General features: G+C 38.2%; 1 protein-coding gene across 1 annotated transcript; it reads right to left on the reverse strand.

Moving 5' to 3' along the window:
- Positions 1 to 17,448: 17,448 nt before the first annotated feature.
- Positions 17,449 to 57,537, reverse strand: LOC123823657 (zinc finger protein 383). The gene is made up of 5 exons (XM_045846606.1): positions 57,249 to 57,537; positions 56,362 to 56,423; positions 23,474 to 23,600; positions 23,066 to 23,161; positions 17,449 to 19,606 (listed from the first exon to the last, which is right to left on the reverse strand). Exons 2-5 carry the CDS (start codon positions 56,386 to 56,388, stop codon positions 18,411 to 18,413), a joined length of 1,446 nt encoding a protein of 481 aa, XP_045702562.1. The 5' UTR covers positions 56,389 to 56,423; positions 57,249 to 57,537; the 3' UTR covers positions 17,449 to 18,410.
- Positions 57,538 to 69,024: the final 11,487 nt, after the last annotated feature.

Consider the following 69,024-nt stretch of genomic DNA (forward strand, 5'->3'; position numbering starts at 1 on the left):
TGTGGCAAAATGGCAGACCACACAGGTGAGGCAGGGCTGGCTGAATGGTAAACTAAAGACTCAAAACCTCTAGCTGTAAGATACTGCAGGGCTTGTGATGGTGGAAGAAACTTCCAGTCTCACAGGAGAGTTTGTTGGAAAAGGGGGCTAGAGCTGAGCAAGTGAGCTGCATTGTTTCTTCTCTGACCCTCCCCCACAGACAATGCCACAGTGCAGCAAAGAGGGTTGCCCAGCCCTGGTGAATACCTAAGGCTCTTCCTCCTTACAATGTAACAGGTGCTCCGACACAAAGAAATATGGCCCAAATGAAAGAACAGATCAAAACTCCAGAAAAAGAGCTAAGTGATTAGGAGATAGACAAGCTATCTGGTGCAGAGTTCAAAACACTGATATTCAAGATTCTCACAGAATTTATTGGGCTCGGTCACAAAATAAAGAAAGAAATAAAGGCTACCCAAAGTGAAATAAAGCAAAATATACAGGGAATTGACAGTGATGGGAAGGAAATCTGGGCTGAAATCAACAATTTGGAACAAAGGGAATAAATAAGCATCTATCTAGAACAGAATGAAGAAACAAGAGTTCAAAACAATGAGGAGTTTAGGAACCTCCAGGATAATTTTAAATGTTCCAACATCCAAATCATAGGGGTGCCAGAAGGATCAGAACAAGAGCAAAAAAAAAAAAAAAAAAATGAAAGCTTATTTGAACAACTAATGAAGGAAAACTTTCTCAATCTGGCAAAAGAAATAAACTTCCAGGAAGTCCAGGAAGCCCAGAGAGTCCCAAAGAAGTTAGACCCAAAGAGGAACACACCAAGGCACATCACAAGTAAGTAACCCAAGATTAAAGTTAAAGAGAGAATCTTAAAAGCTGCAGGGGGAAAGAAGACAGTTACCTACAAAGGAGTATCCATAAGACTATCACCTGATTTCTCAAAAGAAATGTTACAGGCAAAAAGGGGCTGGAAAGAAGTATTTGAAGTTATGAAAGTCAAGGACCTACATCCAAGATTGCTCTATCCAGCAAAGCTTTCATTCAGAATGGGAGGGCAGATAAAGTGCTTCTCAGATAAGGTCAATTAAAGCACTTCATCATCACCAAGCCCTTATTATATGAAATGTTAAAGGGGCTTATCTAAGAAAAACAAAACAATCAAAACTATGAACAGTGAAATGACAACAAACTCACAACTATCAACAACCAAACCTATAAAAACAAAACAAACTAAGCAAACAACTAGAACAGGAACAGAACCACAGAAATGGAGATCACATGGAGGGTTATCAGTGGGGAGGGTGAGGAGGAAGGGGGAGAATGAGGGGAAAGGTACAGGGAATAAGAAGCATAAATGGTAGGTACAAAATAGACTGGGGGAGGTTAAGAATAGTATAGGAAATGGAGAAGCCAAAGAATTTATATGTATAAATCATGGACATGAACTACGGTGGGGGAAGTCCTAGAAAGTGGAATGGTGCAGGGCAGAGGGGGGATAAAGGGGAGAAAATATTGGGAAAAATTGTAATAGCATAATGTATAAAATATACTTAAAATATATAATCTATATTAAAAAATACAAAGTGAAATACCCAAAATAGTGTGTTATTGGAATACTAGAGAAGTGAAAGAAGAGAAACTAAAATGCAATATGAAACAGTGAATAAAGAAAACAAATCAAACAATGATATCAAACAAAGAAAACAAAACAAAAAATTAAATGAAGACTTCTGGCCAAGATGGAGGAGTAAGTATACACACTGTGCCTCTTTGCACAATCAAAATGAGGACAACAAAAATTTAGAAATAAAATAACAACCAGTACTGATAGAAAATTGAACTGTATGGAAGTCTAACAACAAAGAAGTGAAAGTAGACACATTCATCCACACCAGTGGAAAGAACAGAGTCAGGTGGAGAGGGGTCAGGCCAAAAAAAAAAAAAAAAAGTGGTGGCTGGTGGACCCCGTGTTTGCAAAGCAGCAGCTGGTGGACCCAGGTGGTGGGCACAAGCAGGGTGACCCAGCAAGGCAGCAGATTGTGGAGGGGCTTGGCACAAAAGGTGGCTGGTGGACTGGGCGGCCCCACATTCGTGCCCAGATAAACCAGGTGAAACTGGGGAGCAAGTCAGACCATTCAACCCAGGGTCCCAGCCAGGGAGTGGGTGGAATGAAGCCTCAAACCACTGATTGAAAACACCTGTGGGGGTTGAGGTGCCAGGAGAGACTCCCAGCCTCATAGGACATTTTGTTGGAGAGACCCACAGGGTCCCAGAATGTACAGAAACCCAGCCACACAGGAATCAGCACCAGAAGGACCCAGTGTGCTTGTGGGAAGCAGAGGAAGTGACTGAAATCTGGCAGAGAGCAGACCAAACACCATTGTTCCCGCTCGGACCCCTGCCCCACATACAGTGTCACAACACAGCAACATGGGTTACCCTGTCCTGGTGAACACCTAAGGCTCTGATCCTCATATGTAACAGTCACATCAAGACAAAAAAAAAAATGGCTGAAATGAAAGAGCAGATCAAAGCTCCAGAAAAATACAACTAAGTGATGAAGAGATAGCCAACCTATCAGATGCTCAGTTCAAAACACTGGTGATCAGGATGCTCACAGAATTGGTTGAATTTGGTCGCAAATTAGATGAAAAAATGAAGGCTATGCTAAGTGAAATAAAGAAAAATGCACAGGAAACCAATAGTAATGGGATGTAAACTTGGACTCAAATCAATGGAGTGGACCAGAAGGAAGAAAGAAACAATCAAACAGAAAAGAAGGAAGAAAAAGAATTCAAAAAAATGAGGAGAGGCTTAGGAACCTCCAGGACATCTTTAAACATTCCAACATCCAAATTATAGGGGTACCAGAAGGAGAAGAGGAAGAGCAACAAGTGGAAAACTTATTTGAACAAATAATAAGGGAGAACTTCCCTAATTTGGCAAAGGAAATAGTCTTCCAGGAAGTCCAGGAAGCTCCGAGAGTCCCTAAGAAGTTGGACCCAATGAGGAACACACCAAGGCACATCATAATTACATTACCCAAGATTAAAATGGAGAGAATCCTAGAAGCAGCAAGAGACAAGGAGACAGTAACCTACAAAGGAGTTCCCATCAGACTGTCAGCTGATTTCTCAAGGGAGACCTTGCAGGCAAGAAGGGGCTGGAAAGAAGTATTCCAAGTCATGAAGGGCAAGGACCTACATCCAAGATTGTTCTATCCAGCAAAGCTTTCATTTAGAATGGAAGGGCAGATAAAGCGCTTCTCAGATAAGGTCAAGTTAAAGGAGTTCATCTACCAAGCCTTTATTATATGAAATGTTAAAGGGACTTATCTAAGAAAAAGAAAATTTAAAAAATGTACATAAAATGACAGCAAACTCACAGTCATTAACAACCACACCTAAAACAAAAACAAAAGGAAACTAAGGAAACAACTAGAACAGGAACAGAACCACAGAAATGGAGATCACATGGAAGGTTAGGAACAGGGTAGTGGGAGGAGAGAGGGGGAAAAGGTACAGAGAATAAATAGCATAGATGGTAGGTAGAAAATAGACATGAGGAGGGTAAGAATAGTATGGGAAATGTAGAAGCTAAAGAACTTATAAGTATGACACATGGACATGAACTAAAGGGGGAGAAGTGGGTGGGAGAAGGTGTGCAGGGTGGAGGGGAGTGAAGGGGGGCAAATGGGATAACTGTAATAGCATAATCAATAAAATATATTTTAAAAATAAATAAACTAAATGGAAAGAACAGAAATTTTAAAAAACATACGAATTCTGAAGGATATCAAAGTGAAATTAGTCTCATCTCTTGGTGTTTGCGCTCTGACTTCTTTTTGGATCTGTCTCTGGTTTTCTTAGAGCTCCATGTATTATTGTCTTACTCTTTTTTTAAAAAAAATATTTCATTTATTTATTTTTAGAGAGAAGGGAAGGGAGGGAGAAAGAGAGGAAGGAAACACCAATGTGTGGCCCCTACTGGGGATCTGGCCTGCAATTCAGGCATGTGCCCTGACTGGGAATTGAACCGGCGACTCTTCAGTTCACAGGCCTGGGCTTATTGTCTTATTCTTGGGGGTGGGGGGAACCCTCCTGGTGCATTAAACTGCGAAGCTGGTTTTGCAGGTCTTGTGAGATCTTGCAGGGAGACGGGGAGCTGGGCTCCATTTTTTCCTTTGCATGTGGGTCTGGAGGATGGGGCTCAGTCTGGGCTATAATAATCACAAGTGACCAGTTTCCAACCCATGCCCTCAGAGCACTGTGCAGCTGCACTGTCCACTTTGCTCATGTGCGCCAGGCTCGTGCCAATAATCCACCTCCTTTTGCAATCCTTTGATCAGTTCGTGAAGCACCCTGAGTGGGAGCAACTTGAGCCTCCACTCCTCCCTTTGCTGAGCTAGCCAGTGCACCTGGGAGGACCCTGTGCATATGAGATCTCTTTGTGTGTGATATCTCTGTGCATGTGAGTTCTGTGTGCAGGATGTCCTTGCACAGCACCTAAGATCCTCTTTTGAGAGAAGACCCCTTGGGTGAGGCCTGCTGTTCCTAAGAGGCAGCTAGCTTTCTACACCGACAAACTCTCTCAACAGTCCCAAGTCTGTCTGGGTCCCTGCTAATCACAGCCCATCTTTTTTCCCAGCTGCAGACTCCCCGATTTTTCTGGTACTACCCCAGCTGGTGACTACTGCCCCAGCCAGCAACTGGGGTGTGCTGCTGGCTGTGTGTCTCTTTTATGCCTCTTTATCCCCTCAGCAACTTTCAGAGTCCAGGTCTCTCCTGGTGTGGGTCTGTCCCTTCCTCTAGTCTGGGATGGGAGGGAGCTGCTAAATTGCAATCACTGACCTGGCTCTTCTCCAGTGCTCCTGAGGCAGCCAGCAAGGCCAGGGGACCTTCCCATCTGCATACAAAATCTTACCTTCCCTTTTTTAAGTGTCCTCTGCAATCTTTGGCTTCTGAACTTCATATCAGCTAGGATTCTGTTGGCTATTCACTCTGTTCTTTGGAAGATTGGCTAGATGTCCCAGTTGGGTGCTGAGCAAGTGGGTTCAGCTCCCACCTACCTCGCCGCCATCTTCCCTAGCATAATCCTAAGTATTATTTTAAACTACTAATTTCTCTATCTCTGCAAAGTCTCTTTATTTCTTAGGTTTACTTCTTCATCCACTTTTATCCATACCCATACTAACACACACAGCAGTCTGCCCACCTATAAAGAGCTTATTTCTATCAGGAATTCAGTTCAAGTCTTCCTTGCTTCCACCACTCTTAGTACCAAGGGAAAGTATGATTTTCATCTTATCAAGGTTTTTCATGCTGTCATGGAAATGAAGACCTTTCATGTTTTTCTACATTTTCATTTCAATGAAAGTTAAATTCTGTTCTTATATAAGATGGCAGTGAGATAGGTGGGAGTGGAGTCTACTTCCCTCTGCACACAGGTGAAACACCTAGCTGATCTTCTGAGGTGCAGTATGAACAGCCAACAGTATCCCAGCTTACATGAAGGTTGGAGACCAAAAACTGTAGAGGACATTGAAAAATCAGACAGTAAGGAGAGTGCTTCAGGACAATAAGGTCTCTGGGACCAGCATGGGGACCAGGGTGGCTGCAGCCCCAGGTCCAGCGCCCTCCAGGTCTTCCATAGGATTCTTGGAAGAAAGCCAGGTAAACAGCTCCATCCCCTGCCAAACAAGGTTTGAGCAGCACCAGGAGGGACTTGGATGCTTGAAGTCACAGTGGGGGAATAACGATGAAGTGGCAGACACACAGGGGTGGTGTGCACCCACTGAGACTGTGGATGCCAGCTGGGAAGAGTTGGTCAGTGATGGACCCTGACCCAGTCAGTCCCCAGTCTGGTTGGAGAGGGGCTGTGTGAGAGACCAGGTGTTTGTTTGGAGCAACAGCCTTGAATAGGAGGAATTTTTCAAAAAGAGAAAGAGAAAAGAGAGGCACTCAGCAGCTGTTTGGGAAATTCTCTGCAGCAGTCATCCCCACCTCCTGCACCCCAACCCCTGCCTGGCCATGAGCTCACTCCTGAAGCCCTAGGGGACAGCACACGCCTGATCACACAGCCCATTGGCTGCCTGTCCCTCCCCAGCAGCAGGGCTGAGTGCTCAGACCCTAACCCTGACCCTGCCACCCAGAGGCACCTCCCACCTGGCCCCTTCGCCTAGGGCCCTGCAGAGCCAACTGCCTCTCAAAGAGGAAGGTGGAGATGCCTTCGCAGAATATAGCTACAGGGCTCAAGGAGTTAGCAATCCCCGGAAAGACTTAACTCAGTGGCGGGGTTCAACTACCATGAAGGAGTGCTGAGAGTACCTAGCATCTAGGATAGCAAAGAGTGAGAAGGTGTTTGAGTTGCCCCTAATTGGTACACCTCAAGCACAGCACAACTGGTGGACTAAAGGTGTAGGCTGGGTGCAGGGCACTGGGAGCCCAGTAGCTAACTGAGGAACTGGACTGGAGGCTGGGCAATTGTGAAGAGTGTGGCTCAGGAAGGGAGAAAGGCGAAACCAATTCCTCCTCAGATTGCTGCAGCTAGGAAGAACAGCAGAACTGGCTTGGCCAGTTTAAAGCCAACAGAAGGCTTTTTAAAATTCCTTCTTCCTTTCTTTCCTTCCTTCTTTTTTTATTACTTTTTTATTACTTCTTTTCTTCTTCCTTCCTTCCTTTCCTTTTTTATTCCTCCTTCCTTCCTTTTTTTTTAATTCACACAAGTAAGACAATAAAATCTGGACCTGTGAAAAGACCAGAGTTAGACCCAAAGAAGGGTCATCCCAACAACTGAGACAATGAGACAAATTTCACTTTGCTACTCCAGAGTACTTGCAAGTTATTGTATATTTGTATTATTATTTTTTCATTATTCTTACATCATTTGTTTTATTAGTATTTTTATATTTCTCTTTCTGTTTAGTCTTCTTCAATTTATTAAATTGCATTGTTTGACTGGTTTCCCTTGTTCTCTCTTTCATAGTGCATTTTTAATTTTCCATCTTTCTCTTCACTTGTGTTCCACTAGCATACTACTCTAGGTCTTGTACTTCCAATTCTTGTTATTCAGATCACATAGATTCTATCATGATTGTTGCTCCATTACTATTGTAAAAATTGCTGTTCCACACAGTTGTAAATACTACACAGCAGCCCTCCCAAATCTTATTTCACTTCACTGTTTCCTGAACTTTATTACTGTTGTAGTTAACTCTATTCTCTCATACACTACACCTACTTTCTATACTTTACTCTCACTTTATCTCATAATCTGACCTCCCACAACCTCATTGCTTTCTAGATCCAGCTCACAATCCTTCCCCGCCCTAACAAGAGTCTTATATTTTTTCCACCCTAACAAGTAGCTACTTGGGTGAAATATCACATTTAACACTATACATATCCAAAGGATCTCCTATCTCTTCTCTACAGGTTTGTACCTTAAATACCATAGAATACACTCCCTCTGTCTTAAAACATTTTGCCTTTCCCAGCCAACTGATCACAAGAAAGAATAGCTGGGAGCTGTGAACACCAGGATACCTGCTGGAAGAAAAAACCCACCAACAAAGGAACCACCAACAGATAACAACGGAAGGAGGTGAAGGAGGGAGTGGAAGCCACACTAATCTCAACCCAGGACCAATCTGGAAATACAACTAAGTAGTGGAGAGATTACTGAGAACAAACAACTGAACAAGAGTGAGAGAAAAGCCTAAAAACCTCATATACACAGAAGAATCAGCTTCAACACAACCTGTCCACATCTGCACAACAGAATGCAAGACGTGGTGGATGGAATGACCCTCAGTTAACCAGCTGGAGGGTAGGACCCACCAAAGAAAGACCCAACAATAATCAAAACCCAAAGTCATACAGAGAATCAATATAAACAACAGCCCAAGACTAGTGAGCTCAGGAGATCAAGGAGACTGCACCACTGGACCTCACAGGTCTTCTACCATAGAAGTTCACACCATAAACCCAGGAAGTCAGAACAGATCAATTTAAGAAGCAGAGGCTAAAAGAAGAGTCTCACAAACAATGGGAAGACAAAGAAACAATCTCCAAATGAAAGAAAAGGAGGAAGCCTCAGAAAGAATGATAAATGAAATAGAGGCAAGTCAATTATCAGATACTGAGTTCAAAGCAGTGGTTATCAGGAAGCTCAGTGAGCTCACAGAGAATTACCAAACCTTACAGAGAAACTACAGTGAACTCACTGCAAACTATGTCAACATAAAAAAGGAAATAGAAACTATCAACAAGGGCCAAGAAGAAATGAACAATGCAATTTCTGAACTGAAGAACACAATAGAAGGAATCAAAAGCAGGCTAGATGAAGCAGAGGATTGTATCAGTGAGCCAGAGGACAAGGTACAAAAAAAAACCCCACCCAGAAAGAGCAAGAAACGGAAAAGAGACTTAGAAAGAACAAAGAGGTGTTAAGGGAAATGCAGGACAACAAGAAACGTAGTAATATCCATACAATAGAAACATCAGAAGGAGTAAAAGAAGAGCAAGGGATAGAAAACCTGTTTGAAAAAGTAATGATGAAAAACTTCCCTAATTTGATGAGAGAAAAAGTCACACAAATCCAGGAAACAGAGAGTTCCAATCAAGAGGAACACAATAAGGCCCACTTCAAGACACATCATAATTAAAATGGCAAAATTCCAAGACAAAAAGAGAATCTTAAAGGCAGCAGGGGAGAAACAGGAAGTAACATACAAGGGAGCCCCAATAAGACTAGCAACTGACTTCTCAATGGAAACGCTACAAACCAGAAGGGAATGGCAAGAAATATTCCAAGTAATGAGAACCAGAGGCCTGCAACCAAGGCTACTTTACCCAGCAAAGCTCTCAATTAAAATGAAAGGACAAATAATTAGCTTCCCAGACAAAAGAAGTCTAAAACAATACACCTCCACCAAACCAGCTTTGGAAGAGATGTTAAAGGGACTGCTTTAAGAAAAGGAAGGAAAAGAGTGAGAGAGAGGAAGACAGGTATGAAAAAAGTGGCAATGAAGAGGTACCTATCAGTAATAACCTTAAATATAAGCAGATTAAATGCTCCAATCAAAAGACATAGAGTAGCTGCATGGATGAGAAATCATGACCCGCACATATACTGCCAATAAGAGACCCACCACAGAACAAAAGACCTACACAGATTGAAGTGAAGGGCTGGAAACAAATTGTCCAAGCAAATGGACAGGAAAAAAAAAAACGGAGTAGCAATATTCATATCAGACAAAATGGACTTCAAAAAAGGACCAGAAAAAGACTCAAAAGGAAACTTCATAATACTCAAGGGAAGAATACATTGAGAAGACATAAACATTGTAAATATCCATGCACCCAACAAAGGATCACCCAAATACATAAAGAAAATCTTGGAGGACTTCAAGAAAGACATTGACAGCAAAACAATTATAGTAGGGGATTTCAATACCCCACTGTCAAAAATGGATAGATTGTACAAACAAATTATCAACAAAGATATTTAGGCATTGAACAATGTTCTCAATCTAATGGACTTAACTGATATATATATAGAGAGAGAGCCTTTCATTCCAAAGAAGCAAAATACACATTCTTTTCAAATGCACATGGAATGTTTTCAAAGATAGACCACCTGATAGGAAACAAAAGAAGCGTCAACTAATTCAGGAAAACTGAAATCATATCAAGCATTTTCATCTGACCACAAGGGACTAAAACTAGAAACGAACCTCAAGGAAAAAAACTGAAAAACACTCAAAATCATGGAGATTGAATACCATACTATTAAACAATGGATGGGTCAAGAAAGGCATCAAGGAAGACATCAAAAAGTTTCTGGGAAGAAAGGAAAATAAACTCACCACTGAAAACTTATGAGACACAGCAAAGGCAGTCCTGAGAGGGAAGATCATAGCAATACAGGCCTACCTAAAAAAGATAGAAACACTTCAATAAACAACCTAACCCTACACCTACAAGAACTCAAAGAACAACAACAAAGGCAGCCCAGAGCAAGTAGAAGGAAGGAAATAATAAAGATCAGAGCAGAATTAAATGACACAGAAACTAAAAGCACAGTTCTAAGGATCAATAAAGCCAGGAGCTGGTTCTTTGAAAAGATAAATAAAATCGACAAGCCTTTAAGCAGGCTCATCAAGAAGAAAATAGAAAGGATCCAAATAAACACAATCAGAAATGAAAGAGGAGAGATTACAACTAACACCAGAGAAATACAAAGGATTGTAACAAATTACTATGAAGAACTGTATGCCAAGAAATTTGAAAACCTAGGTGAAATGGGCAAATTTCTAGAAAAATATAATCCTCCAAAACTCACTGAAGAAGCAGAAAGCCTTAACGACCAATAACAGCAGACAAAATTGAAGCAGTTATCAAAAAACTCCTGACACACAAAAGCCCTGGACCAGACAGTTTCACAGGAGAATTCTACAAACCATTTAAGGAAGAGCTAACCCCTATCCTTCACAGACTAATCAAAAAAATCCAAGAAAGTGGAAGACTCCCAAACTCTTTTTGTGAAGCCAGCATCATCCTAATTCCTAAACCAGATAAAGACACAACAAAGAAGAAAACTTGAGGCCAGTATTGCTGATGAACATAGACGCTAAAATCCTCAACAAAATATTGGCAAACTGCATCCAGCAATACATTAAAGAGATCATAAACCATGATCAAGAGGGATTCATGTCAGGGGGGAAGGATGGTACAATATTTGTAAATCAATAAACGCAATACATGACATAAAAGCAAATACAAAAATCACATGATCATATCAATAGATGTGTAAAAAGCATTTGATAAGGTACAGCACCCATTTATCATTAAAACACTCAGCAAAGTAGGAATAGAGGAAGCATTCCTCAACATAATAAAGGCCATATTTGAAAGGACCATAGCCAATATCCTATTCGATGGGCAAAAACTTAGAGCTTTCCACTAACATCAGGAACAAGACAAGGATGCCTGCTTTCACCACTCCTATTCAACATAGTACTGGAAGTTCTAGCCACAGCAATCAGACAAGAAAATGAAATAAAAGGCATGTGAATTAGAAAAGAGGAAACAAAACTGTCATTGTTTGCAGATGACATGATAGTGTACATAGAAAACTATAGACTCCACCAAAAAACTTCTCAGCCTAATAAATGAATCTGGCAAAACAGTGGGACACAAAGTTGATATTCAGAAATCAAAGGCATTTTTGCATACCAACAATGAAACATCAGAAACAGAAATCAGGAGAAAAAATCCCATTTGATATAACAATAAAAATAAAATTGCTAGGAATAAACCTAAGGAAGGAGGTAAAAGACCTGTACTCAGAAAACTGCACAACACTGAAGAAAGAAATTAAGGAAGACACAAAAAAATAGAAACATGTACCATGTTCACAGATCAAAAGAATTAACAAGATCAAAATGTCCATACTACCCAAAGTAATTTGTACTCAATACAATCCCTATTAAAGTACCAATGGCATATTTCACAGACATAGAACAAACACATCAAAAATTTATATGGAACTATAAATGACCCCAAATAGCTGCAGCAACTTTGAGATAGAAGAGAAAAATAGGAGGGATCAAAATACCTGATATTAAACTGTATTTCAAGACCACTGTAATCAAAACAGCCTGGTACTGGCATAAGAAGACATACCAACAAATGGAACAGAACAGAGAGCCCAGAAATAAATCCAAGTCTCTATGATCAACTAATATTTGACAAAGGGGGAAGCAACATAAAATGGAGCAAAAATGCCTCTTCAACAAATGGTATTGGGTTATTTGGACAGCTATATGTAAAAAAATGAAACTTGACCACCAATTTACACCATACACAAAAATAAATTCAAGGTGGATAAAAGACTTAAATATAAGTTGTGACACCATAAAAGTCCTTCAGAACATAGGCAGGAAAGCTCAGATGTTCCACACAGTAATATTTTGACCAATATGTCCCACAGAGCAAGGGACATAAAGGAAAGAATAAACAAATGGAATCTCATCAAAATAAAAAGCATCTGCATGGCTAAAGAAAACAGCATTAAAATGAAAGGAGAACCAACCATATGGGAAAACACATTTGCCCATTATACCTCAGACAAGGGTTTGATCTCCAAAATATATAAAGAACTCACACAGCTCCACCCTAAGAAAACAAGCAACCCAATTAAAAAATGGGTAAAGGACTTGAACAGATCCTTCTCCAAGGATGACATACAAAGGATGCAGAGACATATGAAAAGATGCTCAGTATTCCTAGCTATCAGAGAGGTGTAAATTAAAACCTCAATGAGATACCACCTCACACCACTGAGAATGGCCATCATAAATAAAGCAACACACAACAAGTGTTGGAGAGGTTGTGGAGAAAAGGGAACCCTAGTGCACTGTTGGTGGGACTGCAGACTGACTGGTGCAACCACTGTGGAGGTGAGGAGAGCTGGGGTGGTGGGGAGGGGTGGGGAGAAAATGCAGAAAACTGTACTTGAACAACCATTAAAATGTTAAACCACAAAGATGTTACCTTTATTGATCTGGGGGCTTAGTTATCATGTTCAATTTGTAAATATTTAATGAGCTGTACATGTAGGATTCTTATACTTTTCTGTATGAATGATTTATCTAAAGTAGTTTACTAAGAAAATCTATAGAGGGTATTTATAATTCAGCTGTTACTTTCTTGTGGGGAAATATTAACTCTGTAGAATCTAATACCCACATCATCCTGAATGCTATGTTTGAAATCAAGAGCAGAGTAGTAGCATAGCTTTGAAGAAAAAAACTTAAAAATTAAAAAAAAGCATGGCAAGGGTGTGATATATTTCCTATGTTTTAAAGGCTCTTCAAGTGAAAAGTAAGGTATAAATGGATAAATGCAGTGATAATGCAGCATGTAGGATAACTCAAGTTTATTTATCAAATATATCACATTCTATCAAAAACTGCTAAGAAAATAAAATAGGCTACCTCTAATAAGATATTAGGACTTAATAATATATTTTCATTTGTAGTGCTTTAGTTACTTGAACTCTAGAAATTCTTTGGAAATTACCTTGTGTTGCATCCCAAATCCTTTCCTTTAGAATCTATTTGGTTTCTGAGTTCAGATACTAAAGAATACTGTGTTACCTAAATCAACGTGATTTCCAAGTTTTGGAGTAGGAAGGTTGAATAAGTGTTTATCAGAAACATTTTGCTCCTAAATTCAGATTGTGACAAATATTTTTCAATTGATTAATAGATTTATTTTTTAACATCACATTTTCATAACTGATTCTAGACATACAGTTGACTCTTAAACAAGGTTGGGATTAGGAGCCCTGACCCTACTTGCAGTCAGAAATCTGCATAGAACTCTTAACTTTCCCCAAACTTAAATAAAGTTGGCTCTTCACATTTGCAGATTCAAACAACTGTGGATCAAAAATCTGTTAGGGGACAAATGTAATAGAACAACGGACACACAGCAACACACACTAAAAAAATCTTTTAGAAATTCACAACAAACTGTTAGGAATTCATGGTTTGGAATGCAAAAATACTCTTTTCAACCCACACTTGGCTGAATCTTCAGATTTGAAAACTGTGGATACATAGCACTGACTGTATTTATTGGAAAAAACAAATCTGGGTATGAGTAAAAACCACACAGTTCAAAATCGTGTTGTTCAAAGGTCAACTATATTATCTTTTTTGTGTTCTAGAAAGTTTTAACATTAGAATTATGATAAATCCATAAAAGTAGATAACTTGCTAACTCACATCTTACTGTGTCCTGGAAGAATTCCTAAAACATTTCATAGATCTTACATATAAATATATCTAGTTTGATGCCTTCTTAAGTAGTTATGTGACATTTAAAGTATCTTGTGGTCTAATTTTATAATGCTCCTTTTGGAAAGAAGTATTAAGGTTTTATAATTGTCAATTTATTTTTTATTTTATATTCACTGCATATTGGTCATTTCTTCAATGCAGGCTAAGACCTGTTAGCTCAATACCCTGCTGGCACCAAACTGAAATTGTACACACTGGATAACTTTTTATATATATTTTATTGATTATGTTATTACAGTTTTCCCATTTTCTCTGTATTCCCCTCTGCCCTGCACACCCGATGAAACCCGCATACCCCCCACCCCCACACTTAGTTCATGTCCATGGGACATACATATAAGTTCTTTGGCTTCTCCATTTCCTCATGTTTCGGAAAATCACTCACGCAGAGAAATAATGAAGCACAAACTTTATTACGTGAGAGCTCAGAGAGGATTAAATTCCCCAAATTCTTTTTTTTTTTTTTGCAGTAGTTTTCATGTGAAATAACTCCTTTGAATTCCCCAAATTCTCTGAGCAAAAGAGGTTGGGCTGGAGTTTCCTTTATATACTAGTTACACAGGCAGAAAGGGAGGGGGAACCAGCCTCTGAAAGCAGGAGCGAAGGTCAGTTTTGGCCTTGAGATAACTGGCCGTTGACTTGGTAATGGCTCCTTACCTAAAAATAGCTTCTACTCAGCTTGCCCGGTCACATTAAAACAAAGGCACTGCTTATCAAAGAAGCTACAGAGCATAGAAGCTTTTTCATGGGAGTTTTCTTTTCCTGCCACACTCATACTATTCTTAACCTCCCCCTGTCTATTTTGTACCTGCCATTTATGCTTCTTATTCCCTGTACTTTCCCCCTCGTTCTCCCCCTTCCTCCTCACCCTCCCCATTGATAACCCACCATGTGATCTCCATTTCTCTGATTCTGTTTCTGTTCTAGTTGTTTGCTTAGTTTGTTTTTGTTTTTGATTTTATAGGTTTGGTTGTTGACAGTTGTGTTTGTTGTCATTTTACTGTTCATAGTTTTGATCTTTTTCTTAGATGAGTGCCTTTAACATTTGGGCTTGGTGATGATGAAGTGCTTTAATTGACCTTATCTGAGAAGCACTTTATCTGCCCTTCCATTCTAAATGCTACCTTTGCTGGATAGAGTAATCTTGGATGGAGGTCCTTGTCTTCATGACTTCAAATACTTTTTTCCAGCTCCTTGCCTCATAAGGTTTGAGAAATCAGCTGATAGTCTTATGGGAACTACTTTGTAGGTCATTGTATCCTTTTCTCTTGCTGCCTTAAATTCTCTCTTTATCTTTAATCTTGGGTAAAGTAATTATGATGTGCGTTGGTGTGTTCTTTTCTGAGTCCAACTTCTTTGAGACTCTCTGAGCTTCCTGGAAATTTATTTCCTTTGCCAGATTGGGGAATTTCTCCTTTATTTTTTTCAGATAAATTTTCAATTTCTTAGTCTTCCTCTTCTTCTTCTGGCACCCCTATGATTTGCATGTTGGAATGTTTAAAGTTGTCCTGGAGGTTCCTAAACCTCTCACTTTTTTTTGTTTCTTCATTCTGTTCTGGCTGAATGTTTATTTCTTCTTTCTGCTCCAAATCATTGATTTGAGTCTGTTTCCTTCCTGTCCCTGTGAGTTCCCTGTACATTTTTATTTCACTTTTCATAACTTTCATTTTTTCATCTATTTTGCGACCATAGTCAACCATTTCTGTGAGCATCCTTATTATCAGTATTTTGAACTGTGCATCTGATAGGTTGGCTATCTCTTCATTGCTTAATTGTATTTAGTTCTGGAGTTTTGATCTGTCTTCATTTCAGCCATTTTTTTTTTCATCTTGGCACACCTGTTATGTAGTAAGATGTGAAGCCTTAGGTATTTGCCAGGGCAGGGCAACCACCTTTGCTGCATTGTGGTGCTGTATGTAGGGGAAGGGTCTGAGAGGGAACAGTGTCACTTGCTCAGCTCTCAGCTCACCTTCAGTCACTAACTCTGCTACCCACAAGCAAATTGGGCCCTTCTGGTACTGATTCCCAGGTGGGTGGGTCTGGATGTGTTCTAGGACCCTGTGGGTCTCTCCAACGAACTCTCCTGTGAGGCTGGGAATTTCTCCCACTACCTCAACTGCCACGGTTTTTGTTGTCAGAGGTTTTGAGGCTTTATTTCCCTGTGTTGGAACCCTGGGTGCATGATCTGTCTCACTCCCATTTTTCCTCCCTGTTTACCTGCACATAAATATGGGACCACCTGGTCTGCTAGCTGTCACCTTGCTGCACATCCTTTCTGCCCCAGATGCCCATCTCCACCCCTCCTACTGGTGTGGATAAATGTTTCTTTAACTCCTTGGTTGTCAGACTTCCATACAGTTTGATTTTCTAGCAGCTCTGGTTGTTTTTTTTTGTTTTTAAATTTGTTGTTGTCCTTCTTTTGGTTCTGTGAGAAGGTACAATGTGTCTACTTATGCCTCCATCTTGGTCAGAAATATACAAGTGTCAACTTAAATTCTTTATAAAAATCACAGGCTTTGTCCAGATTGAAGATATATTATAAAAATGTCTATATTAACTTTTAAGATTTTTAATTGAGATAAAATTCATGTATCATTATATTCACACTTTTAAAGTATAATGTTAAGCAGTTTTTAGTATGTTCACTGTTATATGCAACCCACACCACTAATCCCAGAACATTTTCATCATAGAAAAAGATACAGTCCTTTTAAATTTAAATAGGCTGTCATTTCAACTTCTCATTTGGTGTTGTCATTCTTCCTCACATGAACCGTAAGTTTGTCCTTTTTTTAAGTCATAATAAAATTTTCTATTTTAGTTTTCTTCTTTCAGTTATTTCTGCATTTTATAACTAATAATGCCTTTTGCTATACATTTTTAATTTTTTGCTTGTTTTGGCTCCTTGGATTCTATGTTAATTTTATTTATTAATGACCTTGCTAGTATTTTAATATATATATGCATATTGGTTATGCATTGGTTGGAAGTTATAAAACTTCCAATATAACTTTGCCACTCCCAGGTTTTTCAGTTGTGTTCTCATTTTTATTCACATTTAACTAATGTGTGTATTAAAATTTTAGTTCCTTAATCCATGTTGATCAAAGGGGACACTGAATTAATATATGAACATTTGATAGCTATTCAACTGTCACTCTGGTCAAATAATTTGGCCTGTATATTTTTTGCTTTGGGGGGGTACTAATTATTAGAAAAAAATTTCTCATCTCTTCTTACTTTTTTAATATCTCTGTTTTCAACTACCCATCATTATATCCACAAGGCTTCAGACTGGTATTCATCTTTGTGCAGCATGAAAGATAAAGTCTGAATGAAGACTACCGATACATACTTTCTCCTGTCCTTTTAAAATTCCATGCTCAATAATGAGTGATAAGAAGAACTTCCATATATGCAATACATTCCTCTTTTTTTCATTACAAATTCTTTGATTTATACAGAGGTAAACAATATGGTTAAAATACTTCCCCAAAATAAGAAATATAATTTTGAAAATTAGTATATCAATGATAACAATGGACAATTTTTACTAAGGATTTACTAAGTCAGACAAATAGTTCTAATACTTTAAATTTATTCATTCATTGAATCCTTACAACAACCAATGCAGAACATAATTATGTTTACTATATATGAAATAAAACATATGAAACAAAATGCCACTCACATCTATCAATAAAAAGTAACACACATCTGAAAGGATAAATGACACTTTGATAATAGTGGTTAATTACCTTTATAGTATAACATTGGGATAATTAAAATACATGTTTTAAAATTAAAAAAAAACAAGCATACAAAGATAAATTTTGGGTCATACTAATTATGGCAGATTTTAAAGGCAACATGAATGATAAAGTAAATTTAAAAAGCAATTATATATGTCATTAAGAATAATAATAATTCACATTTACTGAAATGGCAATCATATTTTTGGGCATGATAAAAGCGAGTGAAGGTACGACATGCTTATCACAACTACACTTTCTTTAAAGACAGTCTGGTAGGATGTGTTCTACCACTTGAGAGTAGTCATCTATGGTTAGTATCATTATGATCAATACTGGCTTTTTAGTTTCTTGTCTTCTGTTTTATAACATAAATTTGTGAAACAAAAAGATTAACACTGACTTCAAAAACAAAGTTAAATTTCCACAAGGAATTAAACCATACAAGGTCACACAATGTAAACAGTGTGATATTGGTGTAAGCACAAATATGTAGATCAGAAAAAGTAGCCCTGAAGTACAAGCAAAGAAGAATATAATGTTAACTCCCAGAAGGTAGAACAAATTAATGGGAAAGAAAAAACTATTAAAATTATTGAACATCTGCAATTAGTACAATGTTGGGGGGTAAATGGCAATTTGAAATTTGAATTCATAACATAGAGTGAAATATGTTTGGATTAAAAATGTACATATATAATAAGAAACAAAAATAGTGAAAAAAGGTAACTCTCAAACATCATTTTTTGTTTAAAATATTTAAGTTTAAATTAAACAAGTTTTAACTTTTATTACTCATCAGTATGAATTCCCTGATGACGAATGAGATCTGATCCACTACTAAATGCTTTCCCACATTCCCTACAGTTATAGGGCTTTTCCCCGGTATGAATTCTCAGATGTCGAGTGAGGTTTGAGCATTTATTAAAGGCCTTTCCACATTCATTACACTCATATGGTTTTTCATCTGTATGAATTCTCTGATGTTGAAAAAGTTGTGAGTTCTGAGTGAAGGCTTTCCCACATTCAAAACATTCAAAGGGTTTCTCACCAGCATGAATTCTCTGATGTTGCCGAAGTTGTGAACTCTGAGTAAAAGCTTTGCCACATTCCTTACAATCATAGGGTTTCTCTCCAGTATGAATTCTCTGATGATTAGTAAGTGCTGATCCGCTACTGAAGGCTTTGCCACATTCCTTGCACTCATAGGGTTTCTCACCAGTATGAATTCTCTGATGCTGAACAAGCTTTGAGCTCTGAGTAAAAGCTTTGCCACATTCCTTACATTCATAGGGTTTCTCACCTGTATGAATTCTTGCATGCTGAAAAAGTTGTGAGCTCTTAGTAAAGGCTTTCCCACATACTTTACATTCGTAGGGTTTTTCACCAGTGTGAATTCTCTGATGGTCAATAAGATTTGAGCAATAACTAAAGGCCTTCCCACATTCCTTACATTCATAGGGTTTCTTACCAGTATGAATTCTTTGATGTTGAGAAAGATATGAACTACAACTGAAGGCCTTTCCACATTCATTACATTCAAAGGGTTTTTCACCAGTATGAATTTTCAGATGTCGAGTAACATGTGAGCCACAACTAAAGAACTTCCCACACTCCTTACATTCATAAGATTTTTCACCATTATGAATTCTCTGATGTTGAATAAATTGTGAATTCAGACTAAAGACTTTTCCACATTTCTTACATTCATAGGGTTTCTCTTCATTATTAATTATTTGATGTAGAGTGAAGAATGTCTGATGAATAAATGTGGGCATGTATTCATGAGTAAATATTTCTTGATTGAAATGTCCATTTTGATATCCCAGTTGTCTTTCAAGATGACTTCCATATTCCAAAACATCTCTATAATTGGAGTACTCAAAGCCATACTTTGTAAGTCCCATTGTTTCCCTCTGGCATGATTCTATTTCATAAACTTCCTTCTTTAGAGATAATAACTTGGTTTCACACATTGACTCCAGATCTGAAAGAAAATAAATGGTAAATATTCTTTCCACCCATCTGTGAAAAGTTAAACTTTTATAATAGAAATGAAAAAAAGTATGTGGTAGTAAATGACACACAGTTCTCAAGTATATCTGTTTAATCTGAAAAATGGACAAAAAGTGTATAGAAATGAGATACAGTCATGTACCCTATAATGACATTTCAGTCAGCTATGGACTGCAAATGCAATGGTGGTCTCATAGTATACAATGGAACTGAAAAATCCTTATTGCCTAACAACATCCTAGCTGTTCTAAGGTTGTAGTGCAGCATATTACTTATGTGTTTGTGCTGAAGCTGGTGTAAACAAACCTACTACACTGCCAGCTGCATAAAAGTATAGCACACACAATTATAGTAGTAAGCTATGCCATGTAGGTTTGTGTAGGTACACCCTATGATGTTCATACAGCAATGAAATCCCCTAGCATTGCCTTTCTCAGAACATATCCCTGTTGCTAAGTGGTGCATGACTGTATAATACAGAAAGCAGAAGGAAGAGACTATAGAAGTAGAAAACCACAATTATTCTCAAATACTGATATGATATGGATCAGAATCATCAGGAAAGTTTGGTAAATGAGCATATGAAAAAAATGACTAGGTCTACATATATCTATATAAGCATGCATGTTTGTGTATATAAGAAACAGAATGTAAGATCATACTATACATTTATGTATTACATGAAATGGATAATTTCCTGACCTCCATTAAAGGCCTCCTGGGAGGAATAAATCTATATAGGGGAAGATTCTTGGGCTCTTGATATGATAAAAAATAAATTTGGTCTTTGACTCTGGTTCCTAACACAGAACTTCAAAAACTCTTAGAATTGCCTGAGTGATAGGAATGTTTTTATTATGAAAATGAGGTCACACATAGTGAGTCCTTAGATAGACACTGATCACCCCAAAGACCAAACATGTAATTAGAGGTTTGGGACTTTCAGCTACTTGACCTCTGGAGACACAAGAGGGATCAGAAATTAAGTGGCCAATGATATCAATATAATTAAATCACACTGAAATCTCTAGACACTAAAGCTCAGTGCATCTTTCTAGCTGGCAAAAATACTGAAATGCTAAAAGGATGATACACTTTGACTCAACAGGGAGAAGGTGTTGAATCTCTGCACCTGGAAGCCTACCAGACCTTAGCTTAACAGGAATCCTTTACAGTAAGACTACAATTATAAGCATAAAGTTTTCCTGAGTTCGGAGTCACTCTAGCAAATCAATGAACCTGCAGGGAAGGGTCATGGAAATCCCCAGCTTTATTGTCAGTTGATCAGAAGTGTGGGAGGTCTATAGACTCCATGATATTTGCAGCTAGCATCTGAAGTAAGGGCAGTATTATGTAGGATTCTGCTGTTAACCTGTGGGGTCTATGCTAACTCTGGGTAGTTAGTGTCAGAATTAAACTGCAGCAGACTCAGTTGGGGAAGAAACAGAATAGGCTCCATAATAAAGAGTATATTGAATGAAATGTGAGAGACATCACAGAGTGTAAGCCACATGGGATCCAAGGTACTGGGCTACCCTGATGGGAGTGGCAGACAGAGAAGACAGAATATGTTATGTGTTGGCAATTAAGGGACAATATTGTTTGCTTTGGAATTTTGTGATGCTTATCTTAGGAGTCTCTTGCTCATGTACCACTGCAGTGACTGAAAAGAGTGCGAGCTAACGTTTAAGGCAGACAGAAAGAAAGAAAGTACAAAATACGGTGATGGAAAGATGACAGCAATCAGAAGCAGACTGATCAGCTGAGTCCCAACTCTGATGTGTACTCATTATGTGTTCCTAGGCAATTACTTAACCTTTCTAAACTCCCATTTCTTTATCTGTAAAAGGGAGATAATCATTAACTCATGAGTACTGGAAAGGAGAGGAGAAATATTTGTAATTATCTTTGAATAAAATGTTTAGTATTTGACAGGTATTATTACAAAAGAATTTCTTACCAAAAATAAAAATTTTAAGCTAACTAAATGGTTTGAAAAGATCAAAATGGAGTCTATTAGAACATCTCTAGCAAAACACAGAGAATTCATTCCAGCATAATCTTTTATTCTCCTAACTCTGTATGATTTGTAAACAACTTTAATCTAGTTAAGCTCCTAGGTAACTTTTAAAACTATCCTCTTCTATTTGTACTGCCAATGCCCTCGTTCGTCTTATGCAGACCACTATAATAGCCTCCTAACCCAGTCTCCCTGCCAAGTTTCACAGTCTTTATTCTATTAAGGGGCCAAAACTTGGCTTGGCCTTCTACTACACAAAGTCCAAACTCCTCACAATGAGGGGCAAAGGTTGAGTAATGTGGATCCTATCTGTCACTCCAACTTCAACTCACATTCCACTCTCACTTGCTCATGGGGCCCAGCAACACTGGCTTTCTTTCAGTTCTTCAAACACAACAAGCTTTCCCCTCCTAGAAAGGCCTTCACAGGGGTTCTCCCCTCTCCCTGGAGTTTTCTTCTTATTAAGGTATTAAATAGTAAGACCTGCAGTGAGCCCAGTACTACAGTAGTTATGAAATAGTGATGACCATAAATAAATACAATATGTTGATTTCCATTCATGTCAAAGTCACAGAACTAATATTATGATTTGCTGCATACATCATAATTGAAAGAAATGCTATATTTCACTTAAAGGTTAGTAAATATAATGATGCATTTTATTTCTTTTCATACTAATTCATGGACTCCCTGAATTCTGTACAAAGGAATCCCCAAATAGCAACCTCTGAGTTAGAGTGATCCTTTAAAAATATGTCACTCCTCTGCTTATACCATCTCATTCTGAATAAAATAGCTTTATACCTGCCTCATTCATAACAGAATTCAAAGCCCATATCTAGGTTCACAAAACCCCAATATTGGCAGGTACACCCTCCCTCCTACCTTCATCTAGCACATCCTGCTACTTTGCTGATCCCCTTTCACACAATTCCCTCTTTGCTTATTCTGCTCCAGCTACAACAGCATGAACCCAAATGCCAGCAGCTCTGAGGACTGTTACTTGCAGGAGATGAGCAGTGCAGATACACACATGCATGTGTGCACCCACACACAAATCTTATTCTGGGTGTGGTAACAGAAAATATTTAGATGAATTTAAGAGGAAGAAAAGCTAGCAAGGAACTGAATCTTAAATATAGGTAAAAGTTTTCTTTGGAGGGGAAGTGAACAGCACCTTCTACTTGAAATTAAGTGGTGTGCTGGAGAAGAGTAATAGAATAGTAAGTGAGGGAAGGAATGGAAACAGGTCATTTGTAGACTCATGCTAAAAGAACTTAAGTTTTTTTCCACAGGCCTAGTGTTTTGATGGAAGCTTCCAAGATAACACCTCAAAGATACTGTTTTTTTCACTGGTCAACAGAGTTATTACCTATAATGCCCTGCTTTGTTCAATCCTTTCCCACTCACCTGAACACAGACCTCTTGTCAGCTCTCTGCCAACCATCCAGGGCTCCTTCCCTTGTTCCAATAAGGAGATAACTTGAGGCTTAGGTATGTAAAGTCCTGCTCACAAGAAGAGATATGAAACAAGATTATGCTGTGCATAAATTGAATCCATAAATAAGACCCAGTCCCTTGATAACCAAAAAATAGATGCCACTACAGTAACAGTCAAAGAAAGAAGATGAAGCTTTGGCCATAACCAAATGGAGCTTCTCATTTTCCACTCTTCCTTTTCATTTTATCTCCAAACATTTATTTGGGAATAGGGAGCAGAAATTCAGCTGGTAATTTAAAAAGCAGCTGAAAAATTCACTGTGGAAGAAAGAGACATTCCAGAGGAGAACCCTAAATTACTGATATAGATGACCTTACCCATTGACAGCAGATTGCTGTAGTTCTCCAGCATCACATCTCTGTACAAGTCCCTCTGAGTTGGGTCCAAACATTCCCACTCCTCCTGAGAGAAATCTACTGCCACATCCCTGAACATCACTGATTCCTGAAATAATAAACATAAGTATACTTGTGTAATAAAAGAAATACTTCAGACTACTCTATTGTACTTGTATTGTGGGATAAAGCAAATAAGCAAGTATACTGGTGTCACTGAGAATAAGAATCTTTGGATTTCTGACACAGAAGCAACTAATCAGTTTATTTTACATTAACCACATCAGCCCTGGCAGGTGTGACTCTGTGGATTGAGGACTGGCCTGAGAACCGAAGGGTTGCCAGTTTGATTCCCAGTCTCAGGCACATGTCTGTGTTGTAGGCTGGGTCCCCAGGATGGGGGACCTTCCCCTCTCTCTAAAAATGAACAAATAGAATCTTTAAAAAATAATAATATTTGAATAACTGCTGAGAACCACCCTGCCTGGTTTCAGAAGCTGTAACTCCCCATGGCTAAGGCTGAGTAAAAAGGCCGTAGGACCATAAGCCACCAAAAGACAAAACTTGTACCCCTGGCAGGGGCACAGCCTCTGCTCCCCTTTTCACCCTGCTTGGCCCCTGGAGGATGGCTAGATAGTCAATGATGGGTAAGACTCCTCAAGGAAGGAACAACCTAAGACAGGCACAATCGCAAAGGAGCCATCAGGGAAGGACTTAGGAGATTATAGAAAAGGGGTGATGGATCTTCACACCTTGGCTTTGTTATAGCCTGAATCCTCATTCTATCTGTAAAAAGTCTCCTAATCCCTTGGCTGCCTGCATTCCCCACCTGATTCAGGCTTGAATCAATGCTGGAGGGTAGTGCAGCCCTGTGCAGGAACAGGTGGTTCCTGGGGATGATCAAGCCTGAGAAAGAATGCATAAAGTCCTGTGCAACCTGCTTTGCTAAAAATACCCTCAATTTAAATGTTAAGGTTCTCAGCATAAAATGAGTTTGTCTCCCAAAGTTTTATTGCCCTTTGGCGTCATTCTACCTATCTGACCCTGACTCAGAACAAGCCCTCAGAGTTCTTTGAATGTTATCCATTGTTTGATCATTATGCCTGACAATGATTGCTGAGCTTTACATATATGCCCTGTATTCCTATGCAAACTAAACCCAATAAAAGCCCATTGAGAAAGAGGCTCAAGGCCCTTCTCCTCTGAGACTGGTCAGCCTTTCCTCCCCAAGCAGATTATGTCTTGGTAGACTTATTCTCATCCATGGTCACCAGGGGAGCTCTGCTGGACAAAGCTCCCCTACAAATAACTATGTATGGTGTCAGATGGTCACAAGATTTACTGAGACGATCACTTTATCTTCTGGAAGGCAGGCCCCTTGTAGTCTAGGTTTTCTCAGCTAGGTAAATGTCGCAGGAACACATCTGTATCAGTGCACCAGCTGGCATCATTGTGAGAAGCTGTGTTTGGCTTCAGTAAATTTTTTTTTGAAGATTCTTTCAATGCATTTGTCCATTTCATGATGAGTGATTTACAAGTGCACCTGCATTCATCTGTATTTGACCAAAACGACATGACACCCACACCCCACCTTCCCTATTCACTCAAGTGACTTGGTTGTTTTTGTTGTTGTTGTTTATTTGTTTCTCCAGATGATAAAAGCCCTCAAAGGGAAATGTTTTCCTGGTGTGGATGAGGTGAAACAAAAAAATGGCAGAAGCACTAAAAGGTATCAAAATTGACAAGTTCAAAAACTATTTTGAGCAGAAGAAAAAAAGTCTTGATGGATTCATTGCATCAAATGGAGAGAACTTCAAAGGTGACTGAAGTTTAAACATGAATAAATACACATTTTTTAAATAAATAAATTACATGTTTTTTGGGTCCCTCTTCATATATAATGTCTAATCACTGGGGTGTACACCTGAAACTAATATAATATTACATATCTACTTTAATTGAAAAATAAAGAAAATAATTTAAATAAAAAATAGAACAATAATAAATTTTTTAAAATAAACAATTTTCAGACTAGGTCCATCGTAAACAGTAAGGCAATACTTCAAAAAACTAAAAACATATACAGTGTGACCCAGAAATTCCACTTTAGGTATTTATCCAAAGAAAACATAAACACTAATCGGAAAAGATGTATGTGCCCCCATATTTACTGCAGCATTACTTACAATAGCCAAGTATGTAAACAACCTCCACCAATAGATAAATGGGTAAAGAAGATGTGTATACATACACACAAAATGGAATATTATACAGCACTAAAACAAAAAATCTTGCCATTTGCAACAACATAGATGGATCTAGAGATTACTATACTAAGTGAAATAAGTCAGGCAAAGAAAGGCAGATACAAGTTTCACTTATATGTGTAATCTAACAACAAACACACAAACAAAGCAAAAACAGAATCACAGAAACAGAGACCAAAGGATGGCAGCCAGAAGAGAGGAGGCAGGGAAAGGGTGAAAAGTATAAGAGGAACATAGTCAATAATATTGTGATAAGTTTACATGGTGACAGATAATTACTAGAATTAGTGGGGTGATCAAATGGAAAGGGGGGCCTTCCAGCCAAGATAGAGGTGTCAGTAGATATACTGTACCTCCTTGCACAACCAAAAGAAGGGCAACAACAAATTTCAAAACAAAAACCAACCAGAACTGACAGAAAATTGAATTGTAGGGAAGTCTGACAACCAAGGAGATAAAGAAACATTCATCTAGGCCAGTAGGAGGGGTGCAGATGGGCAGCTTGGTGGAGAGGACTTGTGGCAAGGCAGTGGCTGGAGGACCTGGGTGGGCAAGACAGCAGCTGGCAGACAGGGCAGTCCCACATTTGTGTGCAGATAAACTGGGAGGAAAAAGTGGGGAGCAAGAGAGACCATGCAAACCGGGGTTCCAGAGTGGGCAAATAAAGCCTCAAAATTTCTGATGAAAAAACCTGTGGGGGTTGAGACAGCAGGAGAAACTGCCAGCCTTATGTAAGAGTTCATTGGAGAGACCCACAGGGTCCTAGAACATACACAAACTCACCCACTAGGGAATCAGAAACAGAAGGGCCCAATTTGCTTTTGGGTAGGGGCAGAAGTGACTGAAAGCCTGCAGAGAGCTGAATAAGAGGCATTGTTCCCCCTCGGACCCTTCCCCCACATATAGCACCACAATGCAGCAAAGATGGTTACCCAGCCCTGGCTAAATCTAAGGCTCCACATGTTACTATGCACAGGTAACTGAGACAGAAAAAAATAGCCCAAATAAAAGAACAGGCCAAAGCTCCAGAAAAATACCACTAATCAACAAAGACATAACCAACCTATCAGATGCAAAGTTGAAAACACTGGTAATCAGGATGCTCACAGAATTGGTTGAGTATGGTTGTAAAATGGACAAAAAAGTGAGGGCTATGAAAAGTGAAATGAAGGAAAATATACAGGGAACCAACAGTGGAGGGAAGGAAATGGGGACTCAAATCAGCAGTTTGGATCAGAACGAAGAAATAAACATTCAGCCAGAACAGAATGAAGAAACAAGAATTCGAAAAAATGAAGAGAAGCTTAGGAACCTCCAGAACAACTTAAAATGTTCTAACATCCAAATCATAGGGGTACCAGAAGGAAAAGAGGAAGAGCAAGAAATTGAAAACTTATTTGAACAAATAATGAAGGAGAACTTCCCCAGTCTGGCAAAGGAAATAAATTTCCAGAAAGTCTAGGAAGCTCAGAGAGTCCCAAAGAAGTTGGACCCAAGGAAGTGTACACCAAGGCACATCATAATTATATTACCCAAGATGAAAGAGGAGAGAATCTTAAAAGCAGCAAGAGAAAAGGAGACAGTTACCTACAAAGGAATTCCCATCAGGCTATCTGCTGATTTCTCAAAAGAAAGCTTGCAGGCAAGAAGGGGCTGGAAAGAAATATTCAAAGTCATGAAAGGCAAGGACCTACATCCAAGATTACTGTATCCAGAAACACTAGCATTTAGAATTGAAGGGCAGATCAAATCAGTGCTTCCCAGATAAGGTCAAGTTAAAGCAGTTCTTCATCACCAAAACCTTATTATATGAAATGTTACACGGACTTATCTATGGAAAAGAAGATAAAAAATATGAATAGTAAAATGACAACAAATTCACAACTATCAACCACCAAACCTAAAAACAAAAACAAAAACAAAAACAAAAATGAACTAAGCAAACGACTAGAACAGGATCACAGAAATGGAGATCACATGGAGGGTTATCAGCGGGGAGAGGGAAGGGGAAGAGCGAGAATGGGGGAAAAGGTACAGGGAATAAGTAGCTAAATGGAAGGTAGAGAGGAAAGTTAAGACTAGCATAAGAAATGGAGAAGCCAAAGAACTTGTATGTACGACCCATGGACGGGAGCGGCATAAACAGTGGAGGGGAATAAAGGGGGAAAATGGGACAACTGTAATAACATAATCAATAAAATATATTTAAAAAAATGGAAAGGTATAATAATGCTGAATCACTATATTTAACACATGAAACTAATATAACCAATGGATTATATACCAACCATACTTAAATTTTTGAAAAGGTCTAGACAGTAGCAATGAGCATTGCTAGTATCTAGATTGTAGTCTCTAAGTACCATATTTAATTAAAAGGAACCAATGTTCTTTGGGAAAAGAGATGATTTCAGGATTGATTCAGAAATTAGAAGAAGAGTTTGAATATTCTGTTATATCAGAAAGCAAGAGAGATATCAAAAGCAATTAGAATCAGGTTAAAAGGACTCATGACTCAACCACTGGCCTCCCACTGGCCAAAAATAGTATAATTTGGAGATCAAATGTAATGGACTGATCAGATAAAAAATGTTTATATCCATGATACTGAATACTGATATCCATGATCACCAATACTGAATAAAAAAACTACTGGTCACTTTTGCAAGATTTCAAGAAACCATTTCACTGTAAAAACTGATTCAATATAAAAGGAAAGCCAGTTATAATGTGTCTCCTAATGGAATCACACATCACCACCTATGAGATATTCTTCACAAAAAAATTTCAGCTGAATCTGATGAAGCTTCAAAACCTAACTACCAATTTTCAGAAAACATTTAAATGATACCACAGAAATACAATCAGTGAACAAATGAATAAGATTTTTCTCAACATCAAAAATTGCACAGAAATACAAAATATGGAAGGGGTATCTATAAATAATATACTTCAGAAACACATCAATCAATTGTTGTATACAGTCCTTATTTGGATTCTAATTCAAATAAATGATTTAAAAATTAGAACATTATGGAAATATGAACACTGACTAGATATTGATGATATTGATAATTATTTTAACTTTTTAGATATAACATGGCATAATAGTTTTTTAAAAATATAATCCTTATCTCTTAAAGATACACAGTAATTTCTGTTTGTTTCAAATTAGTGCTGTGTGTGGGAGTAAGGGTAAGGGAGTTGGCATGAAAGAAACAGGTAGCTGAATAGATGAAACATGATTGAATTTGAACTGATAATTATTGAAGTGGAATGGTAAATATATGATATTTTATAAGACTACTTTTCTATGCCTAAACTTTATGACAATAAAGTTTTTAAAGGTAGGGTGGCAGAGTGTACTGGCAATTGAATATTGTAATCCTAATCAAGTAAAGCAATGATTTAAACAAAATGGAGACACAACTCTGTTGTGGGGAAAGGAAGTAGAGAGTGAGACATAACAAATATAAATTCACACACACCTTACAAAAAATAACTAGGTAATGTTTAAATATCTATTAATCAAGAAATACCGATATAGGAATATTAACGTAAAATATGGATCAATTCCACTGCAATCAGCTGAAAGAGATGAGGGTATCTGCCTTTAGAGAATAAGATGAAGTGGTAGCTTAGGGTCCTACTCTTAATATTCCTTGAATTTGTAATGTAATATTTTCACAAATACATTTTAAAACAGCAATATCTCCAAAAGAGCATCTCTTAAGTTTCTCAGAAACTCGAGTTCATGTTTGGGACTTACTTTACAAACAACTTCCTATTAATACAAATTCTTTAATAATTATTTTCTGATGCCAGAATTTTCTACAATACAGGTATTACTGGGCAGATTTAGAAGGTGCTTCTCACTCTGACAGTATGAGCTCAACAAATTCATTAATTGGCTGAGCTCACTATAATGATCCATCATCCCTATCTTTATTTCTAAGTCAAAGAAAACGGGTCACTCATATAGAAATTTGTTACAAACTACACTTCCTGTTCCACCTCACACTGGGATTTCCTCATAAGTGCTCTAAACAATTTGCAGAGATCTGTCCGTATCAGCTAAAATACTAACTCCACAATCCTCCAAGCCTCCTAAGCCAGGAGATCTTTCAACAATCTACCATCTTCCATCCTATCTTACTGAGAATACTGATCGGTAGAGACAATCTTGGCTTTTCAATGTTTGTTCCCAGCTAAGCAACTCATACCTCCACCTGAAACAAATCTACTCTTGTTTAAGAGAATGTATTTCCTCTCCATCATAGTCCCTGGGAGAGGACTGAGGAAAGAGATGATTAATTATTTACTAAATCAAAACATCAATCCTGGGTCAAAAGAAGAGGGGCACTTAAGAATGGTAAAGAATTTTCTGTCTCCTGGCTGGTGTAGCTCAGTGGATTGAGTGCGGGCTGCGAACCAAAGCATCGCAGGTTCGATTCCCAGTCAGGGCACATGCCTGGGTTACAGGCCACGGCCCCCAGCAACCGCACATTGATGTTTCTCTCTCTCTTTCTCCCTCCCTTCCCTCTCTAAAAATAAATAAATAAAATCTTAACAAAAAAAAAATACCTTAGCTTAAAAAAAAAAGAGTTTTCTGGCTAGACTGGGAGAAAATGGGGGCCAGGATCCTGAAGGGGAGCCCTGACAGACAAAAAGCCAGAAAGGAAATCAAATGCTCACACGTCCTTAAAAATTGTTTTAAAAATTAAAAGAAAATAATGTCAAGAAGGTAAGAAAAGCATAAACTCACCTGGGCCATGGTTTTAGTATTGCAGATTATCAGGGCTCCTTGGGGCCATTTTCCTAAAAAAGGATAGTACTCTGAGAAGGTAGGCCTGAGGAAGCAAAGAAATGCTCTAGAAACCATATGGGCCTTGCAGCTCCTAGACTGAACAGGTAAAAACTACCTCCACTTTCCTTGGTCCTATGATATAACTCAATGTTGCTCAATCCCAGAAACCCTACGCTTCACTACAGTAAGACAGATCCTGGATAGTAGGTTCAAAGAACACACAGTACAGATTCTCTCTCCTTCACAAAAGCAACCCAGGTTCCTGCTTCAACCATGTAATTCAGGCCAGGCCTTCCCCATTTAGTGATGCTGTTGCTCTGAACCCAAGAGAGAGAGCTGCCATGACCTGCCATAAGCAGATTCCTCCTCTATGGGCAGATTCACCCAAATGGTGCCCTTTGGCCAGAAACACAGTGGCCCCTGATCAGAACTAAAGACTTCCCTAATCAAGTCTTCTCACTCTCCAAACCCAAGGAAGTCAGTCAACTTCCCTACCACAGACCCATACCCACACCTACACAGAAGCATTATTCTTTCTTACATCTTAGCTTTGTTTTGTAGAAAAAAAAAAATGTTTTAACTTTGCTCATGTGTTTTTGCCACACAAAACAGTCAAAATGTGAACTTTTCTATCTTCTTTCAGTAAGATCTTTGTGACCTATACATATTTGTACATATTTGTATAAATTTCACTGTTTTCTACAACTTTAATGCTTTCATTTATACATGTAAATCTTTAATTAATTAGTTTAGTATAAGATTATTTGGTAAAAGATTATAGGATTATCAATTATAATTTTCTTTTAGTGTAAGATATGAGTTATAAATCCTACTTAATTTTCCCCCCAAAGGAAGAGACACAGGTGTGTAAAGTGATATATGAATAATATAATATTTCATGGGACTTAAAACACACCATTATTTTACATGCTGATTAAGAAAGAAATTATATAAGATATTATTTCACTTCAGATATGATGAAATGAAAAAAAAAGTGAGCCTTAAAACTGATGATGAATCATAGATGATACATGTTTGGATTTCTTTGTAGTTCTATTTTGGTTTGGTGATCTATTTATTCATTTTCCAGTATCACATTCTCTACTGTAATTGAAAAATATGTTTTAATGTCTTAATAAAAGATTTCTCCACCAAATACTTATCAGAATAGCCAATATCCAGAACACTGACTGTAAGGAACCACTTCACATGGCATGGAAATGGAGCTCAGTCTACATGTGGAAAACCAGTAGGGAGAGAGTGGCATGCAGGACCACACCCACAGAGAGGTTTTCTTGTGGGGAATCAGGCCTGCATTGTACCTAGACTCCTATGAGACTTGCTTTTGCTAAAACTCTCTCACCCTGAATTGAGGCAGCAAGGTCTTACCACAACTTCCTAAAATCTGAGCTAAACCTCCCAAGTATGGACTGTGACAGGTTCAACCACTTTTCCCCTTGGTCTGCAACATCCTTCTCTTTGAAGTAATTAGCAACATTCTTTCCTTTGTTATCTGTAAAAGGTAATCCCCTGCAGTGAACCTGTGCATAGTAAATGAGGACTACCCTCCATGTAATGTACCGGGAGAAGCAATAAAAGCCTGTCCAGGCAGGGACTGGGCTCTCTGGCCCTCTCACCCTCTCTCTGAGAGTAGCCACGCTCTCCCTTTTTCTCCACAGGACTTCTGTTGTCCATGTGTATTTGTTCTCTAGCAGCCATAACATACACAGATCCTGCAGGCTAGGATCTGCATCAACTGACACCAAATACTGGCAAGGGGCAAAGGGCACTCTCATTCATTGCTGGTAACAATACAAAATGGTACAGCTGTTACAGAACAGACAAGGGGGGCCTGGGACAATATACTATTATTGAAAGAAGGCCCCGGGTCCGTTATGTCCGCCGCCCGAGGAAAGACATCTCTCAATGCCAGAGATTCGTGAAAAGGAAAGGAAATGTTTATTTAATGCTATACAGACTTCAAGTAGTGACCTAATGTCTTCATCAAAAATCCTAAAGTCCCTTAAAACACCCACAAACAGACACAGTCCTTCCTTCCTTCCCCCCTTTGCCCAGTCCAGAGTACCGTATCTCAGGAAAGGAAAACGAAGTCCATGGCTCAGACAGTCCTCTGGTTCTTAGTTAGTCCTCCATCTCGACTGGGAGACCTCCCTGGGTTCCCGGCACCCTCGGCTGAGTCGCCAGGATCTCTGCTAAAACCAGGTGGTGGTTCCCCTTCTAAAGCTGCGGGGGTCCCCACTCTGTCCAGGCCTCGTAGTTCTCCCTCTCAGGGCTGCGGGAAGGGGAGAGTTCCCACTCTGCCAAAGCCGCGTGGTTCTCTCTCCTAAAGCAGCACGGTTCTCTCTGGGATGCAGGAGTCTCCACTCCGTCAAAGCCGCGTGGTTCTCTCTCCTATGGCTGCGGGAAGGGAGAGTCCTCACTCTGCCAAAGCCACGTGGTTCTCTCTCAATGGCCGCCAAGTCTCGGTTTTTAAATCCCCGAGGCCAATCTTCCTCTGCAGCCTCATTTCCGACTCCTCCCACACTCGGCTTCACATGCCAGAACTCATATCCTTCCAGCTTTACTGGGCTGCCATCTTGAGTCTGGGCAGGTGTGGCCCCATGTCCTGGAGCCAATCTTCTCTGAGCTCCCACACAGGCGCTGTAGCTTGGGGGGATCTGCCCCCAGTCACGTGTTGGTGGGGAAGTTACTTCCATTCCCCTGGCTCAGAGATGATCACAGCTATTTAACATATCCATACAACCAGCCAAAGGCTATAGATATGTTAAATGACCACGCCAGAGGGTAGCTACAAGGCTGTTGCTATGCAAAACAGATCTCAATGGCCTTACTCCATTTGTCCCTTCCCTCAACCCACACCCTGGGTGGGGGGTTGGAGACATCTTAAATCTCCTGGACACCTTAAGTTCTGGACCCCATTTCAAATGCCCATTTGGGGTCCCCCCTCTTGGCTGCACCCTGTAACACAGCCACTTTGGAAGACAGTTGGAAGCTTCTTACAAAACTAAACATATTCTTATCATGTGGTCCAGCAATCATGCTCCTTGGTATTTTCCCCAAAGAGCTAAGAAAATGCCATACAACACTTGCGCACTGATATTTAGAACAGCTTTATTCACAGCTGCCAAAACTTGGGCACAACCAAGATATTCCTCAGTGAATGGTTAAATAAACTGTGGTAAATCTAGGCAATAAAATATTATTCACTGTTAAAGAAGAAATGTGCTATGGAGCCATGAAAAGACATACTATTGTTGGGAACCGCCCTGGCTGGTATCAGAAGCTGAAACCCCCGCCTAGGCTAAGGCTAAGGGAACACCCTTGGAACTGTAAGCCAGCAAGGAGACAAAAGCTTATCTCCCTGGCAGGAATGCTGCTTCTGCTGCTTTATTCAGAACTGAACCCCAAAAACCTTGGTCGGTTAGCCAAAGACGGGTAAGATTCCCCAAGGGGGGAACAACCTAAGACAGGCACAATCAACTTTGGGAGGTCCCCCAAAAGAAGGACTTTGGGGGCTGCAGCAAAAGGGGGTGATGGACCCTTGCTCCTCGGCTTTGACATAGCCTGAGTTCTCATCGTCTGGGAGAAAATCTCGTTATCTTTTGGTTGCCTTAGTTCCCTTGCTCCACCTAAGCCTGAAACAATGACAGGGTGGTGCAGCTCTGTGCTGAAAAGGGCGGATTCTCTGGGTGATCAGGCCTAAGAAAGAACATGTAAATTACTGTGAAACCTTCTTTGTTTAGAATGCTCTCAGTTGAATGAGAGGGGTCCAAGGAGGAAGTTAGTTTGTTCCTCAAAGTCTTACAGCTCTTTGACCCCAACTCAAAATAGACTGGCAAGTTCTTTGTTTTCTATGGTTCCTTACTTCCCCCTAATGAGTACTGTACTTTACCTGAATTATTATGCAAAATGAGCCTAATAAAAGCAGGTATGGATGGTAAATCAGCACGCTCCCCACTAGGGGGGGTGGCCATTTCGTCCCTACTTCCCCACAGAAACTAGTCTGTCTCTGTGCATGTTTTTTCTTGCGTGTTTTTGGGCGAGCCATCCGCAGCGTTCCGTGCTCACTGCTGGCTGGTGACTCACACATCATACTATCACATAAAAGAAGCGAATGTAAAAAGCTATATACTATATGATTCCAACTATATGACATTCTGAAAAAGGCAAAAACATGGAGAGAGTAAAAGAACAGTGACTGCTAGGAGTTAGAAGGGAGGGAGAAAAAAAAGAGTACTTTTAGGTACTTTTATGGTTGTAAAACTACTCTGTATGATACTATAATGGTGAGTATGTGTCATTGTACACGTGTTCAAACCCTGAGACTGTACAATATCAAGACTGAACCCTAAAGTACACTAGGGAACTTGGATGATAATAATGTGCCAATGTACGTTCACTGGTTGTACCAAATGTATCGAATGTGTGGGGGAAACTCTGTACCTTCTTCTCAAGTTTGTTGTAAATCAAAAACCGCTCTTAAAAAAATAAATTTTTTAGGAAAAAAAGAAGAAAGTTCTGGCACTGAAGACTATCTAGATTAAAAAAAAACACCCCTCATTACTCACCATTTTAAAAGTTTCCATATTAACATAAATCAATTAAACATTATACTCATATTTTTCCTGAGACTACATAAAATGAATAGCTTATTTTAAGGCATTCTGACATCTTTATAACATTGAGTCTTGCTTTCCTGGAACACAGAATATCTTTTTTATTTTTTAAATCAAGACACAAGTGTTATCTTCTTATATATAATGCATAATTATTATTCAGATTATTCCTAGGTATCTTATACTACTCTAAATGGGGTCTTTTCACAGATCCCACCAGAGCAGTTGCTGCCAGCAACATATTGAAGATGGAAATTATTACAGAAAAGTTGACAGAAGATCTAAGTATCAAGAGATTCATCCACTCAACTGTATGTGAAAACATATTTGCCAATGATACCTCAGACAACAGTTTGGTCTCCAAAATATAAAGAACTCACATGACTCCACTCTAGGAAGACGCCCCCCCCCAAAAAAAAACAATTAAAAATGGACAAAGGACTTGAACAGACACTTCTCCAAGGAAGACGTAGAGAGGATCCAGAGACACATGCAAAGATGCTCAGTATCACTAGCTATCAAAGAGATGCAAATTAAAACCAAAATGAGATACCACCTCACACCATTGAGAATGGCCATCATAAACAAAGCAACCAACAACAAGTGTTGGAGTGGTTGTGGAGAAAAGGGAACCCTCCTGCACTGTTGGTGGGACTGCAGACTGGTGCAGCCACTGTGGAAAACAGTATGGAATTTTCTCAGAAAACTAAAAATGGAACTGCCTTTTGACCCAGCAACTCCACTGCCAGGATTATATCCTAAGAACCCTGAAACACCAATCCAAAAGAACCTATGCACCCCAATGTTCATAGCAACATAATTTACAATAGCCAAGTGCTGGAAGCAACCTAAGTACCCATCAGTAAATGGATGGATCACGAAAATATTGTATATTTACACAATGGCATTCTATGCAGCAGAAAGAAAGAAGGAGCTCCTACCCTTTACAACAGCATGGATGGAACTGGAGAGCATTATGTTAAGTGAAATAAGCCAGGCAGTGAAAGACAAATACCATATGATCTCACCTTTAACAGAAATCTAAACAACAAAACAAAGAAACAAGCAAAATATAACCAAAGACACTGAAATAAAGAACAGACTGACAGAGTTCAGAGGGGAGAGAAGAGGGAATTTCGGGAATTTCAGGGGAAAAGGGGAAGGGTTTACAGGAACAAGTATAAAGGACACATGGATAAAAACTAGGGGTGGGTGGAAATGGCAGGGAGGAGGGGAGGGCTGGGTGGGTGGGTTGGGATGGGAGTAAAAGACAGAAAATTGTACTGCAACACAATTAAAATAAAATTGAAAAATAACAACTGTACTTGAAAAACAATAAAAATGTTTAAAAATGTTAAATAAAAAATAATAAATAAATAAATAAATAAAGATTGTTGTAGGAAAAAAAAAATGGGGTCCTGGCTAGTGTCACTCAGTTGGTTTGCATTGTAATGTAACCAAAAGGTTGCTGGTTCAATTCCCAGTCATGGACATGCCCAGGTTTGGGCTCAATCCCATTAGGATGCGTGCAGAAGGCAACCAATCAGTGTTTCCTCTCACGTTGATGTTTCTCTTTCTCTAACACCTTCCCCTCTCTCTCAAATGAGAATAAAATAAACCTTTGAAAATAAGACGAAATGGGAAAATAAAGTATCCGCCAAATGAAAGAAAAAGAGAAATCCCTGTAAAAATAGTTAAATGAACTGGAAGCAACCAAAATAGCAGATGCAGAGTTTAAAACATTAGTTATAAAGATGCTCAAGGACCACAGGGAAAGAATAGATGACCTCTGTGAGCACTTAAAAAAATAATAAGCATTAAAAATAACAGAGAAACCATAAAAAACACTCAGAAATAAAGAACATAATATAGGAAATAAAGACTGCACTAGAAAAAATCAATAGTAGGTTAGATGAAGCAGAGGAATGAATTAGTGATTTAGAGGACAGGATAACTGTAAGTACATAAGTAGAACGTCAAAAACAAAATAGAATTTAAAAACTAAAGACTAAAGGATCTATCACACAACATCAATCATAACAACATGTGCATCACAGGCATACCAATAAGAAAAGACAGAGTGCAAAAGATAAAAAACCTGTTTGAAGAAATAATGGCTGAAAACTTCTCTAACCTGGACAGGAAAAAGTCACACAAGTTAAGAAAGCAGAGAGAGTCCCAATCAAGACAAACACAAGGAGGCCCACAACAAGAAACATCATAACTAAAATAGCAAAGCTTAAAGACAAAGATAAATTCTAAAAGAAGCAAGAGAAAAGCAATTACCTATATAAAACTGTCTGCTGATTTCTCAAGAGAAACACTTCAGGCCAGAAGGGATTGGCATGAAATATCTGAAGTGATGAATAGCAAAAACCTACAACCAAGACTATTCTATTCAGCAAAACTATTATTTAAAATTGAAGGTAGGACTCTGGCTGGTGTAGCTCAGTGGATTGAGCGCAGGACTGCGAACCAAAGGGTTGCCAGTTTGACTCCCAGTCAGGGCACATGCCTGGACTGTAGGCCAGGCCCCCAGTAGGGGGTGTATGAGAAGCAACCCCACACTGATGTTTCTCTCCCTCTCTTTCTCCTTCCCTTACCCTCCCTCAAAAAATAAACAAAATCTTTTAAAAAATAATAAAATTGAAGGCAGGAAAAAAAAGCTTTCCAGGCATAAAAAAAGATAAAGGAATTCATTATCATCAAACCATTATTGCAAGAAAAGTGAAAGGGCCTGCTTTAAGAAGAAAAAAATAGCCCTGGCTGGCATAGCTCAGTGGATTGAGTGTGGGTTGGGAACCAAAGTGTCCCAGGTTCGATTCCCAGCCAGGGTACATTCCAGGGTTGTAGGCCATAACCCCCAGCAACCGCACATTGATGTTTCTCTCTCTCTCTCCCTCCCTTCCCTCTCTAAAATAAATAAATAAATAAATAGATAAATAAAATATATTAAAAAAAAGATTTGTTTAAAAAAGAAGAAGAAGAAGAAGAAAAAAATAAAACCAGAAAGAGAGAGGAACCTAGGTATAAAGATGGTAGTAAATTAGTACCTATCAAGAATAATCTTAAAGGTAATTGAATTAAATGCTTCCATTAAAAGAAACAGGGTAGCTGAATGGGTAAAACATCACCCATATATATGCTGTCTACAAGAGACCTACCCCAGAACAAAACATACACACACACTAAAAGTGAAGGGGAAAAAAAAGTATTCCATGCAAATGTAAATTAAAAAAAAAAGCGCTACATAAAAATACTTATATCTAACAAAAATATGTACAGTGAAACGATAGCAAACTCACAATTATTAACAACCACACCTAAAACAAAAACAAACTAAGCAAACAACTAGAACAGGAACAGAACCACAGAAATGGAGATCACATGGAGGGTTAGGAACAGGGGAGTGGGAGGAGAGAGGGGGAAAAGATACAGAGAATAAGTAGCATTGATGGTAGGTAGAAAATAGACAGGGGGAGGGCAAGAATAGTATGGGAAATATAGAAGCTAAAGAACTTGTAAGTATGACACATGGACATGAACTAAAGGGAGGGGAATGTGGGTGGGAGAGGGTATGTAGGGTGGAAGAGAGTAAAGGGGGGGAATGGGACAACTGTAGTAGCATAATCAAAAAACTATATTAAAAAAATAAGACTTCAAAACAAAGACCATAAAAAGAAACAAAGAAGGTCACCACAAAATAATAAAGGGAATCATCCAAAAAGAGGATACAACGCTTGTAAACATGTAAGAAACCACAAAGGGCCACCTAAATACATAAAGAAAATCTTGGTGGACATTAATGAATAGAACAACAGCAATACAGCAATAAAATTTCCAACAATACAGAAAACTTTAACACCACACTGCTATCAATGAATAGACCTTCCAAATCAAATATCAACAAGGCAAAAATGATGTTAAATGACACACTACATCAAATGAATTTAATTGATATTTACAGAACATTTCATCCCAAGGCAGCAGAATATACATTGTTATCAAGTGCACATGAAATATTCTCAAGGACAGACCACATGTTAGGACACAAAGTAAGTCTTAACAAATTCAAGAAGACTGAAATCATAGCAAGCATCTTCTGTGACCACAATGGCATGAAACTTAAAATCAACTGCAATATAAATAAAAAACTCAACCACATGGACACTGAATTGCATATTATTAAACAATAAATAGATTATCAATGAGATCAAAGAAGAATTCAAAAATTACCTGGAAACAAATGACAATGAGCACCCAACAACCCAAAATAAACAGGACACAGCAAAGGCAGTCCTGAGAGGGAAGTTCACAGCATTAAAGGCCTACCTCAAGAAATAAGACCTAAAATAAACAATTTAATCCTGTACCTAAAAGAAATATAGAAAACACAACAAAGCCTAGTAAGTAGAAAGAAAAAATTAATACGGATCAGTGGGAAAATAAATAACAACTAAAAAATGCAAAAGATCAATAAAACAAAGAGCTGGTTCTTTGAAAAGATAAGATTGATGAACCTTTAACAAGACTCATAAAGAAAAAAAAACAAAAAGGACCCAAGTAAATAAAATCAGAAGTATAAGAAGAGAGGTAACAACTGACATCATAGAAATATAAAAGATTGTGAGAAAATACTATGAACAACTATATGCCAACAAATTGGACAAACTAGGACACATGGATACATTCCTAGAAACATACGGTTTTCCAGAACTGAATCAGGAAGACTCAGAAAACCCAAATAGACCACATACAACAAATAAAATTGAAGAAGTAATCAAATAACCCCAGCAAACAAAAAGTCTTGGACCAACAGCTTTATAGGCAAAATTTACCAAGCATTCAAGAACTAACACCTATTCTTCTCAAACTATTCCAAAAAATTCAAGAGAAAAGACTTCCAAGCTCCTTTTGCCAGGCCAATATTATCCTGATTCCAAAACCAGATAAAGACACTACAAAAAAAGAAAATTATAGGCCAGTATCCCTAATGAACATACATGGTAAAATCTTCAACAAAATATTAGCAAACCAGATCCAGCATACATTATAAACCAGACCATACAGCATTTTCAAGTGGGATTTATTTCAGGGATGCAATGTTGGTACAATATTTGCAAATCAATAAATATAATGATATATCATAAACAAAATGAAAGATAAAAATCACATGATCATATCAATAGATGCAGAAAAAGCATTTGATAAAATCCAGCCCCCATTTATGATGAAAACTCTCAGCAAGACGGGAATAGAGGAATAGTAAACAGCCAACACCATACTTTATAGGCAAAAAATAAAAGCATTTCCTCTGATTCTATTTTGTTTGTCAAGCCAGGGGAGAGCTGTGGGGGACAGGGTGCATATGGGAAAACAGGGGGAAAATGTGGGACATCTGTAATAAGTCAACAACAAAAAATAAAAGCACTTCCCTTAATTCTGAAACAAGACTGGGATGTCCAGTTTCACCACTTTAATTCAACAATATATTGGACGTCCTAGCCACAGCAATAAGGCAAGAAGAAAAAATAAAAGGTATCTATCCGATTGGAAAAGAAGAGGTAAAACTGTCATTATTTGCAGATGACATAATATTGTATATAAAAAACTCTAAAGATTCCACAAAAAAACTACTAGATCTAATAAATGGATTCAGCAAAGTATCAGGACACAAATTTAATATTCAGAAGTTGGTGGAATTTTTATGCACCCATAATGAACTATCAGAAAAAGAAATTAAGAAAACAATCCCATTTACTACTGTAATAAAAAAATAAAGCACCTATTTATAAATTTAACCAAAGAGGTAAAATACCTGTACTCAGAAAATTATAGGACATTAAAGAAAGAAATTGAGGATGATACAATAAAAATAAGTAAAAACATATAACATGTTCATGGATTGGAAGAATTAACATCATTAAATTGTCCATATTGCCCAAACCAATCTATAGATTCAACACAAGTCCTATTAAAATACCAATGGCATATTGCACAGATCTAGAACAAATGTTCCAAAAAATTTATATGGAAGCAAACAACTAAGAAATAAGAATGAAATTAGAAATATCGCATTTCCTGATATCAAACTATAATACAAGGCAATTGTAACCAAAATAGCCTGGTATTGATATAAGAACAGGAATATAGCTCAATGTACAGAGAGCCCAAAAATAAACCCACAATTTCATGGTTAATTAATATTTGGCAAAAGAGGCAAGCATACAAAGGAGTAAAAACAGTTTCTTCAATAAATGGTGTTAGGAAAATTAAATAGGTATATGCAAAAAATAAATCTATACCACCAACTTAAATCATACATAAGAATAAACTCAAAATGGATAAAAGACTTAAAAGTAACTCATGAAACCATAAAAATTCTAGAAGAAAATTTAGGCAATATAATCTCAGACACTATTTTTGCTGATGTATCTCCTAGGGCAAGGGAAACAAAGGAAAAAATAAACACATGAGAATACCTCAAACTAAAAGGCTTTTGCACAGTAAAAGAAACCATCAAGAAAATGAGAAGGAAACCCATTGTGTGGGAGAACATATTTGTCAATGATACATCTGATAAGGGGTTAATTTTCAAAAAATATAAAGATTTTATACAACTCAACACCAGGAAGACAAACAATCCAATTTAAAAATGGGCAAATGACCTGAATAGACACTTTTCCAAGAGGACATACAGATGGCAATAGGAATATAAAGCATGCTCAAAGTCACTAAAGCCACTAATCATCAGAAACATGCAAATTAAAACCACAATGAGATATCACCTCATAAATGCTAGAATGGTTATCATCCGTAAATCAACAAACTAGTGCTGGCAAGGATATGGAGAAAAGGGAACCCTAGCACACTGTTGATGGAAATGCAGACTGATACATTTACTATGGAAAACAGTATAGAAATTCTTCAAAACATTTAAAATGGAACTGAAAAGAAAAGAAAAGAAAAGAAAAGAAACTGCCTTTGAAACCAGAGATCCTACTCCTGGGAATATATCCCATGAATCCCAAAACACTAACTCAAAAATATATATGCACCCTTATGCTCATTGCAGTGTTATTTACAATAGCCAAGGTATGGAAATAACCCACGTGCTCATCATGTACATGATGGAATACTACTCAGCCATAAAAAGATGGAAATCTTACCTTTCATGATAACATGGATAGTCCTGGAGAATATTATGCTAAATGCTATAAGCCAGTCATAGAAAGACAAATACATATAATCTCACTTATATTAGAATCTAACAAATAAAATAAACTGATGAACAAAATAGAAACATGAGGCATGGATACATGGAACAGACTGACAGGTGTCAGAGGGGAGGAGGGTGGGAGTAGATGAAAGCAGGTGAAGAGATGAGCCAAAAAAGACATATATACATAACACATAGGCATAGACAACAGTGTGGTGGTAGCTAGAGGGAAAGAGGGGTGGGGGCTAGGTGGAGAAGGTATAGGAAGAGAGAAATGGGGATGGAAAGAGACTTTGCTTGGGGTGATGAGTGCATGATGCAGTAAGCAGATGATGTTTTATTGAGAGGTACACTTGTAACCTGCGTGGTTTTGCAAACCAATGTCATGCCAATAAATTTAATTGATCTTAAAAAAAGATCAAAGAACCAGTGACAATGTTGGAGTATACCCTTGTGCCTCATTTCCTATAAATAGGGGTATGTCCAATTTTAGAGGCATTTACTGGGGAGTCCAGCCAAGATGGAGGCAAGGGCAGAAATGCTTCACTTCCTCACACAACCAAAAGAAAGATAATAATTTAAAAACAAAGAACAACCAGAACTGTCAGGAAATCATTTCATAGAAGTCTAACAATCAAGGAGTAACAGAAACATTCATCCAGACTGGTAGGAGAGGCGGAGATGGGCAGCCAGGCAGAGAGAGGATACAAGGCAAGGCAAGGTGGCAGGCTGCACAGGGGATCCCACATTAGTGCACAGATAAGCCAGGAGGAACAATGGGGAGGTGAGACAGATGGTGAAACCCAGAGTTTCAGCACAGGAAACTAAAGACTTAAAACCCCTGGCTATAAAAAGCCTGTAGGGGTTGCAGAGGTGGTGGGGGAAACTCCCAGATTCACACGAGAGTCTATTGGAGAGGCCCACAGTGTCCTAAAATGTACACAAATCCACCTACCTGCAAATCAGCACATGAAAGGGCACAATCTGCTTGTGGGAAGTGAGAGAAGTGACAGAAGGTGGAATGAGAGCCGAGGAAGTGGCATTGTTCCCTCTGACCCCTCCCCCACAGACAGCACCCCAATACAGCAAAGACGGCTGCCCCACGCTGGCCAATACCTAAGGCTCCTCTGCTCACCACTAACAGGTGTGTGGAGACAAAGAAATATGGCCCAAATGGAAGAACAGATCAAAACTCCAGAAAAAGAACTAAATAAGAAGAGAGACAACCTATCTGATGCAGAATTCAAAACACTATTAATCAGGATGCTCACAAATTTGATTGAGCTCTGTTACAAAATGAAGGAAGAAATGAAGGCTACACAAAGTGAAATGAAGGAAAATATACAGGGAACCAACAATGAATGGAAGGAAACCTGAACTCAAATCAACAATTTGGAACAAAAGGAAGAAATAAACATCTAACTGGAACAAAATGAAGAAACAAGAATTCCAAAAAGGAGAAGAACAAGAGCAAGAAAATGAAAACTTATTTGAACAAATAATGAAGGAAAACTTCCTCAATCTGGGAAAGGAAATAGACTTCCAGGAAGTCCAGGAAGCTCAGAGGGTCCCAAAGAAGTTGGACCCAAAGAGGAACACACCAAGGCACATCACCATTAAGTTACCCAAGATCAAAGACAAAGAGAAAATCCTAAAAGTAGCAAGAGATAAGGAGACAGTTACCTACAAAGGAGTTCCCATAAGGTTATCAGCTGATTTCTCAAAAGAAACCTTACAGACGAGAAGGGGCTGGAAAGAAGTATTGGAAGTCATGAAAGGCAAGGAACTACATCCAAGATTACTCTATCCAGCAAAGTTTTCATTTAAAATGTAAGGGCAGATAAAGTGCTTCCCAGATAAGGTCAAGTTAAAGGAGTTCATCATCACCAAGCCCTTATTATATGAAACATTAATGGGACTTATCTATGTATAAGATAAAAAAAATATGAACAATGAAATGACAACAAACTCACAACTATCAACAAATGAACCTAAAAGAAAAGAAAAACAATGAAAACAAAAACTAAGCAAACAACCAGAACAGGAACAGAATTAGAGAAATGGACAACACACAGACAGAGTTCAGTGGGGAGAGGGAAGGGAGGAATAGGGGGGAAAAGGTACAGGGAAGAAGTAGCATAATTAGTAGGCATAAAACAGATGGGGAGAGATAAAAAATGATGTAAGAAAAACAGAGGGCTCAAAGAACTTACATGTACAGCCCATGGACATGAACTAAGGGAGGGGGAATGCTGGAGGGTTAGGGGGGCAGGGTGGAGGGGGGATAAAGGGGGAAAATTGGGCAAACTGCAATAGCAGCATAATCAATAAAAATACTTTAAAAAGAATGTGTTCAAAAGTAAGCAACCATCAACTCAAAATAGACTACTGTAAAAAGTTTGGTATATATGTAGCACATGGTAACCACTAGTCAAAAACCTACATGACATGTAAAAGAAATAAAGGAAAAAATGCAAACACAACAACATAGAAGGTCATTAGCATACAAGAGAAGAGAGCAAGAGAATAATAAAGGAACAAAGAACTAGAAAACAATAGAAAACTATACAATGATAATCATTAATTACTTGGAATGTAAATCAACAAAATACTCAAAGGCATAGGGTGGCTGAATGGGAAAAAAACGGAAGACACAAATGATGCCTACAAGAGACCCACTTCATATGGAAAGACACACACGGACTCAAAGTAAAGAAATGTAAAAACATATTTCATGCAAATGGAAACAAAAAAGCTGAAGTAGCAATACTTTTATCAAAAAAAAGACTTTAAGACAAGAGCTGCAAGAAGAGAGACAAAGGCCATTTTATAATCATAAAGGGATTACTGCAACAAGAGGACATAACACTTTAAAAAGCTATGCATCTAACATAGAAGTACCTATATACAAATATTGATGGACATAAAGATAGAGAGGGACAATAACACAATAATAGCCAGGGGAATTTAACACCCCATTGGCATCAATCACAATCATCCAGACAGAAAATCAACGAATAACAGTTGCTTTAAATGACATAGACCAGATGGATTTAATTGGTAGCTTTAGAGCATTTTATCCCAAAGCAGCAAGAATATACATTGTTTTAAAGTGCACGTGCAACATTTTCCAGGATACAAGCCTGTTAGGCCAAAAAACAAGTCTCAATAAAATTAAAATGATTGAAATCTTGTCAAGCATCTTCTGTAACTATAATGGTATGACACTAGAAATCAATTATAAAAAAATTGAATAACACACAAACATATGGAGGCTAAATAACATGCTACTAAACAATAAATAGGTAAACAATGAAATCAAGGAAGAAATCAAAAGATACCTTGAGACAAATACAACAAGAACACAATGATCAAAAAACTATGAGACACAGTTATAAAAAGAAAATTCCTAGTGATACTGGCCTCAAAAAATCAAACAAACAAAAAGACCTAACCCTATACTTAAAGAAACTTAAAAAAGAATAACAAAGTCAGTAACAAGGAGGGAAATAATAATGATCAGGGCAAAAGCAAATAAAGTAAGTCTAAAAGGACAGAAAAGATCAATAGGTTCTTTGAAGATAAAACAAAGCTGATAAATCTTTAGCCAGACCCATCGAGAAAAAAGGGGACGGGGCCCAAATAAGTAAAATCAGAAAGGAAAGAGAAGTGACAAGCAATGTCACATAAATACAAAAGATTATAAAAAATACTATGGACAATTGTATGTCAACAAATTGAACCACCTGGAATAAATGGATAAATTCCTAAAATGCACAATCTTCCAAAGACTAACTTAGGAAGAAGTTGAAAACCTGAACAGACTGGTAACTACTAATAAAACTGAATCCGAAAAAAAACCAAAAAACTTCCCAACAAATGAAAGTCATGAACCAGATGGCTTCACAGGTGAATTTTAGCAAACATTCAAAGAACTAATGCCTATCCTTCTCAAAATATTCCAAAAAACTGATGAGGAGGGAAGGCCCCTAAACTCATTTAATGAGGCCAGCAATTACCATGACACCAAAACCAGACGAAGACATTATGAAAATATAAAATTATAGGCCAATATACATGATAAACACAGATGCCAAGATCATCAACAAAATATTAGTGAACATAATCCAGCAATACATGAAAAAGATCATACAGCATGATCAAGTGCGATTTATCCTAGGGATGCAAGGATGGTACAAAATTCACAAAACAATAAATGTAATATACCACATAAGGAATAAAATGAAGGAAAAAAATCACATGATAATATCAATAAATATTTTTAAAAAGCATTTGATAAAATCCAGCATCCATTTATGATAAAAAAGAAATTCTCAGCAAAGTGGTAATAGAAGGTACACATCTCAACATAATAAAGTCCATATAAGACAAATCTACAGTCAACATCATATCCAATGGGGAAAAGCTGAAAGTTTTTTCTTTAAGATCAAGAACAAGACAGGGATGTTAACTTTCATCACTTTTATTCACCTAGTACTGAAAAACCTAGTCACAAAAACAAAGAAATCATAACACATTCAAATTGGAAAGAAAGGAGCAAAGCTGTCATTATCTGCAAATGACATACTACTATATGGAGAGGATCCTAAAGATTCCATCAAAAACTATTAGCATTAATATATAAATTCAGTAAAGAACAGGGTACCAAATTAATATTCAGAAATTAGTTGTATTTTTATATACCAAAAATGATCTATCAAAAAAAGAAAGAAAATAATCCTATTTACAATTGCATCAAAATAATAAAAAAGCAAGAATATATTTAAACAAGGAGATTAAAGTCCCATACTCAGAAAAAAAGACACTGAAGAAAGAAAATGAAGATACAAATTAATGGAAGGATATACCATGCTCAAGGATAGGAGGAATCAATGTTATAATGCCCATACTTTCTAAGGCAATTTACATATTCCATGTACTCTCCATCAATATTGCAATGGAAGTTTTTACAGAACCAGAACAAGTAATCCTAAAATATATATGGAGCCATAAAAAACCCAAATAGTCAAGTAAATATTGGGAAACAAGAATGAAGTTGAAAGAAGAATTATGCTACCTGATACCAAACTATACTACAAGTCCAGAGTAATCAAAATAGCATGATACTTGCATAATAACTGGCAATATAGATGAATTAAACAGAATAGAAGACCCAGAAAAAAAAAACACCTTACATGTATATAGTCAATCTATAACCAAGAAGGCAAGACTATACAATAAAGTCAGTTTCTTCCATAAATAGTATTGGGAAAACTGGACGAACGCATGCAAAAAACCGAAACTAGACAACTTTCTTACACTATATACAAGAATAAACTCAAAATGACTAAAAGATTTAAATGTAAGACAGAAAAATGTAAAACTCCAGGAAGAAAACATAGGCAGAAAACTCTGACATCACTTTTAACAATATTTTTTGTAATCTCCTCAGGCAAGTGAAACAAAACAAAAAATAATCAAATGAGACTACATGAAACTAAAAAGTTTTTTCACAGCAAAGGATACCATTAACAAAATGAAATGACCACCTACTGAATGGGAAAAGATATTTGCCAAAGATACATCCAATAAGGGTTAATATCCAAATTATATAAAGACCTCATAACACACAAAAAATAATCCAATTAAAAAATAGGAGGACCTGGACAGACATTTTTCCAAAGAGGACATACAGATGGCAAATAGACAATTGAAAAGATGCTAAATGTCACTAATTATAAAGGAAAAGCAAATTAAAACCCCAAGTTATCACCTCACACCTCTCAGAATGGCCATCATCAATAAATCAACAAACAAATGCTGATGAGAATGTGGAGAAAAGGAAACCCTCATGCACTGTTGGTGGGATTGTAGATTGGTGTAGCCACTGGGGAAAACAGTATGGAGTTTCCTCAAAAAATTAAAACAGAATTATCATATGACATAGCAATTCTACTTCTGGGTGTTTATCAGAAGAAATCCAAAACACTAATTTGAAAAGGCACCCCCATTTTGACTGCAGTATTATTTAAAATAGCCAAGATACAGAAGTAAAAAGATGTGGTACCTATATACAATGGAATATTACTCAGCCATACAAAAAAATAAAATCTCATCATGTTGGATGTTTTCCAGGTCCACCATGCATGGACCTAGGAAGCATTATGCTAAGTGAAATAAGTCAGAGAGAAAACAATAAATACCACATGATTTCCCTTATATACCTAAAAAATAAAATAAATTAAAAAAAAAACCAACAGAAACAGATTAATTGATACAGAGAACCAGCGGTAGCCAGATGGGAGGGGGATCAGAGGGCTGGTTGAAAAGGTAAAGGGATTAAGAAGTAGAAATTGGCAGTTATAAAAAGTCATGGGGATGTAAAGTACTGCATAGGAAATATTGTCAATAACATTTTAATAACTATATCTGAGTGTTACATGGGTACTAGACTTATTAGGGTAATTTCTTCTTAAGTTATATAAATGTATAATCAGTATGTTGTACACCTGACACTCAGGTAATATTATATGTCAACTGTAATTGAAAAATTAAAAAATATGCCTTCTGGAGAAGAGTTAGACAGCAGGGTGTATGAAACTACACCCCACAGTGAAAACCTTGGCCATCTTATGTATAGAGAGCAAGAAACTGGCTGGAAACCAAATTTGTGTCCTTGTTTCAATTAAACATCTATTCCAGAGGTATTTCAGAGATTGGAGAGTGTATAAAAGAAGGCTGTTTTTCAAAGAAAGACCTATTTTTGGAAAGCAATAGTATGCTCTGTATTCCTGTCTCATAAGGAAAGAGGGGACACCAGTGCCACCAGGATTCCAAGTGGAATGCAGTGATAGTTCTTAGGAAAACTTTCCTTGTGTTCTCAGAGTTGAGAAGACACAAAGTCTGGGGCCTAATCCTCTCCTGGGACTAGACATGAGACCCATAATAATAGCTCACCTGGGTCAGGATTTATTCTAAGCCCACCAAAGTGGACTTCCTTGACCTCTAGAGAATGGCTCAGTGTGGCACTGAGGCCCAAAGGCTGGAAGTAGAAATTGTAAGCAGCCAGCTGGAGTAGTGCTACTGTCCCCTCATGGGTTAGTTGTGAACATGCCCCAAAGCAAGAGAAGACCAGTGTCAATATAATTAAGATTTTTCTCATCCCTTATTCCCTCTTTTTTTTCTGCTCCCAACCTTGGGGAGTTGAGAATTCCTGGTGGGACAGAAGAATTTCAAGAAAAGGAAAGAGGAGAAGCAATCATCAAGGCTTCTCACTACAAGGTTCTAGCTCAAGGAACCAGGAGTTTAACTTTTTAAAAAAGTTTATGGTATTCATTAGTACAGTAAACATTATTTATTACCCAATCCTGACATCCATGGACAGAAAATCAACTAGGACACAGAAAAGCTTGATAGAAGTTATAGGAAAGAATAACTGTTCTCTGGTTGTTTCCTAAGGAGTACTTTTTCTAATACACATAGAAAAAATGTGAAATAATCCTATTGATAATGCCTTCGTCCTAATTTTACTATGAAGGCTGCTAGTATTTCATCATTACGTAGCAGGTTAGGTTCTTGTTTTGACTTTTTAATACAAAAATTTGCAAACATACATAAAAGCAGAGTTTAAACAGTATAAAAAGCTTCCATGTATCCATTAACTAGCTTCAACAATTATAAAGTTATGGCCAATATTGTTTTATCTTGACTCTATCACTAATTATAGCTTAGCATTATTGGATTTTTTAACAGCTTTATGCAGAGATACTTCAAATACCACATAAGTTACTCATTTAAAGTATATAATTCAGTGTTTCCTAAGAAATGAAACACTGAATGTGGTATTCACCACAACTGTTCTAATTTTAGAATATTTTCATTTCCCCTGAAAGGAAATCCATTTACAATCAATCAATTCCCATTTCCCTTCCTAAGCAAGTACTAATCTACTGTTTACCTGTTCTAGAAATTTCATATAACATATTTTGCCATGTATAATGTGCACTTTTTGCCCAAATTTTTTAGGGAAAAATAAGGGTGTGCATTATACATGGACAGTACTAATTCCATACCTATGTAAATGTTTTTAATTCCCTTATTTACGCTTATGTGTTAAAAGTGTAACTCTAGAAAGCAATAATGGTATCTATATGCAAAATAATACCCTGGAATACGATAACCTTCTTTGTTTCTAAATATAAGTAAGTAAAAAATTGAATTAAAAAATTAAAACAAAAATTTTTTCCCTGAAAGTTTGGGCCCAAAACATGGGTGCACACTACACACAGCACCCAAAATATAGTAAATACAATCATATGCTATATGGCCTTTTATAACTAGGCTCTTTCATTTAATAGGTTTTTTTGGCATGTCCATATTAAAATATGTATCAGAATATCACTCCTTTTTATTGGTAAATAATATTCCATTGTATAGCTATATCACATTTTGTTTATCTATTGATAGATGGGTACTTGGATTTCTTCCACTTTTTGACTACTGTGAATTCTACAATGAACATTCACATACAAGTTTTGTTTGAATATATTTTCAACTCATCTGCAGCCATAACACCCTGAATGTGCCCAATCTCGTCTGAATATATTTTCAATTCTCTTGGGTGTAACTGCTGGGTCATATGGTAACTCTGTTTAACTTTTTGAAGAATTACCAGACTGATTTCTAAAGTAGTAACACCATTTTACATCCTACCACAATTTCTCCAAATCCTCACCAACACTTATTATGGTCTGTCTTTTTTTTATCATAGCCATCCCAGAAGGTATATAATACCTAGTAGTTATCTCACTGTAGTTTTGATTTACATCTTCCTTATGACTAATGATGCTGAGTGAAGCCAGTTTTTAAGGACCCAATTCTTTAGAACACTTTTCTATTATAAATTCCATTATAGTCCACTACTTTCCTAAAGGCATTCCCCTTCATGTTAGAATAGGTAATAACTCTATTTCCTAGTAAAACGAGGCAATGAAGGGTGGCATACAAATTTTGAGTGGCTAATTGGAAAGGGGAACCAACATACTTTTGTATGGTTTTGGCCAGGAGAATGGATTGGGGAGAAAATTAAGAGATCAGGCCCAAGAAAACTAGGGAGACTGATGTCCATCCTGATTTCCTCTTGAATGAACTCCAGGCATTCAGTTATCTGTTCATCTGCATCATCTAAATTACTTTAATTCAGAGTAAGCCTGCTGAAAATACCATATGCTTATTTTTCAAAAATGTTATCTGTTTTCTAACTCTCCTACCCTGTGCCTGCTAATTTTTAGGTTAATAGAGTCAAAAGGAAAGTTGACAGCCTTATGAAGTCATAGTCCCTGGAGTGTCCAATCACTGTATAATGAATCTAATATTTAATAGTTTCAGACATCTGTCATACCCACAGTCCCCTTCTTGAAGAAGTGCCCAGCTAAATGTAAAATTTCTTTTGAGTCTTAACATTTTTAAAGAAGCAAATTTTGCTTGTTATTCTATAATATACAAAAATATTGCAAAAATGCCTCAAATGCCTCAAGGGACTTTCTCAATTAGTCCCTCAATAATCTACCAAATTGGAAAAAAAACCCCAACAAAACTTACCTTAAGAAAACTAGAGAGAAATTGCCCTGGCTGGTGTAGCTCAGTAGATTGAGTGTGGGCTGAGAACTTAAGGGCCAGCGGTTGGATTCACAGTCTGGACACACGCCTGGGTTGCACACCAGGTCCCCGGGGGAGGGGGGGGGCGGGGCATGTGACAGACAACCACACATTGATGTGTCTCTCCCTCTCTTTCTCTCTCCCTTCCCCGCTCTCTAAAAACAAACAAATAAAACCCTAAAAAAAATTTTCATTTTAAAATGTTTAAAAAGAAAACTAGAAAAAAAATCAATGTGAACATAAAACCTTAAAAAGAAAGGTTTTGAGTTCTGGTACCACTTAAACTTAGACCAGTAACAGTAGTTCTTTTACCCAACATGGACTCTCAGGTATAACGTAAGTCTCCTGTTTTTTGTCTCTTATTCAATAACAAGAAGGAAAGAAGGGAAGTGAAGACAAGAAAAAAGAAAAGAAGGGTTCCTGAATAATAGCTGACTCAATGTCTTACAAGAGAAAAGTATGTTTGATTAGATGTGGAACCTTCTGCTGTTGCCAAAACGTCAGTTTCCAAAAAAATATCACGGGGACTGTGATGAAAAGATTCCTTTTAAGACTCTCCTAAAAGGGGCTCTCAACAACCCTGTAATGAAAATTTATGCAACAACATATTATATTTCTCCTGCCATCCTCCTTTTACTATGAAGTCTGACAACCCTCAGTACGTTCAAACATTGAAAAATGTTTTAAGCCCATAATGACAAGAGAGAAAAAAAAATGAAGTACACAGAAAAGGTTGAATTTCAAAAGCTTTTTCCTTGTCATAATTAGTGAGTGATTCTGCAGGGTCTGGCACAAATAACACCCCTTTTTATTACAAAATCATAAGCATGTAATTCTGTAACATAACAATATCACACTGAAGCACACGATATGACATTTTAGGTGAAATGCTCAAATTAAATTATAAATTACTACACCCATATTATTACCCTACCAACCATATTCAAGCAGGCACTACATCTGCTGGACCATGTATATGCATTTTTTCTTACCCTAGTATTTATATTTTCTTATTCTACTACCTATATATGATCTAATTAATGTACTTGTTTCCATCTGCACCATCTGAACAGTATAAACTTAGCGAACTTTTAAGAAGCCAGTCTCAGAACAAGGAAACAGTGTATCAACACCATGGAAGGAGCATCACATCTGTGGCTTCTTCACACAGTAACCCAAGATTTAAGGGTATTTCTATCATGCATGCAAAGCCAAGTAGAGATGGGGTACAATAAAATAATAAATAAGCTGAATGTCACAAAGAACTCATTGCATACTCAACCCATCATCACCTAGGAAATTAACATTTCATTAACACATTAAATCCCTCATGATAGCCCGGTAAGCTGTAATGACACTGCAGGCCACGCAAAACTTAAAGCAGACACAATGTCCAATCAAGAAACTAAATTACAAAATTAAAAATCTATATTAAAAGAGAAATTTACATGTCAATAAAGTATACAAGGGCATTCAAGTGCCATGATCAAAGGCTCAGGTTCTAATGATTTTTTATTGTGCAGCCAAGTCCCAGGTGCCAACCAAGAATTAATTGAGAACTCAGGCTTAAAGCTAGTCTGTGCTTTCGTTGTTTCTCAAATATGATTTGGCATGTTGTGCCCTATCTCCCTTTTCTTCCTTAAATTTTGCTAGAGGTTTATCAACTTTATTAATCCCCAAAGTAAACTACTGGGTTTGTTAATTTCCTTCATTATACATTCATTTTATGTTCTAATATATATAAATTTATATTTGAGTTCTTATTCTTACTATTTCCTAATTTTTGCTTTCTTTGGGTTTCAGTATACTTTTTCTTGACTTCTTGAGATGAATAAACAGATCATTAATTTTTTAGCACTCTTCTTTTTACTAGCATATGCACTTATGGCTACATAATTTCTTCAGCTTCAGTTTTAGCAACATTCCACATTTTGATATTTTCATTATCATTCAGTTCAAAATATGTTTAATTTCCATTGTAATTTCTTCCTTGATTCAATAGTTATTCATGAGTACACTGCTTAAATTCCAAATATTGGAATATTTCAAACTATGTTTTTGTTATTGACTTCTAGCTGAATTCCACTGTGATCAGAAAACATACAGTATTATTTCAATGCTCTGAAACTTACTGAAATTCCCTCTGTGGTCCAGAATATGATCTGTTTGGATAAATGGCATATATGCATCTGTAAATAATATATACTATAGTTGTAAAGAACACTGTGCTATATATATTAATTATGTCACATTAGTCAATCACACTGTTCAAATAGATACCTTACTGGGTTTTTATTGTTTTATCAGCTATTGAGAGCAGTGCTAAAAATCCCCCACTATTATTGAGATTTGTCTATTACTTCTTTTAGTTCGGTCAAACATATTTGAAGTCATTTTATGAAGGTATGTACATTTAGAACTGTAATATCTTACTGATGGTGTAACCTTTATATTATTAACTATTACTCTTTATCTCTAGTAAAACTTCTTGTCATGAAGTTTATTCTCATACAATGAAGTCAAGAGTGTAAATTAATACAACCATTTTGAAAACTGTTAGTATATATTAAAGCTGAATATGTGCCTAACCTATGACATAGAAATTTACTTCTACAGATATACCCAATAGAAATGCATTCATATGTACCCCAAAAGACATGTACAAGTATGCTCATAGAAGCCTTGTCCATAATAGCCCCAATTTGAAAATAACCCAAATGGCAATCAATAAGGGCATGAATAACTAAACTGTGGTATGTTCATGCAAGAGAATTTTAAACAATAATAATAAATGACTTACAACTAGGTGATGCAACATAGATGAATAACATTTTCATACTACATCATATTATTACATAATACATTCATGTTACATGTGAAACTTAATGTTGAACAAAAGAAATCAAACACAAAAGAGATAGTGTGTGATTCTATTTATATAAAGAACAGGTAAAATTCACCTATGACCATAGAACACAGAATAATGATTAACTTTGGGAGTGGTGGGTAGTGAGTAGACAGGACAAGAATCAGGCTTCTGGAATGTTGGTAACGTTCTATGTCATCTGATTTTAAGTTCTGGTTAAATGAATATGCTCATTTTATAAAATTTATCAGACATATACTTTGAATCCTGTACTTTGGGGAACATATGTTACACTTTTAAAACCATATGATACACATTATATCTTCAGATTCATCAAAATTTAAACAAGTAACCAAGTATTAGAATACAGGATGACTGGTACAAACATATTGAAAATCAGTTCAGCAATATCTAGGAAATTTAAAGATACACATATATCGTAAAGCCCAGCAATCCCAGTCACATGTTTATGCCCTAGGAAAGCATCTATATGTGCACCAAGATACTTATAAATATATACGTTCAAAGCAGTCCTTCCAAAGTAGCCAAAAACTGGAAACAACAAACATCCAAATTATAGCTATATGTAGTAACTCACAACAAGAGTGATCCTAAAGAAATATAATATTGTGTAAGAAAAGCAAGACTCAAAACAACATTACATGCAGAATTTTATTTCTACGAAGGTAAATGTAAAAACTAAACTATATCTTTTAGGAATGTGTAAATGTGTGGTAAACTATTTTAAAAAATAATTACTACCTTAAAGTCAGGAAAAAAATTTGTCTAAAGAGGTGAAGAGAATAGGGGTTTTTTTCCTGTGTATAGGACTAACTGGGGTTTCTGGAGTGCTTATGCAAGTTTTTGTTATACAGAGTTTCTCTTTATACTTACTTCTTAAACTATATACTTATATTTTAAGCACTTTTGTGCATGTATGTGCATTTAATATTCAGGAATTTTTTTAAAAAATGAAAAAGAAACTATACAATAGCAACAAATAACTTTTAGTGAAAACATAAGCTATGAAATGGTAAATACTGTAAGACTCCAATAATGTACATGATATGTGCATAGGAAACTTATTAGAAGGAAATAGATCAAAATATTGACGGGCTATACTCTTTGTAACTTCCTATTTTCCACATTCTTTAAAACAATCATGTTTTGTGGTGTGTGCATGTGTGTATTTAACAAGCAAAAACTTAGCGCACAGAAATAACTAAGCAATTTCCTAAATTAATATGCAAACATTATGTAGTAGAAAATGAGGGTGTATAGTGGGATCTGTGTGTCCGCCCTCAGGGCTTCTCATTATTTTCTTAAGTGCTAATTTGTAGATAGAGGACATTTAATGAGCCTATATTTTAAACAAGACCATCCCAGAGAAAAGAACAAATAGGAAACCCCAATGAACCTTGTATTTGGCTTGGCGGGCAGCCATTCCTCCTTCTTCTGAGGACCTCCTGAGAAGCAGAGCTGAGGAAGGAAAAAGAAATCAATAGATGCCAGGTTTTTCTTGTGAGATGCCAGACTGACCAGATCAGAGGCAGCTCTCCTAAACCTACCACCCATGGAGAGAGGTCAGAGGAATAGAGGCTGTGCTGAGCATTCTGAATGTTAGAACGGGAAAAGTCTGCTGTCCAAGACCAAAGTTCCTGGCCTCACGCACCAACACACTGTCTCCCTGGTACAATTACAAGCACCCTCCCACTGCTCAGAGAGTGCCACAAACAGGTACATGATCATGCGCACGCATCCTCAGTCACAGACATCCAGTTTGTCACAGACATACTCAGTATACATCCAGTACACTTAGTGCTGCTAACATTCATACAACCTCAATCACAAATACGCAGCCCTCAGATAACAGTCACAGCCACATCATCACAGATTATCTACATTCCCTCTACTCTCTTCCCCACACAATGTCACACAAAGTTAAGGAATGCACACAATCACAGTCCCACTCCAGGGACACAGTCACACCTACACCCACAGCGCCGTATACTGCCACAATCACACACCTACAACGTAAATATCCACAATGACACCTGTACACAGAGCTCCTCGCACGGTCACAGTCACAATGACACACCTACCACGAGATCACAATCACATCCGCGCACACAGCGCCACACCGTCACCTAAGGTCACAATAGTACGGTTGGAATCCCCTCACTTCTCCCTAGCCTGACCAGCTCATTCAGGCCTGAGACTCCGGACCCGTCTGGACGATCCCTTCAAACCCTGAGGGACCCGCCAGAGGAGTGTAGTCGAGTCCCAAAGATCGAGAACGCTCACCTAGCACAGCACTTTACCAGGAGGCCCAAAGTAACACAAGCGAGGGAAGTGGCCCTATTTCGATGCGGTCCTCTGGGAAATGTAGTCCCGAGCGGGATCCGTTTGATCAATCGTCGCCGTCTCTAAGATTTCCGGCAGCGCCAACGCTAGGCCAGGCGGACAGCCCGGCTGCCCTCCCCGAATTGCTGCCAGCAGCGTTCGAGAGCAGTCTCGGAGTGTGGCTTCCACACTAGGCAGATCCCACACCCTAAAGACAAGCTTCGTCCATAGACCCCGCCAAACCCAAGGAGTCGTTTTTGTTCCTTGAGAAGTAAAAAAGGTAGCCCGGTCCTCGCCGGAAGTTGATTAGAGCCGCAAGAAATTCTGGGAAATGTAGTCTAGAGCTGGAAAGGGTGAGGCGTCTGCCCAAGTGGAAGTTGTCAGAAATGACTTTCTGCAATGAGCTTTCCCACAGGGATGAGTGGAACTGCGCTTCTGCTAGGAATTACATCCCACTCCGTGAATACTGGAGACTGACTAAATTGGCATTTTGGCCTTAATCCGTGGGTGAGCATTGGCGGGGAACCTGCACTGTTCAGGGAGAGGAAACCTGGAAGTCTCAGATCCAAATGGCATGAGGGAGAGCTCACAATGAAGCTGAAGGGGATGGGCTATACCCACATGCGTTTCTGTTTCTGATATTTTATTGTTGGTGTACAAAAATGCCTTTGATTTCTGAATATTGACTTTGTATCCTACTGTTTTGCCAAATTCACTTATTAGTCAAGCAGTTTTCTGATGGAGTCTATAGGATGTTCTGTGTACGTACGCTATCATGTCATCTGCAAACAATGACAGTTTTGTTCCTCTTTTCCAATTTGGGTGTCTTTTATTTCTTTTTCTTGTCTGATTGCTGTGGCTAGGACTTCCAATACTATGTTGAATAGAAGTGGTGAAAGTGGACAGCCTTGTCCTGTTCCTGACCTTAGTGGGAAAGTTTTTAGTTTTTGCCTGTTGAGTATGATGTTGGCTGTTGGTTTCTCATATATGGCCTTTATTATGATGAGGAATGCTCCCTCCATTCCTACTTTGCTGAGTGTTTTAATCATAAATGAGTGCTATACCTTATCAAATGCTTTTTCTGCATCTGTTGATACAATCATGTGATTTTTGTCTTTCCTTTTGTTTATGTTGTGTATTACATTTATTGATTTGTGAATATTGAACCATCCTTGCATCCCTGGAATGAATCCCACTTGATCATGCTGTATGATCTTTTTAATGTATTGTTGCATGTGGTTTGCCAATATTTTGTCGAGGATTTTAGCATCTAAGTTCATCAGTGATATTGGCCTGAAGTTTTCTTTCTTTGTTGTGTCTTTATCTGGTTTTGGGATTGGGATGATGCTGGCTTCAAAAGAATTTGGGAGTCTTCCATCTTCTTGGATCTTTTGGATTAGTCTGTGAAGGATAGGGGTTAGCTCTTCCTTAAATGCTTTGTAGAATTCTCCTGTGAAACCCTCTGGTCCAGGGTTTTTGTGTGTTGGGAGTTTTTTGAATACTGCTTCAATTTCGTCAGCTGTTATTGGTCTGTTCAGGCTTTCTGCTTCATCTTCATTCAGTTTGGGAAGGTTATATTTTTCTAGAAATGTGTCCATTTCACCTAGGTTTTCAAATTTCTTGGCATATAGTTCTTTGTAGTAGTTTCTTACAATCCTTTGTATTTCTGTGGTATTAGTTGTAATCTTTCCTTTTTCATTTCTGATTGTGTTTATTCGGGTCCTCTCCTTTTCTTCATGAGTCTGCTTAAAAGCTTGTTGATTTAGTTTATCTTTTCAAAGAACCAACTCCTGGATTTATGGATCCTTAAAATTGTTCTTTTAGTCTCCATGTCATTTAATTCTGCTCTGATCTTGGTTATTTCCTTCCTCCTACTTGCTCTGGGCTTTCTTTATTGTTATTCCTCCAGTTCTTGCAGGTGTAGGGTTATGTTGTTTATTTGAAATGTTTCTATATTTTTTAGGTAGGCCTGTATTGCTATGATCTTCCCTCTCTGGACTGCCTTTGCTATGTCCTGTAGATTTTTGTCTGTGTTCATTTTCATTTGTTTCTAGAAACTTTTTGATTTCTTTCTTGATGTCATTCTTGACCCATTCATCATTGAATAGCATGCTATTCAATCTCCATAAGTTTGAGTGTTTTTTAGTTTTTTTCTTGAGATTGGTTTCTAGATTCAGTCCCTTGTAGTCAGAAAAAATGTTTGATATGATTTCAATTTTTTTGAATTTGTTGAGGCTTGTTTTGTGTCCTGTCATGTAGTCTATCTTTGAAAACATTCCATGTGCACTTGAAAATAATGTGTATTTTGCTGCTTTGGGATGAAAGGCTCTATATATATCAGTTACATTCATTTGATCTAGGACATTGTTCAATGCCGCAATATCTTTGTTGATATTTTGTTTGGAAGATCTATCCATTTTTACAACTGGGTGTTAAAATCCCCTAGTATAAGTGTGTTGCTGTCTATATCTCTCTTGAAGTCCAGCATTTTCTTTATGTATTTGGGTGCTCCTATGTTGGGTGTATATATGTTTAAAATGTTCATGCCTTCTTGATGGATTCTTCCCTTGAGTATTATGAAGTGCCCTTCTGTGTCTCTTTTTATGGCCCTTGTTTTGAAGTCTATTTTGTCTTATATGAATATTGTTACCCTGGCTTTTCTTTCCTGTCCATTTGCTTGGTGTATTTCTTTTTCCAACCCTTCAGTTTCAGTCTGTGTAGGTCTTTTGTTCAGGGGTGGGTCTCTTGTAGGCAGCATATGTGTGGGTCATGTTTTCTTATCCAGTCAGCTATTCTATGTGTTTTGATTGGAGCATTTAATCCATTAATATTTAAAGCTATTATTGATACGTATTTGTTCATTTCCTCCTCTTTGTACCTTTTTCCCTCTCTCACTTTTTTTCTTTCTCTTAAAGGAGTCCCTTTAGTAAATCTTGTAGGGCTGGTTTGGTGGAGATATATTCTTTCAGTCTTCTTTGGTCTGGGAGTATCCTTACTTTGCCTTCCATTTTAATTGAGAGCCCCGTTGTTTACAGTAGAGTTGGTTGCAGGTCTTTGTTTTTCATTACTTGGTATATCTCTTGCCATTCCCTCCTGGACTGTAGTGTTTCTGTTGAGAAATCAGCTGCTAGACTTATTGGGGCCCCTTTGTATGTTACTCCTTGTTTCTCCCTTGCTGCTTTTAAGATTCTCTCTTTGTATTTAATACTTGGCATTTTATTTATGGTATGTCTTGGAGTTGGTCTCTTTGGGATCATCTTGATGAAGACTTTCTGTGCCTCCTGAACTGGCATGGTTTTTACTCTCTCCTGGTTCTGAAACTTTTCTGTCACTAGTTTTTCAAAAGGGGTTTCTATCCCTTGTTTCCTTTCTTCTCTTCCTGGCATTCCTGTGATTCAAATGTTGTTGCATTTCATGTTATCTTAGAGTTCCCTTAAGCTATCTTCATTTTTTTTGTCTTTTTTTGTGTGTGCAGCTGCTTTACCTGCAGTTTCCTGCAGTTACCTGCAGTTTACCTCCAGTTTCCACCTTGTCTTCCAGCTCACTAATTCAGTCCTCTGCTTCATCCAGCCAGGTTGTACTTTCTTCTAGTGTGTTTTTTACTTCCAAAATGTTATTGCTCATTTCTTCCTAGTTTTTGTTTATAGTTTCTCTCTCCTTTTTCATACTGTTGTAGTTCTCACTCAGTTCCTTGTAGTTGTCTGTGAATTCCTTGAGCATCTTTATCACCATTATTTTGAACTCTATATCTGATAGATTGCTTACCTCCATTTCATTTAGCTCTTTTGGTGGGGAATCTTCCATTCCTTTTGATTGCAGGTTCTTTTTTTGTCTCCCCATTTGAGGTGACTCTTTTTGTTTGTTTCTGCACTTCCTGATGTTTTGCTTTGCTAGCTGTCTTTGTAGGGTGAACTTCTATTGTAGAAACTCTTTGGGATTCAGTGGTGTTGCCTCTTTGATCTCCTTGTCTGGATGCTCTAGGTTTGCCCTTTCTTCTGTTTGTGTGGGCTCTCTTGTTACACTTGGGTTTTTACCTTTTGGTGGTTCCTTCATTGGTGGTTTCTTTCCTCCAGTGGGTATACTGATGTTCACAGCTCCCACCTCTTCTTGCATGTGATCAGTGGCAGGGGGGATGCAAAATGGTTTAAGACAGTGGTAAAGTATTCTATGGGATTTAAAGTACCAACAAGTAGAGAAGAGACAGGAGATTCTTTGAATAAGTATAGCATGAACTGTGATATTTTGCCCAACTAGCCACTTTTTATCAAAGATGAAAGAGAGATAAGACTCTTGTTAGAGGGAGGGAAAGCTTGTGAGCTGAATCCAGAAAACAGAGAGCTTGTGCGAGGTTAGATGATGAGATATAGTGAGAGTAAAAATATAGTTATTAGATAAGTAGAAGTGATGTATATGGTTTGCAATTTTTGCTTGCTTTTTTTTTTGTTGGACAGCATTGTGGTGGTAGAGGTTTGGTGGCCAAAGGAAGAGAATAAGCAGTGAATATGGCAAGGGAGATTGAGGCCAAAGAGCCACAGGAGGCAAATAAGATACAGATATGGACTTCCACTTGTTAAACTCTTCTCTGGGACCTGTAAGCCTTCAGTACGAGCACTCCACTGATGAAAAATTAAAACTGTCCATTGAGGTTGCACCCATCTAGTTTTAATAGGAAGATCCTCTGGCCAGACATTAAACCATATCATGTACAAGTTTTCATTTCTTTCTAGAAATCAAAATGAAATCAGACAAAATGGCAGAGTTTCTCCCTTAATTTTCTGTATATAATGCTGTTCTTTTGCCAAAAACAAATACACCCTTTTGTAACAGGGTGCAGCCTAGAGGGAGCCCCAAAAGGGATTTGGAATGGGGTCCAGAACTCAAGGTGTCCAGGAAATATTAGAGTGTCCTCACCCATTCCCCCACAGGTGTGAGTTGGGGGAAGGGACACATGGAGCAGGAACATGCAGGGCTGTTTTGTATAGCAACAGCTTTGCAGCTAAGCTCTGGCATGGTTATTTAACATACCTATAACCTTTAACTGGTTACATAGATATGTTAAATAGCTGTGGCCATGCTTTGAGCCTGGGAGAAGGGAGTGACTTCCACCCAAGATGTAATTGGGAGGCAACTCCCCCTGGTTACAGCACCTGTGTGAGAGCTTGGAGATGATTGGCTCCACGCCATAGGGCCACACCTGCCCAGGCTCACTATGGCAGCCCAGTAGAGCTGGAGGGATATGAGAGTACTGGCAAGTGTAGCCAATTGTGGGAGGAGTCAGAAATGGGGCTGTAGAGGAAGATTGGCGCGGGGATTTAAACCAAGTTGCGGCAGCCATTGGAGAGAGAACCATGTGGCTTTGGCAGAGCAGAAACCTCTGCAGCCCTGGGAGGGAGAGAACCACTTGGTCTTTAGCAGAGTGGGGACTCCTGCAGCCTTGGGAGAGAGAACCACCACCCGGCTTTAGCAGAGATCCTGGCAACACAGCTGATGGTGCCAGGAACTGAGGGAGGCCTATCAGCCGAGACAGATTACTGGGACATGGCTGCCTGAGCCACAGACTTCTATTTCTTTTCCTGAGATATGGTACCCCAGACTGGGCAAAGGGGGAAGGAAGGACTGTGTGTGTTTGTAGCTGTTTTAAGGGACTTTGGGATTTTGATGAAGACATTAGGTCACTACTTTAAGTCTGTATAGCATTAAATAAACATTTCCTTTCATTTTTACGAATCTGAGGCATTGAGAGATGTCTTCCTATAAGGCGGCAGACATAATGAACCTGGGGGGTTCCTTTTGGTAATAGTACATTGCCCTTGGCCCCCACTTGTTCTGTAACAATAAGTGTAGCAAGTAATGTGTATGTTAAGTTTTTGTTTCAGAAACTACAGATAAGGCCCATTCTGGCTCCTGTGAAAAACGGCTGACCACCTGGGACACTGGCTAGAGATTATCACCTGGGGACAAGTTGGAGGTATCCGGGCCTTTTGTGTGACCATCCCCCACCCCCACTTGGGAACAGCTAACTGCTGAGGACAGGAATGTTGCAGGTTCTGAATCTCAAAGCCCTCGCTGCACCTTGTTTATCCTCCCCCACCCCCTTATAAAAGATCTGGCCAGGAAAGAGAGGGGAAGATGGTTTGTTAGGGTATGAACCCACCATCTTCTTGGATCACCAGCCATCTGAGTAAAGCGCCCATAAAAGATTCAATCGCTGTCATTGCTTATTGGATTTGGTAGTGACAGGCAGCCCGAACACCAGTGTCTTTTCCTAGGAATGGTTTATAGGAAACTCCTTTACAATGCTGATTTAATTTGGTTTTCAGATGGATCTTTGAAACGTAAACAGGAATATTACCAAGCTGAATATGATATAATATCCATGGTGGACATAACAAAGTTCTTATTTACTTGACTAAGATCTGCCCAACAGGCCTGCTTATTTTGTCCTGAGCTTGTCAATTAACCAAACTTCAAGTAGGTAATTTTACACTGATAGTCACTATGCATTTGGTGTAGCTTATGACTTTGGGATTATGAAATTGTAACAGGGGGTCTGGCCAAATTGTGGGAGAGTAGGGAGGACCCCCTACCTACCATGAGAGGCTGCCCCCCACACCAGGGCAAGGCACAGGGTGGAGAGAAATGTCAAGGTAGCAATTGAAACAGCCACAGAAGGCAGGGGGAGGCTGCCAGAGGCAACTGTAAACAAAACAAGCATTTGCTGCCCTGGCAACAGAGTAGCTCAGCACAACTCAGCAGGAGAGGGGTTCCAGGAGGAGGCTGTGACCCAAGGTAACTGTAAACAGCCTGTGTGGCCCCAGCAGCCCAGCAGCTTGTGACCCAGCTGGAGGGAGCCTGTACTGAGGCTGTGCTGGGCCAAAAAGGTCAAAATACAATGTATGGTAGAGGTCAGCAAGCCACAGCAGGAGCTGGATGCCCAGCCCCAGGTCAAGACGCTTGTGCACGGCTGGGAAACTTCTGCCCCCTTCCACAAAATGGCAGCCAGAAGAAGAGCAAAAACAGCTGTGACAAACATGGCCAACATTAGCCCACATGGCTGAAAAACTGGACACCCCCATAGTGTGTGGGATTTTGAGAGGGGCCTTTAAATCAGAACATGCACAGAAACCTCCCTCTTTCTTGCCTCACGACCCTGGTGGGGGAGCACTTGAAGGACCAGCAAATGCCAAGCGTTCTTGGGGCTTAGGCCTCCCATGGCTGAAAGGCAGCTGGCAGGCAGGGGAATCCCACTCCAGGACATGCATTGCTGAGCACCAGCCCTTGGGATACTGAAACACACCACATGGGTCCTGGTCTTCTCCCATTCTCTTGCCCTGAAAGCAGCACATGGAGGCGTGAGCTGGGAAAGTTGCTTGGCCCCAGAGGTACAGGCAGCCTCAGCCGCCAAGACCCCATGGATGGAGCTTCCCCTGAACAACCATCTGGAGTGATCTGGCAGTGCACTCTGTAGCATCCAGCAAACGCGAGAACAAATATCGAAGACTTTCAGGGTATCAAAGATGTTACTTTATTGGCCAAGTTTAACCTGTGCAGGGGCGAACTCTCAAAGTGTCTAGTGACACAGTGCCCACAAGGAGCTGCAAACGAGAGCCGCGCCGAACGCTTACAACTAAGTCCTTATATAGGGGCAGACAAGCAAGCGTTATACAGAAGCAGACGTGGCAGTTAGCAATTCATTTACAAAGACCTCGCGCGGGAATTTCAAACCAAGCATTCTTGCATAAGGCAGGAAGGCAGGATGTTTGTTCATTAACCTAGTAATCTCCTGGCTCTAACTAGCTAGGTTCCTATTTTCTCATTAAAAACTACAAAGCATTGCTTATCTAGCCTACCCAGGGGAGAGCATCTGCTCAACACAGGATGTTTGCTTAGCTGCACTATATCTCCCTTATCATTTCCTTTTAGCTACAATGTGGTTCTTGTTTACTAAGGTAAAATTTAGTTCTTAATTTCCTTATTCCCAACACACTCCAGACCCCAGGAAACAGAGAGGACTGCACAAGGTAATGGTAATGCTAAAACCCACAAATTTGCACCAAGAACAGATAAGGAATGACAGGGAACCTTTGGCATGGGTTTGGACTTTAGTCTTTCTGGGCACATGAGAATTTCTGTGCTTTGCAGAAGAGTTGGTTTGGAGAAGGAATGCTCTCAGCCCCCTCCTCTCAAAGTGGGTATCCCTCTAATCAAAACCTCTTTCCTTCCCTATAAATCTTTGTGTTATGCTTGTACATGGCAGAAAGCGCCAGACCCCAGGCTGTCTGGTTACAGAGGCAGCGAGGCTTCTTAACTTCCTTAGGGCAGCCCATGAACACAGGGAAAACTAGTTGCAGAAACATTAGATTCCATGCAGGAACCAAAACAAAGGGCAATTATCAGAATTCCAGGGCATTCTAAAGGAAATCATTTTACCAATACCACAACTAGGCAGGTGGCAATGAACAGACAAGTTATCCAGGCCCAAAAATGTTCTTTGCTTTCTGGTAAATCAATAAAAGATTATCTCTTATAGTTCTGATGAACTACTGCACAGGAAAAAAAGACCATAGCAACAAAAGTGGGAAGCTTTGTTTCAGGCAAACAGATATGGCTTGAACCCAATCAGAAATCAATCTTACCTATAAGAGATTGATACAAATGATACAATTGAAACTCAACTAGGTAAATTTTCAGAAGCTTTTAATCTCTTTTGGCCTTAATTACCTATTCTGTACTTTAACATGTACATGAACTAAAACTAGAGTCCTAAAAGATAATTTCATGGAGTAAACAATATTACTGGAAAACTTCTGTAGCTCATAAAGTATATAGCAAATGTTCTGTCTAAAATATAGCCCAGAAAAACTATTCCATGGGTTCCAAGGGCATTTCCCACTTCCTTTAGATACATTTGAGGTATGGTGATTGGATTTTTTTACTTTTAAAGAGTTTATTTATTTTTGGAGACAGGGAAGGGAAGGAGAAAGAGAGAGAAACATTAATGTGTGGTTGCCTCTCACACATCCCCTATGGGGAACCTGGCCAGCAACCCAAGCTTGTGCTCTGAGTGGGAATCAAACCAGCGACCATTTGGTTTGCAGCCCATGCTCAGTGGACTGAGCTACACCAGCCAGTGCTGATGACTGAATTTTATACAAATGCCACCATCTCAAAAATACCAAAAAATATATTTAGTCATGATTTTGTTCTTGTCAAGGCATTCTCTTGCAGGAAAGCAACAGCTTTAATGGTAGGTAAATTTTTAAAAATAATTAATTCCCAGTTGGGGAATTCTCTCTGAGTTGGTGACTGAGGGACTCATTTTACTAGACAAATAACGCTATCCAGTTGTAGTATTTGACCTGTTCTACAGAATTTTCATTGGGTGCCTATCACCCCCAATTCTCTGGATTGGTAAAACATACAAATGATACCATTGAAACTCAACTAGGTAAATTTTCAGAAGCTTTTAATCTCTTTTGGCCCCAAAATTTTCTTATAGTACTACTAAACCTCAAATCTATAGTAAACATAGCCTTTCTCCTTATGAAAATAGTCAGCAGCCACCCTGTGAATCTAGATGAAGGAATATATGAATCAACTTTATTAAAAGGAGACATTCTGCGTTATATTAAGGTAAGGGCTCATTAACCAGCTTATAGGGACTAATAAATTAGTAACATTTCACAGTGCACTACCAGAAAACAAAGACTTCAAAGACCATGAGTTAAAACAAGGAGACTTTTGTCCACTGGAAAAGACATTAATTAAAGACACTTTCTCCAACATTGTTGGAAGAGACCTTTTCAGGGGGCCTAAACTCAAACAGACATCTGCCCCAGTCTCTGACACTTGTCTCCACCTACAATGGAGATCAAAGACTTCTCAAGGATGAGAAGCCGCTGACCCCAGAGATAGATAGCTATCCCAAAACATCAACAAGGCCTATATACCTACAAATTAAGGTTAAACTTTATTTGATTGTCTTTACCTATCTGCTAATATTAATAATAACTATACTTGTTCTTTAGCCTTGTGTATATAGCCCAACTGTTCATTGTTAAAGGTGTATAAAATGATTTTTTTAATAATACTCTTTTTGCCCTGGCTGGTGTAGCTGAGTGGATTGAGTGCCAGCCTGCAAACCAAAGGGTTGCCAGTTCAATCCCTAGTCAGAGCACATGCCTGGGTTGCGGACCAGGTCTCCAGTATGGGGCATGCGAGAGGCAACCACACATTGATATTTCTTTCCCTCTCTATCTCCCACCCTACCCCTCTGTCTAAAATAAATAAATAAAATCTTTTTAAAAATACTCTCTTTATGGTTTCTATTTTGAAATTTAGGAAAAAAATGCTGTTCCAAAAGGAAGGAAAAGATGTGTATATTTTTAGAAGTTCAAAGGAGGTAACTACTGAATGTGCTTACCCCCTAACCCAACAGACTACTAACTATATTAATTCACAAAGGAGCTGAAATGGCTATCATAACGTAGTGAACTGTAACTGTTGCTGAGGCACAGAAAATTTTATTTATAATACTCTTCCTGTTTTCCTGGACTGTGCAATTTTTTGATATTAATTGTAATTTAAAGTATTGTGTTTTACAGACTTGACACTGATTAAAAACTTAAGGTTACAGTTTCAGGTTGCACAACAATCAGAAATCAAATTAATAAGAGCATTTGTGTGCTTCCAGTGGGAAGTAAATGGGCCATAGTAAATAAAAAACCCATCTCATGGTCAGATTAGGAAAACTAAAAAGGTGTATGGTATCCTCAAACTATAAGTGAGTATTATAGTAGATGCAAAATATAGAAAATTAAGACACAACAAAACCTGAATTGTGATAGCTTATAGATTGGAAAATGATTCAGAGTATTTTTCTTAATAAAGGCCCATAAGAATGACTGTCTCCCATTCACGTACCTTTTTTTTAAATAATAATAATTCAAACTTAAATGCCATCAAAGGTTACTGTCTTACCGCGTCCCCAGTAGTTCATTATTCAGCAAGACAAACTGAGACTTCCTCGGAATGGGCCCTCCTAGCACCTTGGGACCTCATTATCCAACCAAAAGGTTAGACATTAATGCATCCTTTGGATTGATTTATGACCAAAAGCAGGTTATGTGGAAGAAAATAGGACACATACTAAACCTGACAAGCTAAGGGGAGACCTAAAGTAACCACATAGGATAGCCTGAGATTAAAATTTATTAACCAAAATCAGTTCATGGCAGGTAGTCATGTCCTAGCCTGACATTTTCCCCTAACAAAGATGAATCTTTACTTTAACTGAGCCTTTCTGTTGTCTTTTTGTATCTATGATAACATACCTTTGCAATGTCAAATTTCGTTTTTCCAGACCCCTCCAAGTACAGACATGGCATCAGAGGGTAACCACAAATCCCCTCATTGTTACTGTTATCAGTTCATTCTTAAGGGTTAATGATCTTGTACCCACCTGTAGAACATGTGTATCATGTCTATCATTTTACCTTTTATCCAATCCCAGATGTTTCCCAGTTTGCTTTCTCCTGCCTCCCTAATCCATCACTAATGGATTTCACGTAACCCCTTCTGCCTCCTTTGATTGTAATGTATGAAATAAAGGGCTAAATTGCCATTCTCTGGAGCATTTCTCAGTTCATTGAGATTTTGCTTCATGGCAATTGTCAGTTTGGCTCAAATAAACTCACCGAAAATTCTCTGCAGGTTCTAATGTATCTTAGTTGACACC

This window comes from Phyllostomus hastatus, unplaced genomic scaffold (assembly GCF_019186645.2).
Source record: "Phyllostomus hastatus isolate PE091 unplaced genomic scaffold, TTU_PhHast_1.1 phas_contig_5, whole genome shotgun sequence".
In the NCBI taxonomy this organism is placed as follows: Eukaryota; Metazoa; Chordata; class Mammalia; order Chiroptera; family Phyllostomidae; genus Phyllostomus; species Phyllostomus hastatus.

What these genes read in the sequence shown, in the direction of transcription:
- LOC123823657 (XM_045846606.1), bottom strand. Translation starts at nt 56,388, where the DNA reads ATGGCTGCCCGCCAAGCCAAATACAAG. An exon ending in CAGCAATCTGCTGTCAATGG is followed by an intron (nt 23,162 to 23,473) that starts GTAAGGTCATCT and finishes TCTTGTGAGCAG; the next exon opens with GACTTTACATACCTAAGCCT. An exon ending in GACAAGAGGTCTGTGTTCAG is followed by an intron (nt 19,607 to 23,065) that starts GTGAGTGGGAAA and finishes ATTTTCTTTCAG; the next exon opens with ATCTGGAGTCAATGTGTGAA.